The 72,089-nt window shown below is 41.0% G+C and overlaps 1 protein-coding gene across 2 annotated transcripts; it reads right to left on the reverse strand.

Annotated features, from left to right (window-relative positions):
* Positions 1-4,050: 4,050 nt before the first annotated feature.
* Positions 4,051-25,899, reverse strand: LOC147637040 (uncharacterized). 2 transcript variants are annotated; one of them, XM_086800658.1, is made up of 4 exons: positions 25,272-25,899; positions 24,709-24,792; positions 24,411-24,570; positions 4,051-4,434 (listed from the first exon to the last, which is right to left on the reverse strand). In XM_086800658.1, the coding sequence occupies exons 1-4, from the start codon at positions 25,425-25,427 to the stop codon at positions 4,430-4,432; spliced, it is 405 nt and encodes a 134-aa protein (XP_086656784.1). In that variant the 5' UTR covers positions 25,428-25,899; the 3' UTR covers positions 4,051-4,429. The 2 variants fall into 2 exon arrangements, with proteins under 2 accessions (XP_086656784.1, XP_086656783.1); XM_086800657.1 differs by having other exon boundaries at positions 25,164-25,733.
* Between the last annotated feature and the right edge of the window lie 46,190 nt (positions 25,900-72,089).

The following is a 72,089-nucleotide window of genomic DNA, read 5'->3' on the forward strand; positions in this document are numbered from 1 at the left end:
TCGGCCAAGTTGTAGATTTGGACACCATAGCTTCATATCTTGTATGTATGATCTTTTGGTGTATCTACCTTGACTTCTTGATATAAGATAACGGTAGTAGCTCTTGTTAACCCTAAGAATGGGTTAATAGTGGGATCATCAATCCTTTCTATGGCCTCACAAATTTGATCAAACTTTTCTAAATACTGAATGGAATCTCCAGTTCCATCAAACTTAACCATCATCCTTGAGATGTGGATGGCCTTTGTTTTGCCCAACTCTGAGCCTCTAGGTATTTCGTTTGTGACAACCCCCTTTCCATTTCAAACATCCTAAACATGTCTTTTGCATCTTCACATGGTAGTAGAACATAAGGGAGTGGTTACACAAAACCCAATAAATCACGGTTTGAGATTTGTTATCCCTTGGGCTGTGTGATTTCCAATGGTACTTGTCTTATAGCGGCCTCATTTTTATGCTGATGGCTTGTTGTAGTTGTGGCACTAGTTATACGGTGAATTTGGGGCTCGGAGGACCGTAGCAGAGCAGGTTGTTCACGTTTATTACATTTAGTTGCCTCATTTTGTCTCAAAGCTCCTCGATTGAGATAGATCCATTGTGAAGGAGTTTTGCCTTCTTAATAAGAGAGTGCTCTATTACGTATTGGTCGTTTGGTTGGTACTGAAGATTGAGTGGATTTAAGGAAGTGTGGTTTGATGCACGATAGTCGATTGTAGTATCGTTTTGAACATTTAGTCCAGATTGGGTTCACATTAAGGATTTCATCCTAGTTAAGAAATGGTATGTAGTGCTTCTTGAAGCAGATCTAAAACTGATTTCAGGCATGTCTGTTTTGCTTAAGCTATAAAAATATATATGTTTTTAATAATTTTTTGAGTTTAAAGATTTTTTAATTTGTTTTTTTAGACTCATGCCTTGAGACTCGTGTCTTTAGGCTCACGTGTCCAGGTTCACGTCTTTAGGCTCATTCATGGAGACTCATGTCTATAGGAGGCTTACGTCTTTTTGTATGAACTAGGCTCACGTACTTTATTTTTACGAAATAGATCGTATCTCGGGTACAAAATTTTATGTACTAGGCCTATGACATGGTTAGGATAATAATTATGTTTTAATGTTTCAATAATTATAAAGGATAAGGAATTTACCTTGGAAATTGTAGGTGGTACAAATTATATTATAATTAATCCTTAAAGGACATGAGGAGGTACGTCCTTATAGTCTTAAAGGTAGTAATAATTGGTGAGTACAATATTAGGTATACCTACCTCTAGCCCATATCTAGTTGACTTATGTCTCCAAACTCACAGCTCACGTCTCTAGGCGTACGGTTCACCTCTCCAGTCTCCAGGCTCACATGAGTATACCTTATAAGTCTTTAAGGTAGTAAGAAAATCCTTAAAGGACATGAGTACGTATGTCCTTATAAGTCTTTAAGGTAGTAATAATTGGTTAGTACAATACTAGGTATATCTACCTCTATACTCATATCTAGTTGACTCATGTCTCCAAACTCATAGCTCATGTCTCTAGGTGCACGGTTCACCTCTCCAATCTCTAGGCTCACATGTATTTTCACGTGTTTGACTCATATCTTATTTTATGAGACTGTGGATTTATGTCTCCTAACCCAAGAGCTCGTTTGACTTGATTTCTTAATGGGAGATGATTAAAGATCCTAATCTTAGTTAATGGTTGTTATGCAAGTAATTAAGTGCTTTTTATTATTTTATTGGTTTTGCATACTCTTAAGCTACCAATTCAAGCAATGCATGAAAAAAATATGAAATATATGAACAAAATTTACTATCCCACTCTAATTCACATGCAATGGTGCTTAATGCTCACTCCTAATTACAATTGCTGAGCTATTCCTTGGCTTAATGCAATGAAATACGCTCCAAAATCATGCAAATCGCCAAGAAACTAGGGTTTTACTCTTCTAAGATATGAAAATAGAATTCCCTAATGCAAATAAACTTTAAATCAAAACCAAAAGCAACAAAACTAACATATCTAAGGCCTCCTAATCAACACCGAGCAATATTAGGTGATCCCAATATAGCTTGGAATGGACAGATGAACGGAGCTAAGCCCTAGGCTAGTACCCGATCAACAACACCAAATGTGTTAAAGTTAATAGCTTACCTTAGCCTTACTGAACCTTAGAGCTGCAAACTGCCACTTCCATATGTGGGTATGCTAGCTAATCCATCACGTCCTCACTTCGTTGTCACACCGAAATGCTCCTTTGCCAAAGGGGTGAAGGGAGAGCTCTCCATGCCTACATGGAGGTACCTTCACCATGGTTCTCTTTCACAAAAAGTGGGGGAAGAAAAGGGAAGCTAATGCAAGAAGACAACCTATAACCAAACCTATCTAGCATGCACCTATCAAGCAAGCAAGATTCAATAGCAAGAAAAAAGAACGAAGAGGAGAGCTCACAAGTAAACTATTGCAAGGAAATGATTGTGTATTGCTTAGTGTCAAAAATGACTCATATATAAGTGACTAGTTTTGACATTAGACCGGTCAAGTTTAAAAATGACCGGACCTCTATTACTAGTCTTAAGCAAGTATATATACAAACTCCTTATACTTTCCCTATTTGACATTAAGCACAAGGTAAGGTGCTTTATATATCACCATCCCAAGTCGATATATGTATGCTTTTTCCATATAGGTATAAGTGTGGCGATGGTGATATGACACAAGAACAATATAGCATACAAAGGGTCCAATATTATCCAAAGAAGCTTGAAGTTGATTGAAGAATCCTTTGCATTTTGCATATGCATTTCACTCAAAGTAAGTGTGATAAGTGATGTTCAAAATGCCAAAACTACCAAAATCAACGTCAACATTTTTCTTCCCGAATATTACGTTAGACCATCTATGTATTCTCCTTTAATATTCCATTGAAAGAGTCTTTGGTCTTTCTACTTTATAATCAACTTAATATAATGCCTCTCGAGTCAGCTTGAGCCTCAGCTCCTCTGTTTTCTAGCTAACACTAAAAACAAGTGACATATGCATTCCATACTACATAGTTTAAACCCATCTCAGTAAGCATGACACCCATGAATCAGCTCTTAATCCTTGCGGTTGATATGTTGCCAATCTGTTGTCTCTTTTACCAAGGCTCTTATGCCTTATAATTTGAATAAAGAGCACCTATGTTGTGAGCTTTTTCCAATGCTGATCAGACTCAAGGCTACAGCTCCACCATACAGCACAAGCAAGAGATGTACACTGTGCTAAAAGATATGAGAGACTCATGCACTACAGTACTGAATTCTGATGATGGATTATTACCCCCCTTTTTCAACAAACAAACAGAAATTGTAAATTTTAATTGTATGAACATGTGGAACTTTCAAGACGTGTTCACATTATGGACAACATACTGTAGGGTTACTTTCACATTGAAAAATATCACCAGATACGTTACTTTCCTAAGACAAAATTGCACAATGGAACTATCGTGACGCATTTTGAAATTGTCATGTAACAAAAAGGTGGTGGAAATGGATCGTGTGAAGCTGTAATGTGTTGTTCCAGATGAATCTAAGATGACAAATCTGCATTTTTGGGAGGAGAGATTGTCATCGATAGTTAGGAATGCTCTCCAATATGGATCAAATGCAGTAATCAAGTCTTTCAGAATGTAAAAGTTGCAGATTACCCATAAAGACATGTATCACTTAAGTAAATGTGAGATGCTCTGCTCATCGCAATACAAATGGTAGCTCAATGCTAGAAAAGTATAGCCAATGCTATCTCTGAGGATGCTTTTATTATGAGCCTTAATGATTTATTTTGGACAAGTAATATAATGTCATACTTTGGAAAAAGAATTAACAGCAGTCCATTATCTCACCACCAAACATATTACCAATCATGTGGCTGGGTTGGCAATGAACTACAGAGAAGCCTTTACCTACACCACAGTAAGGGCTTGCAATATGGTTCTTGTCTTGCCACTCTTTCTGAACTACATAAAAAGACAGCTCAACATCAATTATAGCTGTGACACCATTGCACGTCATATGGACAATCTAACCAAGCACATTAATGAAATATCGTAAATGAAATACTGCCAGTTGTAATCAGGCGCAGTCGTGCAATCTTTTTTGCAATAGAGGTACAAGCCGGGCTTAGAAAGAGTATATTTCAGGGAGAGATAAGTTGGCATCCCCTTGGAACTGCATATAAAACTTTAAATTCATAACATGATGGGCTCCAAAAAGAGAAACACAAATACAACTGCAGATCAAGCTGTACATGAACTGGTACAAGTCCCTTCATCCTCAAACTAAAGCAATGTGAACTCCATAAACCCAGGACTCTCTCAATTATCATTTACGACAAAGCTGTCTGGAACATATTTCCTGTAGGCAATTTTCTTATCCAAGGTCCAGGGTGGCTCTTAGCCTGTAAGAAAAAAAAAACATGACAATATATGGCCATGATTACAAATTTCTCTTGTTAAAATTACCACATATATACACTAGACTACACATAGAAATCTACATGCCAACAAGTCATGAAGTTGTTTCCTTGAAGCTGCTGGTGTTATGTTCATTGCAGGAGATGGTGGGGATGCCTGCCTAACCATCCTGTGTGCCAAAACCTAGAGACTAGTAGCTCTAGCTCCATTTGACCATACCTTTCCTGAATCATCAACCAAGGCAGTTGAATGGCACATCCCCATTTGCCCTCCATATTCCAAATATTAACTACACGGAACTAAGGAACAGGGGGCATGTGCTGTCCTCTAAAGTGAGGTCGAGGCTAACCTTAGGGTTAGATTGGTTAATCTGTGGAAGGTTCTCAAAATTTGTCCAAGTCACCGGTTTCTACCAAAGGTCCCTAGAATTCCATACCACTACAACCGCCATTAATGGACCGTCTGCCTCAAGGATGGCTAATCGGGAATGGATTGTATCCACAGTCGGCACATACCATCTTGTCACATGACAATACCATAATCCACTATTTAGGCTCATCCCACTTCTTACACACTTATAATAGCTATAACTTATGGGATTATTGTTGCCAGATGCAAGGGTAGTGATGGGTGAACACCAATAAGACCAGCTGGGGCACTTTTTACCCTCCATAAGAGGGGTCTTTTCCCCCAAGCTCTTGTGCATGTGAACCTTCACTTATAATTGTAAACTGGCCTCCAACCTTCAGACAGAACCAAAGGGCGGTGCAAAAACAAACTTGCACATAAAACCCTTCAACACCTTTGAGGACCTGGAAAAGGAAAACAAACAGGGGGAGCTAGAGTGCTCTTGCAAACAGTACATGGACACCGATCGGCCCCAAAATGCAATGGCGCCCCTTGCGGTATTCCTTTAATTGATTATAAGAGAGCTTTGATTACAATAAGGCTAGAAATTCAGCCGTCACACTAGAACTCCTGAAGCTTGCAAAGACCCTGCATCATGACTTCATATCCACTTGGCATCCACAAATAAGTCCAACCATTGTTCACATCAAAAGACTCACGCATTGAGTCTGCATACAGAAGCTTTCTCCCATGATCAGGGCTGCCACAACCATCCATAGCCTCTCACCTTATGAACAGCATCACACCCTGACACATCCAATGCTTCTGCATCACAACAGACTCCCAAAAGATAACTCGCATCACAGCACAGCACAACATACCACACAGTCGACACACCTGTACCAACCCTCTCTACCTTCCAAGGGTACTATCCATCTCTGTCATGGATTCCCTGTCCCCTGTCCAATCAATAGCAAGGCTGTACCAAACATGTGTCCATTCCTGTACCTCCTGCCTGCATGTGACCTATCTCTTGGAGAACCATAAACATGTTTCCTCGAGAAACCTACAACCTGTTTCCACGTGTAACCCTTAGGCCTGTTTCTCTTTGAAACCTTTGTCCTGTTTCCATACAGAACCATTCACAACACCATTCAACAATAGTGCCAACAATGGCATACATCTAGTTACCTGTTCCCTCATGAAACATCTGGAAACATAGAGATGCCCATAATTGTAGGTCCCTTTGTTCCTTTCCAGCAGGAAGAAAACAATATGCTCCATGAGCATGCAGCCGCATCACTCCCATGCCAAGAAACACATTCAAATGACTTGTACTTGCAGCCGGAAACCCAAAACAGGCCATAAAAATCAGCCCCAAGTCTCATTCTAAGAGAGAGAAAAGCCCACGCGACTGTCTGTTTCCTGCTCAATCATGCATTTCTGCCCTCTTGCAATCAAGCCCACGCGACTGTGCCAAGGAGAGAGAGAGAACCCAAAAACGTGTTGTTCAGCCTCACGTACCTCCTACAACCAGCCCTCGTGCAGCCAATCGGGAGAGAGAGAGAGAGAAAGAAAGAAAGAAAGCTGTATTAACGTCTACTAGAGGCCGAACTCGACCTATGAGACAAATCAATGTGTACAACTGTCAATGTCTTCTGGATGTTCAGAGAGAGAGAGAGAGAGCAATCCTACAGCTGCCTTCCACCAGAGAGAGGGAATCTAAAAGCGTGCTGTTCAGCCCTGCAATTCCTGTAGGCCAGCTTGCCAGCCCTTCCAAAGAGAAAGCACTCCTGCAGTTTTGCTGTAGCCAACTATCACCATTTGGTCCATCTCCATTTCTGGAGCCACTTCTATGGGATTGTCACTCCATAGAGCGGCCAGATTTGTGCCATGTTCACATGGGGCTAGGCTAGTGTCCCATGTGAAAGGGCCACTTTTGTGGTGTCACATGGACGGGAGCCAGATCAGGGCCACCCGTGTGCGACCAGTGTTGCGTCACATGGACTGGAACCAGTTTCTTGTCACCCGTGTGTGATTTGCTTCGTGCTGTATGGACAGGAGCTTGTTGGTGCCACCCGTGTATGGCCAGGATGGTGTTTTACCTATGACTGTCACTCCATAGGAAGACCAAGACATATTTATTTATATTTGTCGTGCCAGTTTTGTGCCCGACGGGAACCTCTTGTACAAGTTTCATGAAAGGGAGATTTCGTCCACTATTTGTGCACATGCATTTATGCCTGCATGCATAAATTTGTTTTTGCATGACTTGTTTGCGTGTGTCTGCCTGTTATGCCGTGCCAGTACACTAGACGGGGATGCCCCCAGTGTACCATGGAATGCTGTTTGCTGACTTGGTGGTGTGGTGTGTGACCAGGTGGTAAGTATATTCATTTTCCCCTTTTTAAAAGGTGAAATCCATAAACTAGAGTAAACCTTAATTTTTTATAAGCTAATGTGTTCACACACATTTAAAGTTGGACTCGACATTTACTTTCTAGTGTGGGTGCCCATAAGTATAAATTATGTATTAAGGTATTATAACCTTTGATAAGCCTTTTTGCATGGAACATTATTAGAAAATCCCCACGTGGTGGGTTGGTAGCTCTCTTTCTCCATTGCCTCCTCACGGCTGCTCACGCCTGAATATTGCTGGCTGTACCTGCTTACTCCCCATCGCCTGCTGGAAGTGCTGATGTGGTAACCGCCTGCTGTACACGCTTGTTCCAGCCTTGCTGTACCCGCCTTGCAGCCCAGCTGCACCCGCCTGTACCAGCCTGTTGTACCGGCCACACAGCCCTACTGACCCTGGTGTACCTGCTGTCCACGGCTGTACTGTCCCTTCTGTACCTGCTGTCCACGACTGTACCAGCCTTGGTGTAACTGCAGTCCATTGCTGTACCAGCCCTTGTGTACTTGCTGTCCACGCCTGTTTGTTGCTGAACCTGCAGTACCTGGTGTACCTACTGTACCTACTGGCTGCCCCTGGTGTACCTACTGTACCTGTTGGCTGCCCTTGCTGTACCTGCTGCAAGTACAGGTACCTGCATAGTACCTGGCTGGTTGTACTTGCACACTTGTGAAGTACCTAAAGTGCTTGATTGTACCTGCTACAAATAGTACCGGTTGTATCTAACCGTACCAGGTGCTCTCTTATTCTTTTTCTCATTTGAATAAATCTGAAATTTGCTAATTTAAATTCAGAAAATGCTTTAAGTTGTGTAGTGCAGGAGCATGGCATGTATATGCTGACCATGTTCAGGAAATTCTTCCTGGTGTGGTTAGTATATTTCCCTGTGTGGTGTTGTTAACCGCGCTCTCACAGCTTCTAGGAGCCAGTGAAGGTTAGACTCACCAGGGAATTTGGGAGCAAAGCTCATTGGGGAGAACCAAGCCACGTTCCCTCCGCGGTGTACTCCTTGGCCTGCGTCAGTACGGGCATGCCTGTTGGTGCACGGTCCCGGAAGACCAGTGAAAGGCAGGTGTCCACCCGGGAATGAGCCTGTGATTTGGGGCTACTCTACCCAACACCTCTTCATCAACTTGAATCAGTTCTTTTTGGTTGTTTTCACTCCCTTGTGGAGAAATCTGGCTTGTCAGGCCCGTGACACTTCTACAAATATAAATACTCCAAGAAATACAAAAAGTATTGAGGGGGGGGGCCGGGCCTTTCCGGCCCCAGTGCTGGTGTCATTTGTATTTTCAGTATTTCTAGTATTTGTGTTGCTGATGTTGTTTCCATTGTTTAATAACAGTTAAATTAAGCGTTCTAAATATGTGTATATTGTCTTCCGATCTGTAGGCTTCCTGTAGGGAGCGGTCACACCAACCTCTCTCCAGAAAGTGTGCGCAGCATGAGTTCAGCCCTGTGCGCAGTCCAACCTGCAGGTGTGCCAAGCGAAAGAGAGAGAGAGAGAGAGAGAGAGAGAGAGAGAGAACATGTGCTGTCGCTTCAATCCGCCAGCCTTCCTTCTAAAAAAGCACACACGTGCCCTGCCCACCAGGAAAAACCGCACCAAAAAGCATATCCTTCAGATCCAACAGGCGCCTCCCAAAAAGCATGAGATAGAAAGAGGCGCATCCTCAAAAGTGGAGTAGCCTCCCAAATTAGCTTTTGGGCCACCAAAGGTTATAAACCCTTTTAAATTAAAAACTCTTTGTCCCCTTCACACTTGGGGTTGTGCACACATGGGTTTCCTTTTCAACTCCAAACTGATGCCATTCACACTGTCCACCATGTCCCCGTGCACACTTGCATACTATCCAGAGAAAACCACAGGGTCGTGACATACCCCCCTCTTGAAAAATAGCAAGCGTCCTCGATTGCACTCAATGGCACAGTAAGGCATCTTATGAGCAAAGACTCCCCATATGACAAAAGCAATGGCCCTCGAGTGCATCTGGGTGATGAAACAATCATCCTGCACAATAAGGCCACACCGTCACGTGAAAGTGACAAACAACTCTTGCTTGTTCCTTCAGAACCTGGAGCAAAAGTCTAAAACCAAGTGGAAACACGTAACCTGTGTTAGCCAAAAACAAAACCATGCATCATTCTACATATGGCACACATATGCATGACACACACATGCATTCGCAAACAATATGCTCCTCAAAATGCTCTACCTACTCTAAAGTAACAGTCTAAGGGCTGCTCGCAAGCCTTACGCCCATGGGCATCCCGCAGGACCCACGACTGGTGGTACAACATGAGCATATGAAAGCACTCAATGCATCCAAACAATACATCCACTAAGTACTTCCCACATATGTCTCATGGCCATCCCGCAAGAGTCGCACCTAGTAGTGCATCCATGCACATAATAAAGTACTTGATGTATCATACCAATATACATGCAACCATGCGAGCTTGCATCACTCCCATGCCAAGAAACACATTCAAGTGACCTGTACTTGCAACCGGAAACCCAAAACAAGCCATAAAAATCAGCCCCAAGTCTCCTTCCAAGAGAGAGAGAGAGAGAGAGAGAGAAAAGCCCATGCGACTGTCTGTTTCCTGCTCAATCATGCGTTTCTGCCCTCTTGCAATCAAGCCCACGCGACTGTGCCAAGGAGAGAGAGAGAGAGAACCCAAAAACGTGTTGTTCAGCCTCATGTACCTCTTGCAACCAGCCCTCGTGCAGCCAATCGGGGGAGAGAGAGAGAGAGAGAGAGAGAGAGAGAGAGAGAGAGCAGTCCTGCAGCCGCCTTCCACCAGAGAGAGGGAATCCAAAAGTGTGCTGTTCAGCCCTGCAATTCCTGTAGGCCAACCTGCCAGCCCTTCCAAAGAGAAAGCACTCCTACAGTTTTGCTGTAGCAGCCTTGTGCACAGTCCAGCCTGCCCGTGTGCCAAGCGAAAGAGGGAGAGAGAGAGAGAGAGAGAACATGTGCTGTCGCTTCAGTCCACCAGCCCTCCTTCAGAAAAAGCACACGCGTGCCCTGCCCACCAAGAAAAACCACACCAAAAAGCATATCCTTCAGATCCAGCAGGCGCCTCCCAAATAGCATGAGATAGAAAGAGGCGCATCTGTCAGAATATGCAGCGGAAATGACAACCAAACTTGGGTAGACAAGAGCAAGTAGACTGCAGAAAATAATCAGCACAAGAAACACAGAGAGATAGGTGTGTAAACTCTTCTCTATACACAAGATCCCGAAAAACTGAATGAGAAAGTGGTGGGGGCTGAGGGGCAATATATACATCTCTATGTGAGCAGTCGGCCAGCTCCAGAAGGTGCCCACGACTGTGAAAAATGCCCACGACTGCTGAAAATAGCAGTCGGCCAGCTACAGATGCCCACGCCTAGTCAGAACAGGTCGGCCAGCAGCCCAGATGCACACGACTGAAGAATGTCCAGTCGGCCAGCATTGGGATGCTCCTGGCATCACCTGGCAGCCCTCCAGCCACTAGGAAAAAATGGGAAAAACAGGGAAAAAATATGGGGAGTGTGGAAAAATGATATATGGGCGGGCACACCCACAACAGAGGCCCTGGTGTATACAAATAGACAGGAGATGACTTCTAACAACATCCTCCAAAAGTGGAGTAGCCTCCCAAATTAGCTTTTGGGCCACCAAAGGTTATAAAACCTTTTAAATTAAAATCTCTTTGTCCCCTTCACACTTGGGGTTGTCCACACATGGGTTTCCTTTTCAACTCCAAACTGATGCCATTCACACTGTCCACCATGTCCCCGTGCACACCTGCATACTATCCATTGCCTTGGGCCTCGTACCTGTGCACTTTCCTGTACCTTGGACCTGTACACCTTCATTTGGGATTGAATCAGTGTTTAGCCTTGCTGAGACAAAGTTGCCTGATTTTCCACACCACCACAAGCTCAAGACACATGCGATGGTTTCATCCATGCGCAATGCCATAAGGGTGGGTGGGACATGGGCAGCAACAATATCTCAAAACCAGCCTGAAGCTCTAATACCAATTTACATGCGGAAGCTCTCGGAACCTTCTTTCAACCCTAAACACCATATGGGAACATGCTGATGCAAAAACGCAAACAAAAGAGAGAGGAGAGAGACATAGATGAGCATTCAATATATCATATAGTACAAAACGGTACAACTATTCTTGCAGCCCTTGGCTGCCTTCTTGAAAAGGTAGAAAACCCTAAATCTAAGCCTAAGTCTAGACCCAGCCCATTGCTGGACTGAATGACTAAAATGATGAGCATCCAATGCCTATTTATAGGCTGGATATGACATAATAACTGGCCGACTGCTGGTTGGCCAGCTTCTTGGACAAATATTATGAACTTTGCCGTAGCCGACTGGACATACTCTTGCAAATGCTGGACGACAGCCCTCTATGTCCACCATTAGTCAAATCCCTGCCAAAACTAGCAACACTTGCTCCAAAATCTGGTTCTGATCTTTTTTCTTTATCTTGTTGCCTCCTCAGGATTAGCCTTGAGGTATGCCTGTGAATGCCTTGCACATGAGATCCCTCTTGGAGTCTCTCTCTCTCTCTCTCTCTCTCTCTCTCTCTCTCTCTCTCCTCTGCTGGCCGACAAGGGGCCAACCGTTCCGGCTCAGTGCAGTGTTATTGTATTGTTTATGGTTCTTCCGCTGTGTTTTTCATGCTCTCTTTGGTATTTGAAGTGTTGGTCTATTTATTGTTCCCGGTCCCGCTTCCTACTTGTGACAAGCTCATGTGGAACAAAAGATAGAATCCTCAACCACAAGAAGTTGCCAAGGTGAAACCCTCAATCTCCGATCTTTTCTCTATGTCAACACCCTTGGGAAACTAGATCAAATCACCTTTTTTCCAACAAGGGAATCCAAGCTACACCTAGATACACATCTTTAATCTTCTAAGTTCCAAGGAATTTAGGCTGATATCCATACCCATAGTGATATGATTAGTACATCATAGGGAACTTTGACCATAGGGATTTCTCTCTCCCAATCAGATAGTTCCTTGGAAACAAGTGCATATAGCATATCTACCAAGGTATGATTCATCCTCCTGTGTGCCCAACAAACTGAGAATAATCAACGAGAAATTCAATTAATCATTGATTGCTTGAAGTGTCCAATGACTTCATATCATTGGCGCCCACGTCAACCATAAATGGTAAGCCAGAATCAACATATAGCTATGATATCTAAGTCCTTTAAAAGAATTCATAATACACCTAGCCACTGCTCCAACTGGCCCAACTCTACCCCCCACACATAACCCTCCTGTCAATCTATCTGCACCATCCTCTGGGGGAGCCCCTGCTTCATCCACCGTTCAATCCCAAAGCCTAGTGCTTCTGCCCCAACACCTCATTTATTGCATCCACAAGTCCCCATCCTCAAATCATTCCACGAGGGGCCACATCTTAATGAGATACCAACACCAACTACTCAGGAAGAAGCCAATGAAGATGATGGGAAGGACCCAGTGTCACCAATTGGCCGACCATTTGGTCCATCTCCAGTTTTTGCGTCTCGTTCACTTGAGGCCAGGCCGGTGTCTCGTGTGAAGAGGCCAGTATTTTGCTGACATGGACGGGAGCCAGATTGGTGCCACCCGTGTGTTAGCAAGATGGTGTCGTATGGACGGGAGCCAGACTGGTGCCACCCGTGTATGACCTGGACTGTGCTCGACCCATGGGATTGTCACGCCATGGAAGAGCCAGTATTCGTGCCGTGTTTTGCCTATGGGACTGTCACACCATAGGGTGACTCGTGCCTGGAACTGTGTCTTACCTATGGGACTGTCACTCCATAGGAAGACCAAGTTTTTATGTTTTACGTCGTGCCAGTTTTGTGCCGACAAATATTTTGTACTTGTTCCATGAACGGGAGATATGTCCATGTTACTATTTGCACATGCACACATGATTTGCATGTTTGAAACTGTTTTCACATGACATGTATTTTTGTGTTTACCTGTTTGACGTGTTACTTACTGAGCGGGGACGCCTGCCAGTGAGTCGTGAAGTCTGTTCTGTATTCTGACGAGTTTTAGTGCATGTGAACAGGTGGTAAGTATATGGTACATGTTGTTTTAATGTTTCACATTCTAACCCTTTGTTTTATAAGGTTTAATGTTCACACACTTAAAAGTGGGCACCCCCTTTGGGCACCCACTTAGGGGCCAAGGTGGGGAGCCCCACTTAAGTGAGTGTGTAGGGGGGTGGGTGCATGGTCACCTACCCACATCCCCTTAGAGCTGGCCGCCCACATGCAAGCGTGGGGAGCCAGCCAGCACTATTAGTTTAAACTCCCTCTCCAAACCTTACAAAAGGAAACCATCACCTCCATCGTATACAGGCTGGCGATCATCTTTTGTATTCAATTTTTTTACAAACGGCGCCATCTTCACGAAGACTGCAGGCGGTTGTTTTCATTCAGGCGGCTGTTTTCATTCAGGCGGCTGCTTCTTCTTCCTCCAACCGGCGGCTGTGTACTCTCTCACTCCCAGGACTGCTGCATATCTGTATGACCGGCGGCTGTGTACTCTCTGCACCGCAGGCTGTGTACTCTCTGCACTGCTGGCTGCGCATGCTTTTCTACTGGCTACTGTTTATGCTTTTCTACTGGCTATTGTCTATGCAACTGCTGGCTGCGCATGCACTTCTACAGGCGGCTGGCTGGCAGACAGCAGGCGGTTCTTAGCAGACGGCTGCACTCCTTCTCTCACAGCAGGCGACTGCATCCCCACCACCTATAGGCGACTGTGCACAGCATCACCACCTGCATACGGCTGTGCACTCCATCTCCAATAAGGCAGGAGGCTGTGTGCTCTAACTCCAGCATCCTGCTCATTCTCCCCACGTTGCAGCCAGGCCTCTCCTCCCTTGCAAGTGGGTACTCCTCCTCTCACAACAGGCGGCTGTGATCTTTGCGGTGGTACTTGTCCTAGTGGCAACACTAAGTTTATCTACAAGGTGGCTGTGCCATCTCAACAAGATTGCACATCTTCTCCACTGGCGACTACAAGAAGACTTCACATCTCCTGGGTGGCATCTTCTACACAAATACCACGGGTATTGGTTCTCTATCAGCCATCCACAAGTAAGTGAATTTCAGATTTAAGTAAAGTATTTTTGTGTTAAATCTGATAAGGGATTCCCGACTCCCTATGGTGCCAACACCCGTTCGGTGCCGGGTAGTCCAAGCTCTATTGGCGAACCTCGGTCCAAAGGTGCTGAGATCGGGAGAGCCAGGCGTTAGTACGAGAGCGCCTGTTTGTGCGTGGTCTCGTAACACCAATGAGGCGCTCTCCGCGGAGTCCAGTGAAAGCACAGGACCGTAGAGACTGGACCACGCTAGTGGTCATTCTGCTTCGAGTATCTACTTCGAACGTCGACTTCGAACATATTTGTTTGGTACTGTTTTCATATGTACATGGACATCATCTGGTTCTTGGAACCCATGGAGCATTGTATTTGTTAAATACTCCCAATAAATATATCATATATTGAGGGGGGGGTCGGCCCGTTCCGGCCCCTTAAGTTGTCCATTTCAAATTTGTGGTTTTAAAGTTGTGCTATTAAGCGTGTGGGTGTCCAACGGAGTCTTCCCACTTGAAGGGATCGGTTTCATTGGTATCAGAGCACGGTTGTTTCCCTCTTCTTAGTGGGGAAACGAACCTGTGTACTGGACATCCCGCTTTTAGCAAACTTAAAACACAATGGACAGCCAAGGCAACCCTTTGGAAGTGCCTAATTCGAGGGGTCCATCTAGTGCCTCTCGTGGGTCTGATGCCCTGTGAGGAAGACACAAGCCCCTTGAAAGGGTTAATGATAGTGAATCAAAGAGTCAACTGTCTCCAAGAAAGACAGTTATGCTTGAACAAGAGCCTGATGCTATGAGGGCTGAAATGGAACATATGAGAAAACTTTTGCAGGCTCAAGAGCAAGAGTTAAAGTTTTTGCATGAAGATCCCCATCTACAAAGTGCTATTGAAGCCAGGAAGGCTGATGCAATGGTAGATGTAACTTTTGAATCAATGGCTCAGGAAGTGGGCAAGAAACCAAGGGAGTTGGCACTTGCCTACCTCCTCCGCAAAGGTGATATCAAAGAGGGGGATGACGGAGAGCTGAAATTCAGAAATCCACCTCGTTTGAAGCATGGAGATCCCGCATCTCAAAGGCTGAAATCTTTTATGCAAAAGGAAGAGGTGACAGTCACCTCTCGACATGCATCTTCTCCACAAGGCACTAAGCCTGACAGATATATGTATGCCAGTGCTCATGGAGGGCATGAAAGTCACATGCATGCAAGACATGTATCTCATGGTGTGACAGGTCTGCTTCTAGAAAAATTTTGCCTTCTGAGTTGTCTCATGGAGAGACATTGCCATATGCAGGTAAGTCACATGCATCTGAGTTTCGAGTTCGTGGAGCACATGCCACCGTGCCCCATGAAATTTCTATGACGGCCCATGAAGCCCATGCAGATAGGGCTGCCCCGTTGGATAAGGGGAAAAGAAAAAGAGAAGACCATGAGCCTCATGCGAGGAAGCTCAAGGAATTCAAAGCAGGTGACAAATCTGTTAAATTTGATGTTTTCCATGGTGAACATGATGCTTCTAAGGTGTTAGCATTTGTGGCACAGTTCGACATTGCTTTTAGCGATGAGGACTTTACTGAAAAATCTAAAGTACGCCATGCTAGCATGTTTTTGAAAGGCATTGCTGCTCATTGGTGGATCACTGAAAAGATCACCAAGGATCCCATTTCCACTTGGAAGGAATTTAAAGACAGATTCTATGCTCAGTTTTTTGCCACCGAATGCGCAGCAAACTCTCACTCAAAAGTGGGACAGGTTGGAGCAAAGAGACAATGAAAGCGTGCAACAGTATGTTAACAAGTTCTGGAAAGTGTTGCTGGAAGTGACTCCCTTTATGCAAATCACTGAGGATGAAAGAAAGAGGAGGTTTCGTTCTGGACTGCAACCAGTATATCGTTCGGACATTGAATTGCACCCGAAGCATACTTTGCAACAGCTCACAGCTTCTGCTCTTGCTATGGAGCAATTGGTGCTCAAGATTAAACAGGATCAAGGAGGTTCAAAGGGGAAGGACAAGGCTGTCCCAAATCTGCAAAAGGGTGGACAGCCACCTAAAAAGAACTTCCGGGAGTCCTACAAGGGTGGTAAAGCTGAAAATAACACATCTAAAGATCAGGGCCCAAGGAAGAACAAATTCGGCTTAACCTCGGAGCAAAGAGAGCAATATGCCAAGGATGGAAAATGCTTTTCTTGTGGTAGCAAAGACCACATGTTCCGACAATGCCCAGATCGCAAACCAAAGCACGAGGACAAGCAGACCAAGGCTAATGTACATGCAGTTCCTGATGTGCAAGGAAATACAAGTCATGATGCAAAAGAGCGAATGGTTTGCAAGGCTTGGGGGCAAATCAAGGATCAGCTTGCACTATTCATGTTTGATGACTGTGCAACTGACAACTTCATCTCTATGCAAACGGCAGCTGCATTGGGTATTGAGGTTGAGAACATGGGACCTCAGATTGAAGCCGAAGCTGCATTTATTGGTAAAGAGGTGCAGGTTACCCCATTGATAGGGAAGTTGCGCATCCATATCCAGGACTACCTTGATAATGAACATTTCCTAGTTGCTCCACTGAATGGATGTGATGTATTGTTGGGCAAGCCATGGCACCATAGGCTTGAGCCCCGCAAAGACTACAAGTCTAATATGATTTCTTTTATGCATAAAGGCCGCATGCATTTTATTGATGCTGGCAAAGAAAGGGATTCCATCCCACTTGTATCACACATCCAAATTAATAAAGCAATGAAAAAGAGTCTTTCAGCGTACTTGGTTTTTGTTCGTGATAGCCTTGTGCCAAATCATCAAAATGTGGATGCTATGTCTAATGATAGGCTGAATTTTCTTTATGCATCAACGACTGTTTTGCTGATTCATTGCCAGGTGAATTACCTCCCCAAAGGCCCGAAGATCATCGCATAGATCTTGTGCCAGGTAGTTCTCCTCCTAACAAACCCGCATACCGAGTGAGTGCTGCACAACAACAAGAAATCATGAAGCAGGTAAACGAGCTTTTAGAGAAAGGTTTGGTTCAGCCCAGTTCCTCACCTTACTGCTCTCCTGTGCTTCTTGTTCAAAAGAAGGACGGATCATTCCGTATGTGTGTGGACTATAGAGCTTTGAACAAGCTTACCATCAAGAACAGATTCCCAATTCCGCGAATTGATGATATCTTGGATAAGCTTGATGGCTCAGCTTGCTTTAGCAGACTTGATTTGAAGAGTGGTTATCACCAGATATGCGTGGTGCCACAAGATGTCCATAAAACTGCTTTCAGGACAGCCTTCGGACTATATGAATTTTTGGTAATGCCTTTTGGTCTTACCAATGCTCCTGCTACTTTTAATCGTATGATGGATAGGATATTCCGACCCCATCGCAAATTCACAGGAGTATTCTTTGATGATATCTTGGTATTCTCCAAGAATGAGCAGGAACACAGAACTCATTTGGTCACAGTGTTCGTAGAGTTGCGGAAGCATAAACTTTTCATCAATGCCAAGAAAAGTGAGTTTTTCCTTTCAGAGATTCATTATTTGGGACACATTGTATCCAGAGATGGAGTGACAATGGATCCTGCAAAGATAGAGACCATTCGCAATTGGCCCGAATTGCAAAACGTACATCAAGTACATAGTTTTCTGGGATTATGTTCGTATTACAGGCGTTTCGTAAGGCATTTCGCCATGATTGCCACTCCTCAACATGATCTCACAAAGAAGAAAATCACTTTCAAATGGACTTCAAAGGAACAGGATGCTTTCTTGCAGCTCAAGAATGCTATTATATGTGGTCCAGTAATGATTGTTCCTGACTTGCACAAGTCATTCGTGGTTGAATGTGATGCTTGTGGTGATTGCATAGGAGCTGTCCTAAATCAAGAAGGGCATGCAGTTGCATACGAGAGCCGTCGTTTGCATGATGCCGAGCTTCATATGGATATCTATGAGAAAGAGCTCTTGGCTGTAATTCACGCCTTAAAGATATGGAAACATTATCTTCTTGGGGCTGAATTTGTAGTCAAGACAGATCATCAAAGCTTGAGATACTTTCTATCTCAAACAAAGCTTTCAGAGAAGCAGATGAGAATGGCAAACTTTCTTTCCATGTTTCATTTTCAGATTGTGCATCCTCCAGGAAAGAAAAATGTGGTGGCCGATGCATTATCCAGGAGGCCTTATGTAGCTGCAGTCTCAGTGGCCTCTCATGGCGACCTATCTGCTATGCGAGATTTGTATCATTTGGATGCTGATTTTTGCCATATATGGACTGATTTGATGGCTGGTCATTCACATGCCTCTTATGTTATCAACGAGAGTTATCTTATGAAGGATAATTGCCTATGTGTGGTGAAGGATTTGCGTCCAAAGGTTATGGACGAATGTCATGCTCCACCTTATGCTGGTCATACAGATATTATGCCTACTACTCGCATGATTCAGAGATATTTCTTTTGGCCAAGCATGCGTAAAGACATTGAGGCTTATGTGCGTGCATGTATCACTTGCCAAAAGGTGAAATTTGATAGGCAAAAACCTCCAGGTTTGCTTCAGCCATTGCCAATTCTCTCCCAACCTTGGGAAAGCATTACTATGGATTTTATTATGGATTTGCCTAGATCCCAGCATGGGAATGATGCTATTTGGACCATTGTGGACAGGTTTAGCAAGCAAGCTCATTTCTTGCCCGTCAAGAAAACCATTAAAGCTGATCATATGGTAAAGCTTTTTCTTGCTAATATTTTCAAGCATCATGGTATGCCTAAATCCATTGTTAGGGATAGAGATCCCAGGACTACAAGCCTCTTTTGGAGAGCTTTGTTTGATAATATGGGTACTAAACTTGAGTTTTCATCAGCTTATCATCCCCAAACGGATGGCCAAAGTGAAGCTGCAAATTCAGCCGTGTTGGATTTATTGAAGTGTTATGTGGCAGATCAAAAGAGTGCATGGGAGAAGTATCTTCCACTTGTTGAGTTTGCCTACAACAATACGATCATGCTTCCACGGGAAAGGCTCCATTTGAGATTATTTATGGCAGAGTGGTATTGCCACCCATCCTTCGTACCAAGGATGAGATTTTTGCAGCTAATGAATATGTTCGTGACTTGGATGTTGCCTTTGGTCAGGTGCGGACAGCTATTGCAAGATCTCAGGATAAGCATAAAATGGCTGCTGACAAGCACAGAAGGGACATGGAAGTCAAAGAAGGTGATTGGGTATTGCTGAAATTTGAGAAGGCTAGGCTTCGGAAGAGACCAAGACGAGAAGGTTCATATCCTAAGCTTTCTCCTCGCTATTATGGACCCTTCAAGGTGATTCACAAGATCAATGAAGTGTAATACAGGCTTGCTTTACCTAGTCACTGGAAGATTCACAATGCTTTTCATGTGAGTCTATTTCGGAAATATGTGGGGCCAGATCCTGATGAGCCTGTCACACAAAAGATCCGCCAGAGATTGAAGAGCTTGAGGAGATCCTCCAGCCAGAATAGATTGTTTTTCACAAGGAGAGAAAGCTACCTGCAGGAAAGCTTTCCAGGAGATACCTTGTGAAGTTTAAGAATTATTTGCCTATTGATGCCAAGTGGGTAAATGAGGTCTATTTTGTTGATTATCCACAGTTGTTGCAGGCATATCTTGAGGCTTTTCAGTTGAGGACTACTCTTTAGAAGCCCGAGGGGATGTCACCAATTGGCTGACCATTTGGTCCATCTCCAGTTTTTGCGTCTCGTTCACTTGAGGCCAGGCCGGTGTCTCGTGTGAAGAGGCCAGTATTTTGCTGACATGGACGGGAGCCAGATTGGTGCCACCCGTGTGTTAGCAGGATGGTGTCGTATGGACGGGAGCCAGACTGGTACCACCCGTGTATGACCTGGACTGTGCTTGACCCATGGGATTGTCACGCCATGGAAGAGCCAATATTCGTGCCGTGTTTTGCCTATGGGACTGTCACACCATAGAGAGACTCGTGCCTGGAACTGTGTCTTACCTATGGGACTGTCACTCCATAGGAAGACCAGGTTTTTATGTTTTACGTCGTGCCAGTTTTGTGCCGACAGATATTTTGTACTTGTTCCATGAACGGGAGATATGTCCATGTTACTATTTGCACATGCACACATGATTTGCATGTTTGAAACTGTTTTCGAAGACATGTATTTTTGTGTTTACCTGTTTGACGTGTTACTTACTGAGCGGGGACGCCTGCCAGTGAGTCGTGAAGTCTGTTCTGTATTCTGACGAGTTTTAGTGCATGTGAACAGGTGGTAAGTATATGGTACATGTTGTTTTAATGTTTCACATTCTAACCCTTTGTTTTATAAGGTTTAATGTTCACATACTTAAAAGTGGGCACCCCCTTTGGGCACCCACTTAGGGGCCAAGGTGGGGAGCCCCACTTAAGTGAGTGTGTAGGGGGGTGGGTGCATGGTCACCTACCCACATCCCCTTAGAGCTGGCCGCCCACATGCAAGCGTGGGGAGCCAGCCAGCACTATTAGTTTAAACTCCCTCTCCAAACCTTACAAAAGGAAACCATCACCTCCATTGTATACAGGCTGGCGATCATCTTTTGTATTCAATTTTTTTACAAACGGCGCCATCTTCACGAAGACTGCAGGCGGTTGTTTTCATTCAGGCGGCTGCTTCTTCTTCCTCCAACTGGCGGCTGTGTACTCTCTCACTCCCAGGACTGCTGCGTATCTGTATGACCTCCTCCAACCCGCGGCTGTATACTCTCTACACCGCAGGCTGTGTACTCTCTGCACTGCTGGCTGCGCATGCTTTTCTACTGGCTACTGTTTATGCTTTTCTACTGGCTACTGTCTTTGCAACTGCTGGCTACGCATGCACTTCTACAGGCGGCTGGCTGGCAGACAGCAGGCGGTTCTTAGCAGACGGCTGCACTCCTTCTCTCACAGCAGGCGACTGCATCCCCACCACCTATAGGCGACTGTGCACAGCATCACCACCTGCAGACGGCTGTGCACTCCATCTCCAATAAGGCAGGAGGCTGTGTGCTCTAACTCCAGCAAGCTGCTCATTCTCCCCACGTTGCAGCCAGGCCTCTCCTCCCTTGCAAGTGGGTACTCCTCTTACAACAGGCGGCTTCGATCTTTGCGGTGGTACTTGTCCTAGTGGCAACACTAAGTTTATCTACAAGGTGGCTGTGCCATCTCAACAAGATTGCACATCTTCTCCACTGGCGACTACAAGAAGACTTCACATCTCCTGGGTGGCATCTTCTACACAAATACCACGGGTATTGGTTCTCTATCAGCCATCCACAAGTAAGTGAATTTCAGATTTAAGTAAAGTATTTTTGTGTTAAATCTGATAAGGGATTCCCGACTCCCTATGGTGCCAACACCCGTTCGGTGCCGGGTAGTCCAAGCTCTATTGGCGAACCTCGGTCCAAAGGTGCTGAGATCGGGAGAGCCAGGCGTTAGTACGAGAGCGCCTGTTTGTGCGTGGTCTCATAACACCAATGAGGCGCTCTCCGCAGAGTCCAGTGAAAGCACAGGACCGTAGAGACTGGACCACGCTAGTGGTCATTCTGCTTCGAGTATCTACTTCGAACGTCGACTTCGAACATATTTGTTTGGTACTGTTTTCATATGTACATGGACATCATCTGGTTCTTGGAACCCATGGAGCATTGTATTTGTTAAATACTCCCAATAAATATATCATATATTGAGGGGGGGGTCGGCCCGTTCCGGCCCCAGTGCTGGTGTCCATCTTTCCATTTCATTTCATTTCAATTTCAAGTTGTATTAAGTTGTCCATTTCAAATTTGTGGTTTTAAAGTTGTGCTATTAAGCGTGTGGGTGTCCAACGGAGTCTTCCCACTTGACGGGATCGCTTTCACCCAGGGGTGTCCTTGCATGTCCACGAATAGTAGTAACTCCCATACCCACCAACCGTGCAGGATCTCACATTCCAAGACAAGTTAACATGGTTTCACCCGCCCGACCTACCATAAGGCACTTTGCCATCTTACTTGCTTAAACGAGCACTTATCTTTTGTAAGACAGCGCTGGAACATATAAAGCGGCCTTGCCTTGAGCTTGATATCAAATAGTGAAAGTCTACAAACTTTGTGTACATAATTGCTTAAGACTAGTAATAGAGGCCGGATCATTTTCAAAAGTATCTCCTTAAGTCTCACAATGTGACTCCATCTAATCTTGTACTCTTAACTCGGGTTGCTCGAAAATAAACTTCTTAAATTCTTATGGTTGTTTCTCATCCTAAACGACACTCATTCATCCGATATTAGTAGGACTCCATATGAGGCAGCTTTTGGTCGTTGTTTCTCGTCTCTTCTTACGAGGATGGTGTCGCCATCATTGGAGGCCAACAAAACTACAAAATCATTTTCAGACATTATTGAGTATGTGAAGGAACGCCTAGCCAAAGCACAAGAAGCCTACAACATGCAAACCAACAAGTCTAGACGAGTTGTCAACTACAAGGATGGAGATTAGGTATTTCTCCGCATCATGAAGCAACCGTTAAAGCAAGTGTAGAAGTGTTGTCCCATGCTCTCTTTCCAAAGCTTTGGCCCATTTCCCATTTTGAAGAAGCTCAGTGATGTCTCCATGAACTTGAAGTTACCACATAGTTGGACTATACATGATGTCTTCCATGTCTCATGGTTGAAGCCTTATGCTACCATCCTTGCAAGAAGTTCCACATGAGCAGCAAACTAAAGTAGTCGATGAAGTAAAAGTTATCGAGCCCGAGCAGATTCTCCTCCACAAGTGGAAGCATGGTTCCGATTGAAGCCTCAAAGTTCAAACGGTTCTACACCAAGTTCAAAGACCGTAGCACTCACGAAGCCATTTGGCTCAACAAGGAGTTCTTGCAAGAGTGCCCACATATATTGGTAGGCTACTTGGAGGTCATGCAACTGCCACCAAGCTACGGAGGAGGGAATGTCACATACACTGGCTCATATCACTACTATACTTGTACAAATTTAGTGCCTTCTTAGGATTATTTGTCATACCTCGTGACCCCGTTTGCATAAATCATCTCAGTGCTTGAGTCTTTGACTGATGCACACATATCAACAACCAAGCACTTCATTGTGCTTCAGTCCAAGGCATTCCGCAGTCTTCTTCGTCAGTGTTCAGCCTTCATTCTTGCCTTGGAGTTGCTCCATAAAAGCCTTCCTTGGAAGCCCCACCTGGCTACCGACTCATGAAACCCTCCCCTTGGGTTTGCTCGACAACAACCAGCTTTTGGCAGTCATATAATTGACCAGGATTTACACGAAATCTTCTGTTGCATGAGTCCTATGCTGTGATTCTCTCTATTTTTTAACACTCACAACAGCAGTAGGTCTAGAGCCAGAGCATGTGTGGATAACTGTTCAATTTCTATTGTCTATGCCATCAAATCTTCAAGTTGGTGGAGTCAACTATAGTTACTTTCATTGATATCCTTTGATAAGAGCATCTACAATTGATACAACATCTTGGATCTCATTGTCAAGTTCTTGAACTTCTGCCACTGGTTCCTTACTTTTCTGATATCCTTACTGGACATTCTTAAGTATTGACCATTTCCAGAACATAACCCAAGTAACTAAGCAAAACATGATGTTTTCTTTTCTTTCCCTAAAATCTGATATTCACTTATCTGACATATGGATCTTCCTATGGGAAAATTGACGTCCAGACTCAGCCAAAATAAGCGACAGATCATGATCATTTTTATGGCATTAGAGAGCAGTGAAAATTGGGAAGAGCACAGGGGTGCAGGTGACAATGGCAAGAGATGAGGCATAAACTAAAGGAGGGAATCAGGAGTTGATTGGCAGGAAATTTTGCCTCCAGTGGGCTTTCACCAATCAATTGAAGAGACCCATTCCAGGCATGCAAAAATTAATGGAATGCCTAAAATTATATCCATCCATAAAATCAAACCACTGGAAATAACATGATAGGAAGCCTAACTTCTAACCTATTCAGTTTGACCCACTGAATTCAAGAAATGGATTACAAAAAGGCTTAATTCTTAACCATAGAAGCTAATTTGTACATGTCTTAGTCTACTTAAAAGTGGATCAACCTGTGAGAAAACCGTGTTGGAAAGGAGAAGGCAGTCTCTGATGATCTGTTGCAGTTCTGCCAAACAGGTTTGGAGGAGCTACATGTTGCTCAGGAAGCAAAGGTGGGCTTTGTACTTGAGTAATTGTTATTTCCGTTTGAATCACATTCTCCATTTCAATCTGTGCATAAGCAAATTTAGTTAGATTCAATATAGAGCGAAAACTTTGATCAGGCTACATGAAGATCTGTGCATAAGCAAGATTCAATATAGAGCGAAAACTTTGAGCAGGCTACATGAAGGTTTTTATGAGACATACCTTCAAGTAGTTTGAAATATCTGCTGTAGAAGGTGAGACTCCATATTGATGGTGGTGCTTCTGAATCCAATCAAAAAGCTTCTCCTAAAGGAAGTCACAAATGGTCAGAATTATTATGTTAATTTATGGTAGAAAACTCGATGAAGACATGGCAAGTCGTACAGCAAAGCCCAAAGCCACAGAAGGATGCATCACTTCAAAGCAAGGCAAACACAAATAGAAACCATAAAATGATTCACAGCAAGGCATGTTAAGAGGCAGCAATCACAGCAAGCAAGGCATGGCAAACCCCATATTAAAGCAAAATGTGCAATAGTTTACATCAAGAATGTGATAGGCGCCCCCCTCCCCAAGACACAAACTAAAAGTGTGCCATTTGATTTATAGATCAAATCAAAAAGGAAAAAGCAGATTTGTGGACTACACCTCATGTTGGGCATGGCATTCAATAATACCTGACAAAGATCGCATGGCGATATACATCGATTCATGGCAAAATGCGTGCCATAGGCCAAAACCTCTGGGGGAAAAACGCAAAGCGAAGCAGGTTCTGGATCGCTTACCAGGGCGTGTCTCTGGCCGGTCTGAAACGCAATTTTGTGCTGGTTCTGCGCCTGCGTGTAGAGGTGGGAGATGGAGTTTGCAGCCGCACAGAAGGAGGTGTGGAGGTTCCTCTCCACATCCTCCAAACCCCCGGCCTCCGATCTCCTCTTCTTCATTGAGAACGCAAGTGATTTCCCCCTCTTCGTCGCAGTGGTTAATTCTTTAGATGCTCCTGCTGCAGGCTTTCATGATGGCAGCCTTTGCTTTCATATCTCCACCTAAGGTAGAACAAATGACTTTACACGCCCAATAATATGGCACCATTAGGGGCTCTCTTCACGCCCATTAGGTTAGGGCCTCATCAGAAGCATGTGTGTGTGTGTGTGTGTGTCTCTCTCTCTCTCTCTCTCTCTCTAAAGACGAATTTCTTACTCTCATGGTAAGACTCTTTGGCTAGTTGTTGTGTACAAGGAGATCTTGGAAATTACACAACTTGCCTGTTTTATTGCAATCTTGAGGGTCACCTACCATCGTTTGGGTTGGAAGAAAAGTTGGACGACATCAACATCCAGTCTTGAAGGTGGCACCAGATCTAATCAATCCAAATCAAATGATTCTTCTAGATCATGTTCTTGTATTTCCCTCGAGGAATGTAGACATGTCATGTGTTATTAATATTGGCATCATTGATCCTATCATGATTCCTATCTAAAACGTCCCAACTGTATAAAAGTCCAAATCAAATGATTCTTCTAGATCATGTTCTTGTATTTCCCTCGAGAAGAAGGAATGTAGACATGTCATGTGTTATTATCATTGGCATCATTAATCCTTTTATGACTTCTATCTAAAACGTCCCAACTGTATAAAAGTGTGGACATATCTAAAGAATCAACACGAGACTCTACAATCCAGGACAAAAATCCTAAATCTTGAGAATCAATTAGCCTCGAAGAAAATATCTTAGTGAGAATCAATACACCAATTCCTCACACGAATCAAGGACCTTCATGAAAAGATGGTAACAATGGGGGATCACACTCACCTCATAAGATATGGCACTTCTTCTCTATTATTGTGACCATCACGGAGACCACAAGTTGTGGATTCACTCCAAGTGTGATTATGCGATCATCTCTTGGATGCCAACGGCAATGTTAATAGAAGAGGCGCGTGATGAAAGAACATATACAAGCTCTTACTTTTGTTGCTCTCGAGTCAATGTGCACACAAGCAAGCTATGGCAACAAGAAAGACTTGGTCACGTGAATTTTATATTTTGTAAGACATAGTCATGACGCAAGAACATAAATGTATTTCCTAGGGCTTGTTGTTAGTCATAACCTCTATGGGGACGCCCATTATTTTATTTCAGGATATTTTATTTAGATGCGACTTTTACTTATATCATTTACTAGGATTAATGTGTTTAATCAGTTGTGTGTGCTGGTATGATATGGTTAGGATTAATGTGTTTAATCAGTTATGTGCGTAGACGAATATTATTTTAGATGTAGGCGATGAATGAGTGGTGTAATCGCTGGTGGAGCATGTGTTGGACCACTATGGTATATTTTGGAAGATATATGAACATCTTTTATAGTTTCATATTTAGGCATCAATATTTTTCTAAGGCTAAGGCCCTATACCTTTGTACATACCAAATAGTATTTATACTTTTCGTAGGCCTAAGACTTTATATTATTGCTTACTGTATTTTTGTAGAGCTTTTATGCTCATAAACTTAAATAGGACTTGTGCTTTGCTTTTTAAAGTTGTCTTTTTGAGAAGCAAGCGTTTTCTAATACATATAAATATGACCAAGGGCCACAGTCATCCTAGGGGAGATTTAACCCACTCTTGTGGTCGACGGTAACTTCTACTTTATTTTCCATCTCACTTTGTTTATTTTTAATTTTTTATTAAGTTTTATGCTTTTAATTTGTACAAGTATATGTTATGCTCTAATTTTGGTGATCGAGAATCAGAATTCCTTGTCCAAGTGTCGTAAAGGTCCTGATAGTGGTATTAGAGATTTGGGACCACTTAAGGAGAATAATTTTTGAAGAAATATTCAAAATCAAGGTTTATGCAATTTATTTGGTGTAAAGAAGGCCAAAGGTTTGATTTTTGTGAATTACTAAAGCTTCAACAAATCAATGGAGAATTATCACGAGAAAAAGAAAGGCCTATAAAAGCCTGAGCAAGGGTATAAGTACTTGGACAAAAAGAGGGGCTCACAAAAACCCAAACGACAAAGAAAGCAAAGGTATGAAAACCTTTGGGCAAAAGGGTTGAAAGGTTTACGGGAATGTTTGTGAACCATTGGATGGATATCTAGATCAAGGCTACAAATCCTTGTCACCTTTCTCCCAAAAATCACTTTCCATTTTCCAAATACCACCTTAAGGAGCAAAACCACTTTTTGGTTCTCCAAAATCTATCCTCATGGATGAAAAGAGCATGGGCTGAAGATCACTTCCCTAATTTCATATTTTTAGGAGCACCCCAAACCACAGAATCTATCATTAATGGTGTTGAGCAAGTCTCCAATTTCTATCTACAATTTTGAAGAAAAAAAGAAAATTCTCTACCTCTCCCTCTTTGCCAAATTCTTCTTCTTCTTCTTCTTCTTCTTCTTCTTCTCTCTCTCTCTCTCTCTCTCTCTCTCTCTCTCTCTCTCTCTCTCTCTCTCTCTCTCTCTCTCTCTCGTTAGTGCAAGAACCACCGGCTAAACAATTATTATCTCTCCTCTTTTTGTATCCCAATCGCCATTGCCCATTTCTTCTTCTTATTGTGTGCTATGCGTTGGCCGTTTTGCTACCTTTTGCTTTTTCAAAAGCTTACATTAAAGCTTTAAGCTCAAAGCTTGGATCATAAGCTTTACAAAGCATACTTTAAAGCTTATAAAGCTTACATTAAAGGAAAGTTTAAAGCCACTCAACCTAAGCTTACAAATTTTCCCAAAAGTTTAAAAGCTTTAGCATTTTCTTTTCAAAAGCTTTATATTATCAAAGTTTAAAAACCTATAAGGTTTCAAATACAATCAAGAGGAGACCTTTAAAAGGATTTTTCAAAAGTTGATTTTTGGGAACAAAGACAAAGACCTCAAAGGCGAATTTGGGCTACTTCAACAATTTATTCTTGAAGGCTTCAAATGCCACTTATCGGATTTGTGACACTTGAAGTGGGGATTCTTACTTCATAAAATTGGGATAGCATATGACTTCAACAAATTTGAAGCAAGGACTGTAAGTACTAATCTTCACATATTCTTTATTTGCTTTTCTCAATTACTATCAAATTTTTATAATTTTATTATTCTCTCTCTATTCCTCATCATGTCAAACCCACAACCTCCTTCTATTTTCGAGTAACTTCTATCTCTTCAAGCTCAACTAAATGAAGAACGAGCTAAGAGGATAGAATTGGAAGAACTACTCTCTAATAAGAAATAATCAAGAAGTGTTGAATATGACTTTGACATTAGACATACCATCAAAGAAACTTTCCGTGAACAAGAGAAATAAAAAGGAAAGAAAATTGTTCAGAAAGCTTTTACATATCAAAATTTTGATGGTAAAAAGGATGCAAAAACATTCTTGTCATGGATTAGTCAACCTGATGACTATTTTTCTGGGGTTGTAGTTGTTTTCTTTCTTGACATCTGGGTTTTTATTAAAGATGAAGATGAGCACAAGAAACATCTAGAGATAGTATTCAATCTTTTAAAATAAAATCAATTCTATGCCAACCAAGAAAAGAGTAAATTCTTTCAAAAAGAAATTAAATACCTTGGACATGCTGTGTTTGTAGAAGGAAATCATGTCAATCCTAAAAAGATAGACACCATTAGAACATGGCCTAAACCCAAGGACATTCATATGAGTTGAGATCTTTTCTTAGTTTATGTTCTTATTATAGTAGATTTGTGAAAATTTTTGCTTACAACGCATATCACTTGACTGAATTATTGAAAAATACTAAAGTTTTTCTTTGGAGACTGACATGCATAAAAACTCTTTTAATGCACTTAAGTAGGCACTTACCTATGCACCTGTATTAACACTACCTGATTTCCTTAGACCATTACTTGTAGTAACTGATGCTAATGGACATGGTATTGGTGTTGTGCTTATGCAAGATAATTATTTGATTACTTTTGAAAGTAGAAAATTGAAACCACCCGAGCTTAAGTATAGTAATTATGATAAGGATGCATTAAAAATTTAGAAACATTATCTTATGGGTTCTGAGTTTATCATTAAAATTGATCAACAAAGTATTAAACATTTGCTTTTACAGCCTTTAATATCGGATAGACATACTAAGTGGGCATCTTTTATTAAAAGTTTTTTGCCAGCTATTCAATATACACTTGGATGTGAAAATATTGTTGTTGACGCTTTGAGTAGGAGACCTACCATTAATAATATATTTGATATTAAAGGCATTTCTTTTGATAACATGAAGGGAACATATAAAATTCTAATTTTTTTGATGCATACAACAAGATGAAATATAATGATTGGTTACCTCATTTCGATTATTCTTATGACGATGGTTTTCTTTTCTTCCGAAAGAGATTATGCATTACTAAACCATTTAGACAACCTATTATTGAAGAATCTCATCAACCACCTTTTGTTAGTCATAAAGGAGCATCATCTACTTTGCAAATAGTTGCCACAAATTTCATTTGGCCTACTATACGTAAAGATGTTGCTAAGTTTGTCTCTGAATGTGTTGTTTGCCAAAAGATTAAGAGTCATAAAGAAAAGAAATTTGGTTTGCTTATGCCTTTGCCTATTCCTAATGAAACATGGGAATAAATAAGTATGAATATTATCACTAGTTTTCCTTTGACTTCTAATAAGAATGATATGATTTAGACTATTAGTAGATAGATTTAGCAAGTTACAGGCTTATTTTATTCCTTGCAAAAAGACATTGACTACTTATCAAGCTGCACATATGTTCATTAAACAAGTGTTTGTACATCATGGTTTACCAAGGATTATTGTTTCTCATAGAGATAGAAAGTTTTGTAGTGATTTTAGGACTACTTGTTTGATAATCTTGGAACAAAACTGAATTTCTCTATTACTTTTCATCTTAAATCTAATGGACAAACCAAAGTAACAAATAGCACAATACTCGATTTGCTTTCTTTCACAGTGTATAGAGGCTATAGATTTTTTTAATAAATACTTTGACCAAATTCATGAGCTATTAAAATTGAATATTCAAAAAGCTCAAGAGAAATACATGAAGTATGTGAATCATAAATGTAAACTAGTATGAGTTTTCGATCCCAACATTTTCCCTTCACTCAAGAGAACCTTATGCAAGCTTCCCACACTCACATAAAACTTACGCCTCAAGCAAGTCCACAAAGTGCACGCAAAAACTAACATGACAAGAGCTTATATTGAGAGCTAGGGTCATCACAAGTATTGTGGAACAAGAAATATCAAGAGAGAAGTCCACAAGGAGAGTAATGAGGGAAAGCAATACCATAAGGAGAGTAATGAGAAGTATCCACAAGAGGGAAACGGAGTAAGAGAGCTCTTAAAGTTAAAATGAGCATGTAAAAGTGATTTGAGTGTATAGATTTTGACTTATATTTAACTTAATCTAAAATGAGCATGTAAAAGTGTATTGAGTGTATAGATTTTGACTTATATTTAACTTAAGTTATGGGCATTCACACTTGTCCATTGGTCATACCACTCACTTATTCACTAGTCTAGCCCTAAACTCCTTACCTAAGCTCCTAATTCAACAAATAAGGCAGGTCCTTGGGCATACCTTAGTATCACGAGCATGCAATAATACATTTACATATTACAATGAAGCTATGAGTAAAAAACGGTTTTTTGTCATGCTCTTCATTGGGCATTGAAAACCTACCTTTGGTTCATGTAAACCTTTAGAATCCATCTCTAATTAGCATATTTAACCTTTGAAGTAGCTCTTTAAACCATGTGGACCTGTCTCTGGTGGCCATCCATGAGTTAGAGGTCACCCGTGAACTTAATCTCTTTGCTAAAGCTTTGACTTCCACACACATTGCTCTCATAGGAGTTGTCATTGTTTGTGTTAACATCACGCCTTCCTAAACATCCACAATCCCTTAGATGTGTGGGTCGTGATTGGATTGATAATGAGGTTGATGTCAGTGAAGCTCTATGTGAATGTGGCCTTATCCATTGTTGATTCCGGTCATTAGACATGTGCCCCTTGGAGAGATTCATTGTTGCTTCTGATCACTAGACATGTGCCCTTTGGAGAGATTCATCGCGGTAAAAAATAATCAAGATCTCTGAATAAAAACTATAACAAGGAAATTAAGATATATATGTTGTTTGCTAGGCCATTGTAGTGCTGAGATTTCCTTTTCTTCTCTAAGAGAAGGGAGTTTTTCTCGTTTTCTTCTCTAAGAGAAGGGAAATTTCTTCTCTAAAGAGTCATCAAATCAAACCATTGATTCCTTTGTCATGTTGGCCGTTGATTGCCTACATTGGTGTAAGGTCTTTTCTATGCATATCAATCACCTCTAATTGATATTGATTTCTAGAGTGTTAGTGATCATTCTTTTAAGTGACCTCTAGTCTATCCCTTGTTAAATTGTTTGCATGGAGAGAATAGTGAAATGTTGAGATGCCAGTGATTGGGAAACCACAAAATAAGAAATATGAAGTGCATCTCTCCTCATCAATTGCTTTTTGCTCAAGAGAATAAGAAACCATTATTGGTGGCATTGTTGCCTTTTGTTGCTTTCATTGGCTTGAATTCTATGAAAATGTGCCGAGTCGATAAGTGGACCTCCTGGTTGAAATGTGCCATGCCGATGAGTGGACCTCCTGGTTGAAATGATGAGGCACTTTAGCTTTCTATTGTGGTTGTGCTTTTGTGTATTTGTAGCCCATGGAACCTAAGAGTGGTTGAGTTGAGTGTCCCTCCTCATCTTACATATCAAATGCTGGAAAAATCGGTGCTTGGAAATTCTTGTATTTATTGATACACTCAAAATTCCCTTTCTTGCTAGTTGTTTACAATATTGTCCACTCATTTCAGTGATAACAAGCTTCAATTAAGAGATGTTGATTCTATCTACATTGGCCTTTTCTCTTCAAGGAGGAGTGGAAAATAGTGTGTGGTTGTATCTTCTTTTCTTTGTGCTTTGTTTTGCTTTCACTCCATACTTTTTTGCTCTTAGCATATGTTGAAGAGTTAAAGCTTGGTAGGAGAACTTCACTTGTACAATGTAAAAGTTACGGACATAAGTTTATGGGTGGAGAAACAAGGATTAAAGAACGTTTACGTTTCATAAGCAATGTAAATCATTGTAGTATGCCTCCTCTAGGCTTGCATGTCATGTTGCTTTGTCTCTTCTTTTTATGTTCCTTTTATGTGTTCTATGTCTGCCTTGCCTCTACTTTGTGTCCTCGCTTTCAGTCTCTTTTGTTCCTTCTTTTTGCCCAATTATTTTTTCTCTTTGCTTAGGCCTTGCCTTCCTGCTACCCTTACTTCCTCCATGCTTCTTGGTTGGGTTTTTTTATAACAAACTTTAATGTTTTGCTAGTTGTGGAGCTAGAGCTAGAGGGGCATAATAATTTTGCCTTCAAGAGCTATATATTTCTAGATATAAAGGCATAAAATTTTGGGATACGAGCAATGAAGGAAAGAGAAAGGTGACTAAGAAGTGGGGGCTTTTATTTTTAAATTAAAAAAATAGAGAAAAATGAAATCGAAGGGAGATGAGAGGAAGGGTGAGGTGAAGGAATTGCAGATAGCATGGACAAGTAAGAGCTTGCAACCCCTTAATCAATAAGACAGATTCCATACATCATGCGGTGATCTCTAAGGCCAGCAACGATTCTAGCATGATGTTTGGGACATCATAGCATAGCGGAGGCTACACTCCAACCCACACACTTTGTCAATCCGTGAATGCAACCCGGTTAGCGCATAGAGGCTATCCCAAATGGGAGAAGATTAGTTAAAAACACACTAATGACTTCTAATCCTACTCAATCCTTCTTCAACAATCAAACAATCAATCGTGTATTCTAACATAATCAACGCATTAAGATTAGGCTACACTTAAGCACAAAAATGCAACTTATGCAAAGAGCTATCACACAAGCCTCAACTACACATCATTTCATGCACAAGCTTCATCACATGCACTCTACAATTCACAAATCAGATTTTAGCATCAAAACATCATTACGAAATCTAGATTAGCAAGTGTGTAGACCGCAACCTCAAATCATTGAATACGTAGAGAATAGAGAGTACAAGATTGAAGCAAGAATGGAGATGGAGAGCCTTGGGAGAGCACATGAGAAGGAGCTATGGAGCAAGCTCTCTCTATGAGTCTCTCAACCAAATGACCAAAGAGTCCTCCTTAGCTCTCAAATGGGCCACTTTTTATACAAAAACTCTAAAACTCCCAAACAAAAGTTCCCATGTGGGATTATTGTCAAGCCCACTCCCACATTCATCTACAACTTGGAACTCTTTATAAGAGCCCTAAGTGTCTTTTTCGTTGCATCCTTGCATTGATCTTCATTCGTCATGCAACACTCCCCCCTTCTTATTTTGCGCACGTCCTCGAGCGCGGTAGGAGCACGAGCTGCAAAAAAAAACAATGGATACAAGTAAAGCCTTTTATTGAAAAAAAAGAAAAGAAAAGAAGAAAAGAAAAAACAGCAATGACAATTCCACATGTGAGCATACAAGTGAAAGGCTGATTAGAGTTTTAAAGAGTACTAAAATAGGTGAGTAAAGACTAGTCAAAGTGAGACTAAGTGGTAGATAGTGCTATGCAAAGGCAAGTGTGCTTGTACACCGCCGGTTATGACCGCAGTCTCAATGTCCTACAAGTATTTAAGTTATTCCTAAGTGGCAACCCTACTCCTAAATATGAGCAAAGGTGATTGGAACTCTTTTTTTTTTTTGATGTGTGTGTAGAAGGTGATAAAGATTAAGGTTCCATCCCAATGAGACCCAAGCAATGGCCAAGAGACCTCCGCCAAGAGAATCTAAAAGCCACTAAGTATCTCAAGGGCGACAGACCCTTTTTCTTTCTTTTATGACATAAGGAGTACCCCATGAAGATGAGGGCATCGGTCTCGAGGGCCCATAGTGTACCCCAGAGTCCTACCAACATCTATCAAGGCGAAAGTGTCCTTGAAGGTCTTTTTCTGAAGTTTTTAGACGTCAGTGTTCACCCCATGGAAACCAAGGCATCGGCCCCAAGGTGCTAAGACAACCCCAGGTCCTACCAAGCATTCCTCATGGCTGTAGACACGTCATGTCTCGATTCACTTTTATATATATATTTTTTGGGTATATTTTCATTAATTTTTTTATTAATCCTAGCACCTAGCTCATACCTAAGAGGTAGCTACCACTAGGGATAACTAATATACCTTGAAAGCATATGAACTTGGCATACTCCATTGGTATATATCCTACACTGTCTTTAAATAGAAATATCTTCTACTAAGTTCACTAAGAATCTAGAATTCACTCACCATATTTTAACAACTAATCAAAAACTTAAACCAGCCAACATTGTGTGAACATGCAAACCATATATCTAAAAGATAAAAGCACATAAAGAACAAAAGATTATGATTTGAATACACCTGTTGTAGTGCCCGTTGATGTTGTTCGTTTGCATTGATGCATTGCTGATTTTGTGCAGATTGCTCCTCCTTGGTCTTTGTAGGCGTAGCATGTCTCCCCCCTTCTTAATTTGTGGGCACGGTAGGTGGATTATTGGGGCATGTTAGATGCTCTTGTTTAGCTGAGATCTCTGCAAAATGGTTATTAACAAACAAGAAAAGAAAAGAAAAGAATAAAATTTGCTATTGGTGCCAATCACCGAATATAGCCGAGGGGAAAAACCCAGTGGGAGAAAAGTGCCCTGGCTTGTCGATCTTATTGTGGAGTCACTGAGCTTACCCTTACGCTGGTGGTGGATCCGTGTCCACTTCTGCTGGAAAGATGGTATCAATTTCCTCAGGATGCAGGGACAACCCCTCACAAAAACTGGCCTCTGGAGAAGGTGGTAGAGGAAGGAGTGCTTCCTCACTAAAATATGGCATTGGTTCTATGGGAAGGTTAAGCAGACAATTTCGATTTTGGAACTGCGCAATATAGGTACTCATATTGATCCAATATTGACATGTTGAGGCTTGGGGAAGGAGGGCTTGCAAGATTGGTGGTTGCAAGTTATTTAAGCTTGTATCCCTCCATTGTTGTGCTTGAACCTCCTCAGGTAATCTATGTTGATTTGGTCCTCTCTCTGGTATTCTCACATTAAGAAGATTATGGCGTTGGGGTGTAATTCTCACAATTTGTTTCATTAAGCCCGTGCCATATCGTCTAAAGTAAGAGCGGCATATCCAACAAATATGTGAAGCTTCTCCTAATACGAGTCGTGCACACTCTTGACAATGTGGAAATGGGTGATCCTGTTGATAGAATAACGTGACAAAGTGATGCCCACAGCAATTTTCACCTAAGGGAGCATAGAAGTACCTAGAATGTGTTTGAAACGGAGGAGCACTATAACCCCCGCGATGATCAGGTCGAGTACTATCAGGGTCAATGCATGGTGGACATGTATCTCGCCAAATATCCATCAGGAGTTATTTGGACGTAGAACAATGAAATTTAGAAACACTCATATCCATCATTACAATTCCAATCAAAAATAAGATTATCTAAAAAAGAACACATCTTCTAATGGCATAAGGAACCACATTATGCAAACACTGATCTACCAAAGAGCTTCAATTGTAGTGTTAATGCCTTATCTTTGGTTTTTGGTATATCCTTTTTAAGAGGTGGGAATTTTAGCAATTGTCTTGGAGTTTGAGCAAGATAAGAGGATTTAGGCATTGAAATGCTAGAATCTATGCTCAAATGAGACTCATTTGGACTTGTCTTAGGTACACAAGTTGATGGTGGAATTGTGTAACAAGGAGAAATTGGGACAACCGGTGTTTCAATACATGTTTTAGGAAGATCAACACAAGTAGATTTGTAGGTGCTATCACAGCCACCTATCCTATCTTGAAGAGTTTGTGTTGATTTCTTTTGCACCCACTGATATGGAAAATCAAGGGTGGCTTTTGGAATCTTTCTGAAACACTCTTTTACCCCTAGCAAACCATGGCATTTTGGAAGCCAAATTGCTGTTGCACCCTCATAATAGCCTTGTGCTTTAAGAACATGTTTTGGGACCCAATGAGTAACAATCTGAGGTTTAGGCTTGGAAAAGATGTGCTTCTTAGGAGGCTTAGCAACTGGACTAGATGGTACAAGTTTGTACGCATCTTTGGGTAGCCAAATTAATAATTCCTTCTTGCCTGGCCTTCTTTGAGCAGCAACTAGAGTAGTTGGAACATGCCAGCCATGGCCCTTACTTGAATACTCATCAATTATCCACATCATTTGTGTTGGAGCTTCAAGAGCAGATTTTGAAAGTGGGTTGTGTAGGGTAGAAACATTACCCTTTTGACACGATAAAGCTTATGGAGTAGCAGATCCCAAGATGCAATCCGAATCAATTTGCAACTTGTATTATCTATTCTTCCAATCTAATGAGCAATTGGTAGCATTTAACCACGATCGACCGAGAACAGCCTCTACTACTACTGCCTTGGACTTACGTGCCACATAAAAGGACACTGACATCTGCTGGTGATCCTGAATGGTCATCATAATGACACATTTTCCCTCTATAGGGTTATCTTCACCTGAGAAGCTTCGTAAGTCAACAGGAATTTGCACAAGTGTTTGTTGTCCCAAGGCTATCCATGTGTCAAACGAGAGGACATTATAATCTGCACCAGAGTCAATTAAGGCAGAGACAAAGTAGGTAGTCTCATGAAGATGAAGGCACACTTGAATATTGAAAGGATTAACATATGGTTCATCAGTAGCCAACTGTAAGGCCATCATAGAAGCTTTGCGATGCTCCTTGGCTTTTGCAACTCTAGCTTTAGCCTCCTCTTGAGCCTGACGTTTAAGTAGGTCAAGTGCTTCTTTCCGTGTTTGTGCAGCCTGCATCTGTTGAAGCATGGCTTCAGTTAATGGTTCATTGTATTTCTTGAGACGACTTCCATTAATGAAGTTAGGCATTTGCTCACCTTCTAGTGTCTCTAAATGCACTGCACCACTTGGAGTAAGCTCATTAATCACAAACGGTCCTAGGCCACGTTTCTTGAGCTTTCGTTTATGCTTCTTAAGTGTGTACAAGAGCACCAGGTCCCCTTTTTTGAATCGGCCAGTTGTTACATTTCTATCATACCATTGCTTCTGTCTCCTCTTCTCGGCATACATCCCCATTACCGCCAATAAGCGGGTCTCATCAAGCTTTTCCAATTCATTAATGCGTTGTGAAAGCTCATGACCAGTCCAATCCAATTGTTTAGCTACTCGTAGAGTAGGTACAAGAAATTCAATGGGAAGAATTGCGTCTAGCCCAAAAGCAAGCTCAAATGGGGTTGTGCCCTTAGATGTTTTATAGGCTGTCCTATATGCCCAAAGAACTGAGTGCAACTTTTGCTCCCAATCAGTCCTATGTCCCTCAACAATCTTTGTGAGTGCTGTGCAGAGAATCTTGTTAGTACTCTCAGCTTGTCCATTGGTCTGGGGATGATAGGGTGCATAACGCTTGTGAATTACCATAAATTCTTGAAGCAAAAATTCTATGACCTCATTTACAAAGTGTACACCTTGATCACTAACGATCTCAATAGGTAAGCCATAGCGTGTAAACACGTACTCATACAAGAACTTGGCTGTGGTTCTGGCATCATTTTTGACTGTAGCCTTTGCCTCTACCCATTTGGTCAAATAGTCGGTTGCGACTATAATATATTCTGCATGCGTGTGACGAGCTGGAGGTTTAATGGGACCGACAAAATCAATACCCCATTTTGCAAAAGCACGTGTGCTTAACATAGGCCGCAATGGCATATTGTCCTTTGTGATGGGAGGCTTGGTCCTTTGACAATCGTCACAACGTTTTACATATTCTTCGGCATCCATTTGTAAGGTTGGCCACCAAAGCCCAGACCACCTAATCAACTTAGCTGTGGTATTGCCCGAAAAGTGTCCACCCCCAACACCTGCATGTGCATGAGTCAAGATTTTCAAGTAGTCAGCTTCACATACACACATGCGTAAGTTGCCATCCTTGCCCCTCTTGTAGAGTTGGCCCTCTATCAGCATATAGTTTTTCGCTTCAACTTTAATAACACGCTTGCGATGTTTAGGAATTTTTTGATCCGTATGACCATGCTGAAGATAGTCCACAATATACTTACTCCAACTTGGTGTAGTTGAAATTTGGAATAATGTGACATTATGAATTGGCTGTTGAATTTGACATGAAGCACAGTTACGAACAAATTTTTCAGCATCCGCATGCATGGTAGGCCACCATTGCCCATCCTGAGATATACGTCGCACACAAGTAGTAGCTGATGCATGGATTCCATCGATACCTGCATGTGCCCATTCCAAGATTTCTTCATATTGGTCAGGGTTAGGTATAAGCCGCAACATTCCTTCATTACCCTAACGATATAATCTTCCTGAGATTAACTTGAACGGTCGCCATAGGTCCACATTAGGACCCGCTAGTTGTATCTGCCCACTTGTCAAAATTTCTAAAATGGATTCAGACCATCTAGGAGCTGTCTCTACAAGGAAAAGTGTTGAATCTAACATATCATCATCCACACCCACAGGAGCTTCGCCAGAGGTGATTCGAGACAAATGATCTGCCCTAAGATGAGTTGTTCCTTTTCGAACTGCCACTTCAAAATCAAACTCAAGAAGGATGATAAACCACCTCACAATCCTTCCAGTTGCACAAGGCTTATTTACCAAATATAGCAATGCTTGATGGTCCACAAAAAATATGAATTTGTTTGCCAAAAGGTAATGGCGAAACTTTTTCACTGCATATATCATGGACAATCCTTCTCTTTCTGTTGTGGTATAATTCTTCTCAGCATTGTTCAACTGTCGACTAGCATATGAGATTGGGAAATCCTTATTATGTTCTCCCGATTGAGCCAAAATACATCCAATTGCAAAGTTTGAAGCATCAATATGGACATGAAAAATTTAGTTCCAATCTGGTGCCCGTAAGATGGGTGCAGTCGCTAATGCTTGCTTCAACTTTTCAAAGGATTCCTCACACTCATCAGTCCAATTAAACTTTACAAGAAGAGCATATAATGGTCTGGCTAGGATAGCGTACATGTAGATGAATCTACGGTAATAGCCACAATGTCCCATGAATGTTTGTACCCCTTTAGGGTTGATAGGCCGAGGTAATGAGACAATGACATCAATTTTATCCATATCTGTTGAAATCCCATTGCGAGAAACAATATGGCCCAAAATTTTCCCTTGTCTTACCATGAATTTGCACTTGTCAGGATTCAAGCATATACGATAAAGTTGACACTTTTGAAACACAAGTCTGAGGTGCTCTATATGATCATCACGCTCTTGTGAGTGAACACATAAATCATCCATGAAGATCTCAAGAAATTGCCTAAGGTACTCCTTGAATACATGACTCATTAACCGGTGAAAGGTTGCTGGTGCATTTGTTAGACCAAATGGCATAACACGATAGGCAAAGATGCCATCTTCAGTAGCAAAGGCTGTCTCGTGTTGATCCTTTGGATCAATTGACACTTGATTGTAACCGGAGAATCCATCCAAGAAACTATATGCCTTTTTCCCTGCAACTCGTTCCAGAACATGATCCGTGATTGGAAGTGGGTAATGATCACGTATAGTTGCTGCGTTTACCTTCTTGAGGTTTACACATACTCAAAGTTTTCCATTTTTCTTGGGCACCACTACAATAGGGGAGACCCATTCAGTGTGTTCAATCTCATAGATAAATTCTGCCTCTAAGAGCTTGTCTATTTCTTCCTTTATCTTCCGTGTGAAATTTTCATTGTAAGTATAAGGACGTTGCTTGGAGGGCTTTGCATCCTCTCGCAATGGAATTGTATGCTGACATATGCTTGGATCAACTCCTTTGAGGTCTTTATAACTCCAAGCAAAAACATCGTGATACTCCTTTATTGTTTGAATTAGTAACTTCTCCTCATCTAAGGACAAGTCTGTGGCAATCCACACATACCGAGGCTCTTCTCCTGGCTTAGCAATATCAATCTTTTTTGCATCTTCTGGACCATCATATGAAACCCCTGGCATGCTTGGTTTTTGCCGCATGGGCTGTTGAAGAACAATCTTCCGATCTTGAAGAGTGTACTGTGTGAAATTGGGAGGAACATTGAGACCTTGTTCTTGTCCACTTGAGTCTTCACTCATTAAAGACCATGCGGTTTTGACCTCTCCTCGGTTTTGACCTCTCCTTTGCCATCTTGCATCGGATTTTTTTGTTCAACCGTTGTCTTTGCACTTCCGACACTCTCTTTTGAATCGGTTTTAGACTTGAGTTTTGGTATTTGTTTCTTCGTTTTTTTACGATTTTTGCTAACAGTTTTTAGCTTTTCTCATGCTTGGAATCCATCTGATCGTTTTACTTGGTCTTTGATACTATCTTGTGCTTGGACATAGTATAGATATCCATTCTTTCTTGAGAAGTGAGGTGGTGGTCGAGAGTGTTCACTCTTAGACTCCTCCTTTTCTTTTTGTAGTCTCTCACGTTGTTCCCGCTCATCTTGTCTACTGATTCTCTTATGGCCCCCCTTACAGCATTTACGTTTGGGTCGGCTTTGAGGGATCTCTACTTGAACCTCCCTTCCTCTCAAGAGTAGGCGTGCCTTTCCTAACTCTTCCTCAGGGATTGTCACATCATTATTAAAATCAGAGTCCCATCCATCTTCCTTATCAGCATCATTAGCAGATTCGAGTGTTAAATCCTCTACTGAGACTTCCTCGACATGCAGTGCTATTGTGGATGCATTCCTATAGTACAAATCATCTAGAAGGTCACGTGGTTGTACCATTCGTATAGGTATAATGTCATATCCATCTGAGTCACAGAATTGAATTGGCTTAGATAAAGCACAGGTCAATAATGTTGCAAGGACATGACTCCATTCTAGTGGATCAATTAAATGCTCAGGGAAGGGTTGTGGAGTGTATGCCTCATCTGATACACTTCGATTACCCTTAAGTCTCTCAGTGTTGAAATCCCTACATGAGGCTCCACACATCCATAGATCTTCTCGCCCGTCTGACAATGTAACTCTTGGGCCCTCAGATGAAGCAGAATCAAACTCATCTATTGGAGACCTTGTTACATCATGATATGAGTGATTCCTTAGGTTGACTCTTGTGATGACAGAATCATGTCGGAGGTACAAATAATTGTATCCCCAATCTTGAATCATTTGAAATTGTCGCATGAATGGTCTACCCAATATCACTTCATAGTTTGGATGTTTTTCAAAATCCACTATTGCAAAGGTGTGCTCATATTCAATCCCACATGTGGTGGACCAATATGTTCTCAAGCAGCCCAAGAGGATGTTCTAAGCTTCCATCTGCTAGCTGCAAGCGCATCCTGGTACTCCTAATAGCTGGTTTGCCCCACTTTTCCCAAATGGACCTTGTCACAATGCCCACTCCTGCACCACTATCAAGTATTGCAGTTGAAGCTACTTTTCGCACTTCTAATGGGAGGGTAGCATTTCCCTGATCGTTCTCACAAAATTTTCCTACTTTGTTGATAGGAACTAGCATAACATGCTTTGTCTCGGGGTGTATAGTACACTCATGGTGACCCTTTTGTAGCAATACCTGCTCTGACAAACATGTGGCAATATCATTCCACAACTCAGGTCAAATTCTTATCAAATCAAGCAAAGGTAAGGTACAAGCCACTGGTGCTGACAAAATAGCTTGCACGATACTCATATCCTTCTCCTTTGTCAACCTTTTATGCATGGAGGGTATCCTCAAGGTTTGAGAACAGTTCTCATATTCTCCCAGATATGATGGTAAGGTTTTCATTGTATGCTTACTTCTAGGAGAAACAATTGTTTGAACTTCCTCCTGGATGCTTGGGCGTCTAAAGTTGTTTTCCGTGCCCCTGGTAAAATCCACCTCAGAGAATGGAGGCGAACTAATAGAGGACATGTTCTCATTAACTTTCTCATGAACTGTGGCCCACATCTCATTTGCCATGTCCTCATTAGCATCAATAACTTCATCATTGCATGGGAAGACAAGGCTAGGTGGTGGTAGAATACCTCCTTTCAATTGGGTGTCAATTGGTGCAGACCTTTCGCTATGAGCTTGTGAAATGAGCTCACTTTTTATTTCCCGACTTGATGATACTTCCGGTATGGTTTCTAATGTTGGCTTAAGAGAGGTTGGGCCCCGAGGAATAGGTGGTGGTAGTCCCTCAAGTATTGACTGAGCTTCCCTAATGAGTTGCTGATGTACAGCTAGATTGATCTTCTCCTCACGAGGGTTTGGGTATTCTTGAAGCTTCTTGGGTAGCTCAGATAAAGCTGCAATGTGACTTCTATGAGCATCAATGATGGCATCTAGAGTCTCATTCACTTTATCCACAAAAACAGAACCCCCAGAACTATCCTCGGTCGTACTAGTCTTGTTTAGCACTAGGCCCAGGTTGAGGTTGATGCTCCTCATGCACTTCTCGGGATGTAAAAGTTTGATCCCTCATGTTTTGTTTAGAGGCTCCTTGAGAACTAGTGGATGTACTTTTAGTTCGCTTGTTTTGGTTCTTTTTCCTCCTAGTGGTTTTTTTTCTATTGGATTGTAGGGTCTTGTCCACTAGATTTGTCTTTGCATCCCTAGTTCGAGGTGTCTCATCAGTTTGTATTTCGGCATTTCGTGTCTGTGATCTAGTCATGACACTAAGTGGCACAACATCCTCATTCTCAGATGAAGGTGGTGATGGAACTGCCCCTACAAGGTTGAGTGAGACCTTTGGTTGAGAGGTGCCTTCCTCATGTGGTTTCAGCAGACAATCCTTTGGGAAGTGTTCTACACAACACCCTAGACAATATCTTTCAATTGGTGGAAACTGTTGTACTGTTGTATTGGATTGAGATGCTTGCCTTGAGCGATGTGGACAATCACAAGCCCAATGGGGTTCTTCGCACTCATAACAGGGGCCCATTAGTTTGGCTTCTACTTTCCTTTGCTGCCATTGACCTGAGGGGCCTGGAGTCCTAGGTTGGTAGCCGCCTAGAAACATTAAAGAGTTTTGTTCCCCTGGTTGAGTCTCCAGTGCTGGGCTTGGGTATGCGGGACTTTCAAAGAGATTTTCCTTGGATGAATATGATGCATATTCCTCCTCCACATAGCGTGGGTTTACCAAGTCTCTACACATATTTGAATTGTCGTAGTCAACAACCCTCACAGGAGCAGTCCCAGGAGCAGGAGGTTGAGCACCAAGAACAGGTCGTGCTTGCTCTTGTGTCATCGGTGGCTTACGTTCAAAATTAGTATACTGTTGATACATTTGTGGAGTCACTCCACCCCTTGGCTGCTCACTGGGCTACTAGCAGTGGTCCACTTTGATGTTGAAGGTCCCTCTCTAGTGAACTCTCGTAGGGGAGGAGCAACACTTTCTCCAAGAAAGGCTGTCTCTCCTGGTTTGGCTGTATTTGTTGAGAACACTTCCATGAATAATGGTTGTCCTTTCCACATGAGCTCCCGAATCTCCTTCCAATCTAAGGTTCGGTATTCATTGGCCCATTTATCAATTATTCGGTTCATGTGTCCTGCAAGCTTCTCAACTACCACCACCAGTGCTAGAGGAAGATCAAGCTCTGGCAATCTAGTTGTGGCATAATATCCCTCTAAAGAGTCCTTATAGACCTCTTGAAGTGGGTCATCCTATAAGACCTTTGTCACTGGAATTTGTCGTACAAACTCCCATTGGTTCTCAGCCCCTTGATCCATTTTGCTCTTGCCTTTCCTATCCCTTTCCAAATTTAGATCTACAAGAAGTAAATCAGTCCAGACATGCCCGGCTCAATGAGCCAATCATCTCTAGACTCCCTTGCTTTGGAAAGCTTTGATAAGTCTAAGAACTCAGTTTTAGAGAGCTCCCCTAATTTGTCTACATTTTCTGGATGGTAGGTGACTTCGTAGTGAACACCATCTCCACCCATGTACATGTTACCCTGGTCATTGACTAGAGGTGCTCTATCAAGTTCTGAGAAAATGTCTGCGATCTTAACAAGATACCGTTGTTGTGGATCCCTAAAGATCTCAGCTCCTTGAGCGTTCGTGTAGACATATTGGAGTCTCACATTGAGTGTTAACCCCATGGTGTCGGCTTCAAAAGGATTAAAAGATCTTGTGGGTGTTCTATTTGGAGCTAAGGGATGACTATTTGACGGCCCTAGATTGTCCATGGACAATGAACTAGTTGTTCTGGGAGGAAAGGGTATCGGATTGGGATTCGGAAAGGGTTTCAGTAATATCTGCCAAATTTCCTACTGATTGGGTCCCACTTTCTTGCGTAGGTACTCTAGAAGGTGCCCTAGGTCCTATGGTGGCAGAATCTATAAGACGTCCCGACCGCAAGTGCATAAGGTCAAATTTTTTTGGTTTTTTATGTGTTTTTTTTCTTTTTGTTTTTTTTTGTTTTTTTGGTTTTTTTTGGTTTTTTTTGTTTTTATATATATATATATATATGTATATATATATATATATATATATATTTATTACCCTACCTAACCACTAAATGCAACTAAAATGAATATGTGTATAAATACCTACCTAACCACTAAATGCAACTAAAATGAATATGTGTATAAATACCTATCTTTTTTTTTGAATTTTTTAAAAATTTTTTTAAATGATTTTATGTTTTTACTTTTTTTTTCTTTTCCTAATTACAAAAATATGAATTACGCTAAACAAATACTAATTATGCACAAAATTACAAAAATTTAAAACAATGCAAGTTACCCTAATTATGCAAAAAATTAAAAAAATAAAAAATTACAAAATATACAAAGAATATGGACTCTTAAAAAAAACACATAATTTATAGATTTTTTTTAAATTTCTATTTCTTTTCTTTTGTTTTCTTCCTTTTTCTTCCTCTTTTTTTTTTTAAAAAAAACTAATAAATTTCGTACCAATTACAAAAAATATGAATTACGCTAAAAAAATACTAATTATGCACACAATTTACAGAAATTCTAAAAAAAATGCAAGCTACTTTAATTATGCAAAATTTTACAGAAAATTAAGAAATGAAAAATGGACTCGAAATACGAAAATAATAATTGTTTTCTTGTTTTTTTAAAATATTTTTTTAATTTTTTTTTCTCTCTTTTTTTTTCTTTTCTTTCTATTCTCTCTTTTTTCGTTTTTCTCTCTTTTTTCGCTTTTCTCTCTTTTAAAAAAAAATTAATTATATTTTTTATTATTTTGTTATTTTTTTAAATTATTACTATATTTTTTTAAAAAAAATACAAAAACATGAAAAATTAATTAAAAAATAAAAAATAAAAAAAATTTAAAATGAACCAACCTTATCGTTCGCTCTGCGCCGCCGGATTCTTCGCTGCACCCACGTGGTTGGCTTGATGATCTTCACAGCTGGCCTGGCTACTAGTGCCTTCATTCTGCACACCTGCCAGCCTGGGTTCCGCACGTCAGCCACTCCTTCGCGTCGCTTCTCTTCGCTCTCCCTCAGTGGCCTGGCTGCCAGTGCCTTCACTCTGCACACCTGCCGGCCTGGGTTCCGCACGTCAGCCACTCCTTCGCGTCGCTTCTCTTCGCTCTCCCTCAGTCGCCACACCGGGCCCTCGCTTCTCTTCGCTCTCCCTCAGTCGCCACACCGGGCCCTCCTCTTTCTTCTTCGCCGGCCTCAGCTACCGGTCGCCTCCTTCGCCAACTGCACGCTTGTTACAGCCCACCTACAGCCCTCTCAACTCCACGTCTTCCGCCTCCACGCGGCCTCTCAAGCCAGCCACGCAGGCTTGCTCTACAGCTGCCTTCGCTGATGCTACACGGCCACCTCTTCCTTCACCGTCGACGGGCTCACACGCCTTCTCTTCCACCCTTCTTCAGCCGCCTTAGCTGCAGCTCCACATCGGCCAACAGCTAAAGCTTGCCGCCTCTTATGCTGCTGCGCTGCTTCTCTTGCAGCTACCCACACGGACAACGCTCTGCAGGCTGCGCCCAATGCAGACGCCTCCCACAACGCAGACACCCCCACAACGCTCTGCCAGCTGCGCCTCCTCCACTGTATATTTATATATATATATATAATTTTTTTTAAAAGCCGCCTCCACGTTCTACCTCCCACAAGCCTTTGCCCGGGGTGCTTGGTTGCCTACAAACACCGCCTTCACACGGCTGCTGCGCTCCCTGCCACGCTTCAACGAATAAATAAATAAATAAATAAATAAATATATATATATTTCTTTTTCTTTGCTGCGCCTCCACGACTCACCTCCCACAGCCACTTCAAAAAATAAAAACAGAAAACACTTAAAACTAATTAATGGCGGGATTACTCTACCGCAATGGGGTTTTAATTTTAATTTTTTGCTTCTAATCAAAAAACAGAAAATACACAAGGCGCCCTTGAGATCACACACTCAATGCCCTTGCAAACTCTACTCTAATCTACCCTAATCCACGATTTTGCAATCAATGGAGCACTTAGTAAGAAGTAATGGTTAACACCTTTCACTAACTTAGGTGTGCGTCCCCGGAGCAGCGCCATTGTTTGGGACATCATAGCATAGCGGAGGCTACACTCCAACCCACACACTTTGTCAATCTGTGAATGCAACCCGGTTAGCGCATAGAGGCTATCCCAAATGGGAGAAGATTAGTTAACCACACACTAATGACTTCTAATCCTACTCAATCCTTCTTCAACAATCAAACAATCAATCGTGTATTCTAACATAATCAACACATCAAGATTAGGCTACACTTAAGCACAAAAATGCAACTTATGCAAAGAATCTAACATGCAAAGAGCTATCACACAAGCCTCAACTACACATCATTTCATGCACAAGCTTCATCACATGCACTCTACAATTCACAAATCAGATTTTAGCATCAAAACATGATTACAAAATCTAGATTAGCAAGTGTGTAGACTGCAACCTCAAATCATTGAATACGTAGAGAATAGAGAGTACAAGATTGAAGCAAGAATGGAGATGGAGAGCATTGGGAGAGCACATGAGAAGGAGCTATGGAGCAAGCTCTCTCTATGAGTCTCTCAACCAAATGACCAAAGAGTCCTCCTTAGCTCTCAAATGGGCCACTTTTTATACAAAAACTCTAAAACTCCCAAAAGTTCCCATGTGGGATTATTGTCAAGCCCACTCCCACATTCATCTACAACTTGGAACTCTTTACAAGAGCCCTAAGTGTCTTTTTCGTTGCATCCTTGGATTGATCTTCATTCGTCAATGCAACACATGAACCCCCCTTTTCTTTTTCCATAGCTTTCTAAGACAAGTGTGCATTTTATTACAGCCTGTGACATGGCCAAATGCAAGCCTACGTAGCTGCATTTTATGAAGGTCTATGTGGCAGCACAAAATGCAAGCTTGCCCTTATTTTTTACAAGCTTGTCTCCATGTATCACATGCCTTGTCTTCGACATAGCTTTTTCATATGGCATACGCATACAAGTACGGAATTATGATTGAAGTATGATAAAAACCTCTAGCTTGGAACATACTTGACACTACTTTTTTTTTGGGTATTGCGACAGTTATTTTAGAGACAAAATTGACGGACTGCATGTTTGGAATTATAAAGATCATAGATCAATTTTCAATCATTCAAACATCATAAATCAAAGTCTCATGATTCAACATGCAACTTGCTACTAAAGATGAAGCCAACAACGAAAACGCTAACATGCTAAAGATGAAGAAAGCTAGAAGAACATGAATGAAGTAGTAGCAAAGCTACTCAACAAGATCCTCGTGAGTTATATCATCATCGTCCCCCTCGACAAAGAGCTCAAAGCATCATCATCGTCATCATCAAAGTCAAAGACCTTAGTAGCATACGAGTATGAGGTCTCACCAATGATTAGCTTCCTGAGCCTCTTGCTCCTCAATAACCGCCTGCAACTCTTATGGAGTAATCAAGATCCTCGTGAGTTATATCATCATCGTCCCCCTCGACAAAGAGCTCAAAGCATCATCATCGTCATCATCAAAGTCAAAGACCTTAGTAGCATACGAGTATGAGGTCTCACCAATGATTAGCTTCCTGAGCCTCTTGCTCCTCAATAACCGCCTGCAACTCTTATGGAGTAATCAATTGATCAGCATCCTTCTCTTTGTTGAGCATGTCCAATGTAACCTCTATCTTCTCATAACCCGCTCTTTGATTTTACATATGACACGAAGGTTTGTTTTAAAAAAAAAGCTTTTTTGAATGTGAAGGTTTGAGCACATGGTGAAGCACAAGTCCCTTGAGAGAGCACTCGGTTTGCTAATTGCTCTACAAGTTAGGTATGCATGCCTCAAATGTCTTCCACCATTTCACACCCTCTTGCATTCTTTTTGCTTCTTTTGTAATTGTACGAGAAAATAAACCTCCTTCTGACTTGTACTTATCATACTCATCAAGAATCTTACCTTACAAATCCACATCACCTTTTGTGTAAGCCTCAGGCATAGTCATGCAATTCTCATGCACCTCTGGATCACTATCTTGGTCTTTTCCTTTCCAAACATGATGCAAAACATAGCCCACAACATGCAAGGATGCATGAAACACATACCAACACTCAATAAAGATCTTTGACCTGAAACTTGGTGGAATCAACCCCTATCTTCTCCACCATGCGATCCATGAGCTCATAAACAAGGCCCATGGAGGCTCTTTCCCTATCAGCCAAGCGTAGAATTTTCAAAATAGGCACACGTATGTTCACATTCAATCGAGATTCTTGCCAAAATGTTGCTCCATACACAATGGATGATACTTCCTTTACTTTTTAAGTGCGTGAAACCTCGAGTCTTCTAAACTTATCACAAAGCATTAACTTTTGCAATCCCTTCCAACATAATCAACATGTATGCAAATTATGTAGGCACATGCCTAACCAACTCCTTTTTACTATGCCTAACCAATTCCTTTTTACTATGCTCTCAAAACAAAGCAAGGACTGTTTGCTTCCGTGTTACAAAGGAGACAATCTTTGCTACGTTCTCCAAAATGGGAGCAACCCATGGAAGCTTGCCAATATCCTCAAATAGGAGATCTAGGTAATGACACGTACACCTGGTAAAAAATATGTTGGGCCACTCTTGCTCAACCCATTCTCTAGTACGAATACAATAAGAAGCAATATCCATGCATACTTGGACCACATTTGTAGGCCCAACATCTAATATAGCTTGCTTAAGCTGCTCAAAAATACACTCCTCGGAATTTTATTCTCTAGAAGTATCCACAGATTTCAAGAATATAGTGCCATAAAGTTGATAATAGCTATGTGTCTAGTATTAAACCAGCATCACACACAATTGTACATCCATATTTCTTTCATTTATCTCGTATGTCAAGCATATCATTGTCAATGCATTTGATCTCATCAATAAACTCCTTTGTGCATAGTTGATTGTATGAAGGTGGCATGAAGCTAGGGCCCGCTTGACCATATTCAAGAAAAACGAGCTTCTCACTTTCTAATGAGGAATATCCTCTGCATAAAAGAAGTGACCTATGGGAATTCTTGTCTCTCGTTGTGCTTGCAAAACTGCCATGCATGAGTCAAACCCCCCTTTGCATTTGATACCTTACTCTTTTTTGAAGAAGGCTCGCCACTAAAATTTACATGTACACTTGTCTATGAACTTATCTCTATTTACCCTAAGTGTATTCTCCAATCCTCGTTCAAAACGTCAACCAAAGCATCTAAATATGCACCTCGACTATGCACCTTAGCCCTTGTATGCAATCTCTTGTAAATGTCTTCAACTACACCAGAAGCACCCGAGCATGGTGCAACACCATGGCCCTTAAGACCCAATATGTGTGCCTGGCATGTAAGGACCTCCATCCCATATAGGTGGACAATACTTGCATTTACATGTGTACATTCCTCTCCCAAGGTATTTTAATGCGTGTACATGATCCCATTCTAGTCCATTCAAACACACCATCTGCAAACAAAAAAAGTTGGCAAATTCACTTCACTTAGGTCCGAGAAAGACCTTGCGGATAGCCCATGAGGCACACATTACAAGAGCAGCAAAGTCATCGTGTGATAGGGCAACAATCTAGAATAATGTCCAATACATGAATCAATGAATTTGAAAGCATCAAAAAGCTAACCTGGAACGTAATCAGCTCAAGATCATGAACATGAGGATAGCAATTAACTATTGAGAATGGATTAAGAAAACCATTGTCTCCTTACCTTCAAAATTTGAGCTGTCATGCTTTTGAAAATAAAGAAGAACGCTTAAAAACCTAATTACAGATAGAATTGTAAAAAAAACCCTGCATAATACATAGACCTGGTAGAAATTCTAAACCAAAACCTAAACACAAAACCTTGTAATTAACCCAAAATGTGGGAATAAACACTACCAAAATAGAAAAATAAAAAATCATGGCCTGAATTTTTAAATAGACTCAAGACACTGAGTGTAAGAAGTTGCGAACAGAGGAATCAGGATGACAAAGAATCTACATACCTGAAGTCTGAGATTTGAGAGGGGTAGAGAAGCAGCTTGAGTCTTGAGGGGGGGAGGGCCCGGAGGGGGGGTAGTTGCAAAGTCATGTACCATAGAAGGAGGGACTGTCTTGAGAGACTAAGAAGGTCATAGAGCTGTGTATAACCAAGAGTCTTGTGGAGAAGGCCCACCATCCGATAAAAGGAGGGAGGCCGTGTACAGCTAGCAATCTGGGTCTTAAGGAAGATAGGAGGCCTGTGTATAAAGAAGTGTTTGTTGTCTTGTACAAAGGAGAGGTTGCACACTCAGATGCTAGTGACCAGTCACCAAAGCTTGTGTGGCAGAGACTCTATAGTTATAAAAAAAGTATAGTGCCAGTCGTTCGTTCGATAATTGATAATTGATAAAGAAAAAAATAGATAATCGATAAAGATTAAGTCGTTAAAAAAACCCTTAATTTTGTTGGGCGCATTTGTTTGAACACATCATACATGTTATCTAGTTTGCCTATCCACACGTTTGCATATTCAATCATATGTGTCTTGAATAAATTATGGTCTTCGACCAGGTGACTCACACACCTACTTTATGGGCTTCTATTGTTGATGCTAACAAGGGGCAGCAAGATGGGTGAAAAATAGCACCAATTATTGTTGGAAAACAGACTTCAATTTATTGCTTCTAGAATCAACATCAAACGAGGTTGGGAAATGGGCAGTTGGCAAGGATGGGTGATGGCCATGATGGAATGCATGGCAGGTAGATTAAATGGATAAAAGATGCTTGCCACTTGGGCTAGAAAAGATTGCGCAAAACCTGTTGTTTCTGAGTTTGGCATTTCATGCCCCATGGGGATAAGCTATGCACTTGCTTTGTTTGTCCCCCCCCCAACGATGAATACAATGCCTCCAAATACGTGCTTATGTACTTTGCAGTTTTGTTAGCAAGGTGGACCACATGGAATCTCCCTTAAGCTTGTGTGATCCCCATGATTGAATCATGTCCAATAGTCTCACCTTAATCCCTTCCACTCAGTATTTGTCGATGACTTTCCCAATGTTTTATTGGCAAGTGTTGAGATGTCAAGCTCAACATGAGTTGACACTCACGAGGCGCCTGCATGACCGTTCGACATTTACATCACTGGCGGGTTTGGTAGTAGCTGGCACCGACATATCCTCGCCAAAGATTCTACAGCTGGACTACACCGATGACTAGTCCACATCTACCCACTCCTCTTAGCGTGTTCACATTATGGACCGCTTGTATGTACTCTATTATGTATGTTAGTCACTTTATCTTCTTTGTAGACCTCTTTTATTGTGTGAAGAAGAATAAGAATTTTCAACCTCTCACATTGTGTGTTCTCTTCTAGGGTTTGTGAGAGTGTGTGTGTGCTTGTAAGAGCTCAAGCTCTCTTCTAGGGTTTGTGAGAGTATGTGTGTGCTTGTAAGAGCTCAAGCTCTCTTCTCCCCTGCATCTTTTTAGCAAGCATGAGTTCCATAATGTGGCTGCATTTTTGTAGAGAGCATGAAGCCCATGTATCTTGAGCATTAGCGATGTTCATGTAGGCTGCTTGCTAGGCTAAGTAGGTGCGAGGCCATGTCTCACGTTTGGGTGCAAAGGAAGGCCACATTGCAAATGCAAAGGCCACGCAAATAATGGGTTTTACAGGCTCCAACATTGTGCTCACGAGTTCTAGTTGGTCTTGTCTACAAGTTTGTATTGGTTTGAGTTCCATGTGGCTCTTGTATATTGTGAAGAGTCCACTTGTACTGCAAGCGCCAAGGCCATGTAGCTTTGAGAAGCGTAGAGCTAGCTAGAAGTAAAGTTGTAAAGACCCTTTGGGTAAATGTTGTGAAGGCCATGTGTAGTGTAAGGGCTGAAGGATAGTGAGTTGTAAAAACCAACTAGAAATGAGTGGGAAAGTCCAGCTTGCAAGGCTTGAGCTCCATGTCGTTCAAAATATGTGAAGCCATGTGCTTAGCTTGACTTTGGGTTGTATAAATGTGTAAAATCTAACTAGCATGGGTTGTGTGAACTCCAAGTGAGTTGCTATAAGTGAGCTTATTAATCCCATTTTGGATTTACAAATATACTCCTCCATTTGAGGATATTAATGCAAAGGCACTATAAAAGTAATACATTATGAGATATTGGCCACCCAAGGCCTTAGTTAGTAAGTTTTGGGTACCCAAGTGTGAATAAGGGCCAATTGTATATAAGGCATTTTCTCATAATGAATGGAGACAATCCCCCTTTGTGCTATGAGAGTTCTTGCTTTTGTCTTGAGAGAGAGAGAGAGAGTGAGAGAGAGCGATTGCCTTGTGTGGTGGTGTGAGCGACTCTACGGCAGTGACAGCGTGGAGGTGAAGCTTGGAGGATTGGAGCTTCTCAAGTCAGCTTGGAGACCTCAAGGGACACGAGCTCGAAGCATTGGTAAGTGCCCTACAACAGTTGTGTTTTATTGCTTCTTCCAAAGGGTGAATGATTGAGTTACTTCTTGGAGGTGTGGTAGCCCATAACATTTTTGGCGGTCGATGTCGGGGAGACACCTTTGTTTCTTCCATCCGCTTTGAGTTTCAGCTCCCATTACATAAGTTTCATCATTGCCTTTGCATTCTGGTAGTGCATTGTGTATGGAATGAATGGATAAGGTTTGAGTGGAAGTGAAAATTTGTGAGAAGTTGGTTATTTTTGTTGTGTGGGTGTGTATTGGAGTGACCGTAGAGGAAAGCTCCACTGTTTTTTCCTTTCAACTTTGATGTTTGTATCACCAAAATCGTGAACATGAATGAGCAAGGTGATACTCTATTTTTGTTTCTTTAAAAAAATCCACAAAAATAAAAAAAATAAGGAGCCATTGGTTGTGTTTTGAACTTGTATTACATTCTTTATGCCTAGCACAATCATTTTGGAAGCATCAGGATAGGTAATTTGCATCTAAACTCCTCTCTGTCGACATGAGAATTTCACACATGAAACTGCAAGAAAACAGTTTACGACATGAACTACTTCCTGCTATCTCAGGGCGTGAAACACTCCCGAAATCAAAGCCGCAATTCATGGGATTACCTCTCTAAAAATAGGTCATCTTATCTTGACATCTCTAACACCATGGGTCCGACAAAATTGTAATCCGTGAACTAGGAGAAATTGCTTCACGACATGAAACATTATATATTGCACGACATGAACGATTTACATTTCACGGTGTGAACGATTTTTTTGACATTTCACAGCATGAACCAATTACATATATCATGGCGTGAACTACATAGGAACTCACGACGCGAACGGTTTCTGGAGTTTCACGATTTAACCAGGTCTAGTTCACGAACCTGGTATTATCACATTAAGGTTAGGAAAGTGCTTGAACCAGTAAAATTATAACCAGGTAACACTGATTTCTGAGTCCAAAGTAAATATTGGAGCACATGAAATTATAGAAATTAGTTCACGACATGAATGGTTTACCATTTCACGACGTGAACTGTTATCTGCAGTCTCATGGCCTTAGAAAACAAATCGACAGTACCTTACCAAAATTCAATTAGGGTAGCAAATTAGCTTATTAAATCACATTCACATGCACTTGAGGTCTGGAAAGCTCATCGGAATCACCCAAGATCTTCTTATCAAAAAAGTGTTGGTCCAGGCCACTTAGTGAGCACTCAATTAAGTGTCTTAAGGAATCTAATAACCGTCGAGACAAGTAGTGAAGAATCCATGGAAGAAGGGATATGATTCTCTAGGTTTGGGGAAGAGGAGAAGCCACCCTCCCCTACAAGATCTAGTGGTATCATTGATATAGCCCGTGGATTTTTTGGTCTCCAAACCAGCAACAATGAGGAAGCGCAATCTATGGGCACTGGGAGCGTGCTGGACGGTCCAAGTCAAGAATTACCAAACCCAACCTTCAACTTCTAGGCTGTCTAACATTGGCACCCCCATAATGAGAAGAGACTTGTAAAGCACAGCCAGGATAGGTCAAGTCTTCTTCCCAACCTCAGAGGAAGTAGAATTAGATTTGAAAAGGACTGAAGTAGAACGGTAGCTGTGAGAATTGAGCTTAAGGAAACAAGATCTCGATACTCGAAGGGCTAGGGCCAAACAAAAGGAGATAGGAAATGTGAACCTATTTCAATCACGTGGCAAAGAGCTAGAAATGGTTATGGGCAGGAGTGGGAGAAATTCCACACATAGAGCCCATTAATGAAGAGCCAAGAGCGGAGGAAGGGTTCATAACCTAGGATGAAGGGGATAACCTACCGAGGGAAACTGGTGAAGTAGAGGACTGCCTGTACACCAAGAAGCACATCGAGCAAATGATCAATAATCCCACGTTCTTACAAGACATGGAGCTCTTGATTCTACAAAGGTGTATGGAGGCTGTTATGAGCCAGTCCAGAATGAAGTGGCCGAACTGACTTATAGACCAGAAATGCCTAGAAGAGCTAATGTTGGTAGAGGAGGAGGTCTAGGTAGGGGGGGAGTAGCTCCTCAAAGACCAAGGGCGGATCCAATTGTAGCTCTTAATGTAGCCACAAGGACAGATTTGTTGAATATGGCTATGGAAATGGGCCGAGGAATGGTTAAGGAACTAGGAGCTGCTTTAGAATCCAGACCATCCCAAATGAAGCCACGCATCATTTCAAAGCTCATATAAAAATTCTTAGGGGATTGGGACCTAATCCAGCATGTGGAGATCTTTGAGTCCACATGCGGGACCCGCGGGCTAGTAAGTGATGTAACCATGATTTATGCCTTCTCACTGACCCTAGAAGGAAAAAGCTCATCAATGGTTCTGGACCCTCAAGTCAGAAGATAAGATTTTATCAAGCCAAAGGAAAGCTTACAACTCCATGTAAGCTAAAGTTTTCTCACTTTTTAATTTTAAAACTATGGTTTTCTTGATTTTATTGTTTTATAGTTGATTAAAGTAAATTCTAATGCTATGCCTTGATGAAAAGGCCACCCCCTTCTCTTCTTTACATTCCAGCCTTTCTTTATCCTAGAATGATTAACAAAAAGATTAATTAAACTTTTCTTTTTGTTTGTTCTCTTGAAAATTAAAAATTGTGTAGATTAGAGTACTATACATCTAATTGGGTTTAATTTAAGTAGAAAATAGAGTGATAAAAATGAGAAATGATCAGCCATACAAAGGAGGTTATGGTAAAATTTTCTAGAATTCTATGGAAAAGAAAGTTTATTTTTATGTTATTCCAAAAGAGTAATTCCCACCGTTTGTGCATTCTAAAAGAAATATGTTAAATTACTCCATGTACATATTCACCTACTATGAATATGCATGGATATCACTGATATTAATTATTGAATTTAATTTCTATGCATAGAAAGATGCATAATGGAATTTTTTTATTATAAAAGTGTTATTTTCATTGAATTTAATTTCTATGCATAGAAAGATGCATAATGGAAATTTTTTTACTTATAAAGGTGTTATTTTCATTGAATTTAATTTCTATGCATAGAAAGATGCATAATGGAAAATTTTTATTATAAAAGAGTTATTTTCATTGAATTTAATTTCTATGCATAGAAAGATGCATAATGGAATTTTTATTATTATAAAAGAGTTATTTTCATTGAATTTAATTTCTATGCATAGAAAGATGCATAATGGAAAATTTTTATTATAAATGAGTTATTTTCATTGAATTTAATTTCTATGCATAGAAAATAAAAGAGTTATTTTCATTGAATTTAATTTCTATGCATAGAAAGACGCATAATGGAAAATTTTTTATTGTAAAAGTGTTATTTTCATTGAATTTAATTTCTATGCACATAGAAAGATGCATAATGAAAAATTTTTATTATAAAAGAGTTATTTTTATTGAATTTAATTTCTATGCATAGAAAGATGCATAATGGAATTTTTTTATTATAAAAGTGTTATTTTCATTAAAATTGATTTTATGCATAGAAAGATGCATAAAGGATTTATTTTTATTTCAAAAGTGTTATTCTCATTAAATTTGATTTTTATGCATAGAAAGATGCATAAAGGATTTATTTTTATTTCAAAAGTGTTATTCTCATTAAATTTGATTTTTATGCATAGAAAGATGCATAAAGGAATTATTTTTATTTCAAAAGTGTTATTCTCATTAAAATTGATTTTATGCATAAAGGATTTATTTTTATTTCAAAAGTGTTATTCTCATTAAAATTGATTTTATGCATAGAAAGATGCATAAAGGATTTATTTTTATTTCAAAAGTGTTATTCTCATTAAAGTTGATTTTTATGTATAAATAGATGCATAAAGAATTTTTATATCAAAATTAGAATTCTCTTAAATTCTATGTTTAAATTCTATGAATAGATGTGATGTGAATCAGATAGATGTGAATGAATGGATGGTGGATGTGATGTGAATAGAGGTGATGAGATGTGATGTGAATCAGATAGATGTGAATGAATGGATGGATGGATGTGATGTGAATAGAGGTGATGAGATGTGATGTGAATCAAATAGATGTGAATGAATGGATGGATGGATGTGATGTGAATAGAGGTGATGCGATGTGATGTGAATCAGATAGATGTGAATGAATGGATGGATGGATGTGATGTGAATAGAGGTGATAAGATGTAATGTGAATCAGATAGATGTGAATGAATGGATGGATGTATGTGATGTGAATAGAGGTGATGAGATGTGATGTAAATCAGATAGATGTGAATGAATGGATGGATGGATGTGATGTGAATAGAGGTGATGTGAATCAGATAGATGTGAATGAATGGATGGATGGATGTGATGTGAATAGAGGTGATGTGAATCAGATAGATGTGAATGGATGGATGGATGGATGTGATGTGAATAGAGGTGATGTGAATCAGATAGATGTGAATGGATGGATGGATGTGATGTGAATAGAGGTGATGTGAATCAGATAGATGTGAATGAATGGATGGATGGATGTGATGTGAATAGAGGTGATGTGAATCAGATGGATGTGAATGGATGGATGGATGGATGTGATGTGAATAGAGGTGATGTGAATCAGATAGATGTGAATGGATGGATGGATGGATGTGATGTGAATAGAGGTGATGAGATGTGATGTGGATCAGATAGATGTGAATGAATGGATGGATGGATGTGATGTGAATAGAGGTGATGAGATGTGATGTGAATCAGATAGATGTGAATGAATGGATGGATGGATGTGATGTGAATAAAGGTGATGCGATGTGATGTAAATGAGATAGATGTGAATGAATGGATGAGATGTGATGTCATGTGAATCAGGATGTAAATGAATGATATGGGGATGTGAGTGGATGTATGTGAAAGAATGGATGTGAATGTGAATGTGAATGAGTATGTGAAAGAATGGATGTTGCTGTATGTGAAAGAATGTATATAGATGTGTATGTGAAAGAATGTGATGTGATGTAAAGAGATGTGATGTGACATGAATATATGTGGATGTGAAGTGATAGATATGAATGTATGGATAGATGTGATGTGATGTAAAGAGATGTGATGTGACATGAATATATGTGGATGTGAAGTGATAGATATGAATGTATGGATAGATGTGAGAAGTCGTACATGTGAACAATCGGGTGAATGTGGATGAATGAGATGAGATGTGTATGAATGTGATATAATGTGGATAGAATGTATGTGATGGGGTGGTTATGAGAATGTATGTGGAGGATATGAACGAATGAATGTGATGGATATGAATGAATGTGATGTGATGTAAATGGAGATAGATGTGATGTGTGATGTGAACGATTATGATGTGATGAGATGTGGATATGGGTAGATGCGAGTGAATGAGATCTGATGGGGATAAATGAGAAAAGATGTGATGAGAAAGGGAATACATATGAAATAAATGAGAATTGATGTGGAACAATATGGAAAGACGAGAGTTCGTTATAGAAACTATATTTATGATATGTTTTTAAATAACTGTTTTATGTCAAGAATGCTGGGGAAGCATTTTGACCGTCTTGTGAATGAGGTCGTGGAGACCTAATCTGATAAAGTTGCAACAGTTGACGGAGAGTCAATGGAGGACATCTCGCGTAGCAAGGTCGACCGAGGTCTTGACCAGCCTCGGTTCGATTTAAATGGTGAGCTTTCGGGTACGGTGGATGAGGGACCAAGGAAGCAGCCTATGAGTGAAGCGCTAGGTGACCTGCTACAAAGGATCCTAGAGGGTGCTGACCATACGGTGCTTAGAAGATCGAAGATACCCACACGTGCGTCGTGGAAGATATTGGAACAAGGAGTAAGAGCTGTTTTTTGAATTCGGGCATGGATCTGGTTGATTGACCTTGCTGGTCCTCAACGGATGAGTCCATGGATCTTTTTATATGGATCCGTTGGTTGATCTTGCTGATCTTCAACGGAGATTCTATTTTGATACGTGAATATATTGTCGAGTACTATGAGCTAGGAGCCATTGAAAAGGCCCCTGAGTGGATAGGTGGTGAGCGTTCTGGTTGTTGCCAATGATGCCATAGGTACGCGGATGAAGGAATGATTGGAAATTAGGATTCAACCGGAGATTTTGGAGGATCAGTGACACTATGATTGTTTTAAAGATAGCTGAATGTGTGAAAAAGGCAATTTCATATTGGATGTGTAAGTGGTGTGACTAGTTTTAAGTTTGCATGAATATCCGGCTAGGGGGGCTGAGAACTCTTTTCCCTCGTACCCGGGACAAAACCTAACCAAATTCCTAATTGGATTCCATCACTATGGTGGTTGGGTGGTTGGCTAACACATGGGACTAGGCTGCACTAATGGATCCCTAAATTGAGACTCAATTCTGTTATAGTACTATAGATGAAGTAAATCCCGGATAAAAATTGTTCTATGGAAAAGAATCAACAGCTGTGCCTCTCAATGAGAAAAAAAGCATTGGTCTCTATGATCCAAGTGCAATCTTTTCCTTGATCTGACTATGGGACTTATGGGTTCGGTCAGATCAGTTCAGTTAGTTAAGGCTTTTGACTATGTTAGAGTAAAATTATCTTGGAGGAATCGCCCGTGCTTTCCGAGCAAGGGAAGTTTTTCCGAGTTCGGTTTTGGAAGAACCAATGGATTAGTCTCTTGTCCGGATATCCATGTGGGGAGGCCCCGAGTGAGGGACCCTACCTGGTGCTCGCAAGAAGTGCTACTTCCGCTACTAGCACCCCCCAAAATTCATTGCATGGTGGGGACAGGGATCTTTCAAAGAGGGGTTGGGAAAGTTGTATGTGGTGGTGGATCGTATGATGACAAAGGATGATCATTTCATCCTTACCAAGATCAAGTATACAACATCTTTGGCTTCCATCGGAAGTTGCTATAGAACCTGATGTCACGACTGGAGCAATATTTAATCCTACCACATTGAGAAGCCATTAGGAGCCACTTACAATAGTTACTATGGTAGGGGCATCCTTTCATGTAGGTCACATGGATACCTCTGCTACTTTCAATGCTTAGAAAAGCCTTTCTAATAGTGAGACATCCCCTCTTTCATTGAGAATATTGATTCTATGCTGAAGGATAGGCTAGAACACTTGAAGAGGGTGCACATGGAGTGTAAGTGTACCAAAGATGCATATGATGTAGCCAAATGTAGTTTGTATAGCAATGAAGGTTATCTAAGGGCAATCCAAAAGATGAAGACAAAGATTACAACCCTAGAGGAAATCTTGAAAATAATTGCAAATGAAGTAGCCAAGCAAAAGGTCTTGTTTCAGAGATTTAGCAGAGCAAGGAACACGTAAGTAGCTTGATGGAGGATGTGGGAGATGAGGACATGGAAATGACTCACACTGATGCCTTGGTAAACTCCTTACACAAGATATAACTTTCTTGTACATTTTTGAATTGGTTTAAATTACACGTGTACTTAGGTCACCTAATTTAATTGTTAATTCTTAGAACTTGTACCATCCTAGTAACTAGCTAGTAGCTAGTAGCTCTAGTAGCTAGTAGCTAGTAGCTAGTAGCTACTAGCTAGTTTCTACTCGGTAGTGACTTTTACCATCCTTTTAGCATGTTATAGTCCCCAATGTTGTGATATCAATCTCAACTAGTTCTATGGCGGACATTGATGACCCGCTTAGGTGATAGCTTCAAAACTTATGTCACTGGCATGGTTGGTTGATTATGGTTGATATACCGCCAGTGGATGACAAGTTGTATGACAACCACTTTGGAGTACTAGAGTTACGGCATAGTTATAGAGCCAGCTCATATAGTCGGGTTCACACTATAGACCGACCACTTTGTATGTTGTAGGAGAGTACTTTCCCTTTATGTATGTACTCTTATCTTTTAGTTATATGGTTGTAGAGAAGAGAAGAATATAGATGAAAATTTAGCCATCCATTTCTCTCTTGTGTCTTGCACTCTCTTGTGCGTGTGTTTGCTTGCAACAAGGAACTCAAGCTCTCTCTCTCCCCCACATTCTCTTTATGGTATCAGAGCTCCGGTTTGTGTGAGAGCCAAGCAAGAGGCAATAACAAGCAAGCAAGGAAGTGGTACATGGGTAAGAGAATCATCATCTCTTTCCCTTCTTGGTTTAGGTACAACATCCCTCGGTAGCTCCCAGAGCTACACATCTCCGAGATTGAGGAGCTTTCTTCATAGGCTTAGAGGTGCTTGTGTGGTACGTAATACTTTGTACTGAATTTTGCAGCTAGAATCGCATTTTGAGCACATCTCAATCTCCATTCAGTTATTGCAAGTTATTTTTGACAGTTTTGGGAAGTTCTGGTTGAGAATTGTCTTTGGTCGAAATCTAGTTATTGTAGTGTAGTAGCGTATTTTGGTAGTGCAGATAGTGTTTGCACATGTATTGTTGACATTGGGTGTATGTGCATGTACTTTGGTTAGATCTAGTGACCTACAGGTTGTGCTGAAGTACCGGTCATCACAGAAGCATGTTATAGGTTGTATACATAAATTATTTGTTGTAATCTTTTAATTGTTGTAGGAGAGCATGTCGAACGTAATCAAATAGATTGTTAGTGAGAAGCTGGACAAGAAAAAAATCCATGCTTGGAACTCATGTTGTCACAATAAATGAGAACTGCCCTATCCATGGGCTCACCCATATCACCAAGTAGGTTCTGAAACCAAGCTACCTCACAAGCTTCCATAGCAGCACCCCTTTACTCTACCTTTGTACTCATCAATAAGGAAACTGGTGGTGGCTACTTCTTACTGCTCCAACTCACAACAGCACTCCCAAATGAGAATATAAAACCACTGTTAGATCTCTTGTCTGCAACACTACCAGCCCAATCAGCATCTGTGTACCCATGTAGCTGTATCTCTATACCAGTCTCATAGAAAAGTCCATAATCAACTGTGGATTTTATGTACCTGAGAATCCATCTAAAGTGTGGCTTTCTAGGGGCCTGCATAAGCTGACTCACAAGTCCAATAGCATAACTCAAGTCTGGCCTAGTAATGGTCATGTAGATCAAGCTACCCACTTTGCACCTATATGTAGTGGGGTCCTCCAAAATATCACATGTATTTGTGGAAAGCTTTGTGTTCTTCTCTCTAACGGCACTGAAATAGGCTTACATCATGTCATACCATACTTGGACAACATGTCTAAGCCATATTGCCTCTGTAGTAACAAAATGCCATGAGATGATCTTACTACCTCTATGCCCAAAAAATATTGCAGCTCATCCAAATCCTTCATCTCAAACTCTTGCTTCAAAAGCCTCCTAACATCATGTATGTCAACATCACTATCACCAATGATAATCAAGTCATCCACATAGATGACTAATAGCATGATCCCTCTATCTATCTTTTTCACTTAAAGTGAAAAATCCACATTGAATATCTAAAATCCAATGGTAACAAGACACACAAAATCTAGGTGTGCATCACTCTCATAACCTCGTGGCTGTATCATGTAAACTTCTTCTTGCAAATCACCATGCAAGAAGGCATTCTTGCAGTCTTACATCCATCTAATGTAAAGACCAACCCTTTGTTGTAGCCATAGCAATGACAGCTCTCACGATTGTCATTCTTGCAACCGGGTTGAATATCTCTTCATAGTCAATGCCATGAGTCTACGCATAGCCTTTGGCCACCACCAATCTTGCCTTATACTACCTACTCACTGAACCATCAGCAATATGCTTGACTTTATACACCCACTTACATTCAATTGCCTTAATTTCCTTAGGCAAAGTCACTAACTCCCATGTTGCATTTGAATCCAATGCTGCCATCTCCTCATTCATGGCATCTTCCCATTTCTTATTTCCAAGTGCTTGGTCAAAACAAGTGGGCTGCAATTCTTGTATTGATTTAACCATGTAAGCATAATGATGGGTTGTATATCCATCATATCTTAACCTGTCGACATGGTACCTAACCCTCATAGACCTCCGTACACCTAGATCACTGCGAGGTGTCCTCAAAACAACCCTCATTCTCCTTACACTAGGAGTAACCACCACAGATGGAATTCCAAGCTCCTCATCAAGGCTCTACTCAAAGCCACTAGAGTCACCATCCACATATGAGTAACTTGCTGCTCACAGATCAGGCACAAAAGGTTGATCTACCTTTTCCTTCCCTCTACATGATACATGTGTACCTACATCTGTCCTCAACCTACCTTAGCATGGGCTAACATTAAATCCATTGCTAGAGGACTCTCTAAGTCCACTAAGCACATGTGATTGCTACTCTACCTTTTCCTTCCCTCTGCATGATACATGTGTACCTGCATCTGTCCTCAACCTACCTTAGCATGGGCTAACATTAAATCCACTGCTAGAGGACTCTCCAAGTCCACTAAGCACATGTGATTGCTACTCTACATGTGGTGCAGCATCAGCCCTTCTTACATCTGTATCTTCTATTACCTTCACTACTGGTGTATACCAGCTATTCATCTCGTCAAAGATAACATCTTTGCTTACTTGCATCTCACGAGTGGTAGGGTTATAACATCTATAACCTTTATACTCCATAGCATAACCAATAAAAATTCATTTCTCTTCCTTTAGATCCAACTTTGTTCTCATTTCATCAGGACCATGCACATATGAAATACACCCAAACACTTTCAAGAGAGACACATCCAGTCTTATGGCCTGTAAACTTCTATTTAGGCGTCATACCATGAACAACTGCAATGGGTGTCCTATTCATAATGTACACAACAGTCGCTACTGCTTTTGCCCAAAAATAATGTGGCATATTCTTTTCAACCACCATCAAGGAACGTGCCACTTCTGCAATTTCTACAACACCATTCTGTTGTGGAATGTACTTGCATGTAATTTGTCTCTTGATTCCCTTCTTCCTCTCAGTAAATCACTGAACTCATTGGAGAAATATTCTCCCCCACCATCTGACCTCAAATATTTTATTTGCATGTCTTTTTCCTTCTCAATCAAGGCTTTAAATCTCTGAAACTAAGCAAACACCTCACTTTTCTCCTTCATGAAGTAAACCCACACTTTCCTAGTGTGGTCATCAATGAATGTAACATAATACCTGCAACCTACAATTGTTGCAATCTTGGTCTATCCACATAAATTGAATGTATGACATCTAATGGCCTTGCATTAACAATCTTTTCATGTGGGAAAGTATGTTTGGCCTACTTACCAAGCTGGCATGCTTCACATACTTTGTGCATACCATCAACCTTAAACTTTGGCAAACCTGCAACAATATGTTGGGCTTGCATAGACTTCAATTGATGTACATTCATGTGACTAATCTACTTCTGCCATATGTCAATATCTATAGTGACACTTGTTTCATGCGCGAACATGGTTATCTTTATACTTTAAGCATGTTCACATCCAAAGTAAATATCTTTCCATTTCTGTTACCCTTTACAACTAAGCGACACTGATTTTTGAAGTCTTCCACAAAACATCCTTGAGGATTAAACCTCACTTGCAAACCCTGCTTAAACATCTGTCATTAGGAAAAAAGAGAGCTCATTTTAGGGCCTTTTACAGTTTGGAAAAATAAGCTCTCAACCAATCAACAGAGGGCCAACGTAACATTGGAAATTCACAAAAATAAGAGAAAATAGATAAAAGAAACAATACTTTATGTAGGTACAAGCGTGCTACATTAATGTGGAGATTGGTTTTTTATTCTCACAAGATCTTTGGACATGAAGATAGAATCTAGTCTGACATTTTCTCTGACAAGGGCCTTCCCGCTTCCACCTTCCTTTGAACTTTGAAATGTTGTGCTGCCTTTCCTTCGAAAGGTCTACCATTATACACCACTGCCTCATTGTGCAGCAGCCTCTTCTTTTCCAAAACTGCTCCCTTGATCCTGTTTGGCTTAGAGTAAGATGTTTCTTGTCAACTGTCTGTCTGCCCACTTTCTCTTTCTTGAAACTTCACTTTGTTATCTTGTTTACATTACTTTGCTATTGTTACAGATTCACAAGGTCTCCATGGTGAATAAAAACTATGGCCGTTCTTGTGGAAGATGCTCTGTGGATGATAATGCTATGAAGGCGAATTATACCACACATCCTTACCCCGTCGACCTGCTTCTTCTATTTCTTCGGTAGAGAATTCAAGTACAGTCAAAACGGAAGGAACTTGGGAAAGGTTTAGTGTTTCGAAAGGATCATGGGTGCTCATGCAACCTAGCAAAAGAAAGAGACCCCAGACAAAAAACATTTTCTTGGTGTCATGGAAGGGAAGAGTATGAGATTTTAAAATCACCAGAGGGAAGATATCGGTGAAAGAAGTTTTGATTAAGCATGTGTACATGCATAAAGAACTTGTCTTGCGAGACTATCTAAATGATCTTCCTTAACACAAGCCTAATTGTATATTTTTCTATTGTGGTTTTGTTCTTTATTATGAGGTGTATGGATTTTTAAGATGAAGCTTTCTTTCTTTGCTTATTGACATTCTTGTGTTATTTTATTTCAGATTTATACCCTTCATCGTATGAGACATGGCAAAACATCGATTGTATTCTGGGATTTATAGATGTTTTGCATGGATCGATAGGAGAACAACAATACCAAGGTCGATGTGCAACAGAGCTAGCTCAATCGGGTATATTTTTTACTGATCATTTTTATCAGTTGTTGCTGGACAATGCTAACACACATGGTGTGTTAAGAAAACAAGACCATCTGACTTATCCTAGTCTCATTAAGCACTGCTATTAGTTTACTTTACCCTATTGATTCATATTGCTTTTTGGTAGGTGCTCAAAAGAAGAGAGAGTTCAATAAAATGCAAAGACATTGAAAATTTAAAAATTGAGATAACACAGACTCCATAAACAAAGGTATTATATTCAATAAAGTAAAATTTTGTACAGAAGTGTTTAATTGTATATGTAGAACATATTCTTGACAACCATTTTCTATTTATCTACAGCCTGATCTATTTATCTACAGCCTGATCCAGAGGCTGCTCTACATGGTCCAAGCTCTTCGTGTATCATCTTTTTTTGGAGAATCTGTTTTCTGCTGCTCCATCCTGTCCTTATTCTTTTATTTGCTGCTTCAGTGACTCCTCATAAGCAGCTTTCTCTCTAGTGTTCTTTGAGTGGGTTACTTCAACAACCTTAATCTCATCTACCTTCAACTTTCTTGTAGGTGGAATTAATAATATGTCTCTCATCTTGATGTCCTGCCATTCCACAGGATGGACCAGCTTGTCATACCTCCATCTCACTCTGGACAAAGTGTTGAAGTCTTTTGCCATCAAAGTTACCTTGTGAGCATGGGCTGCTACCAGCATTGTATCTTCAAAATATTTCTCCAAGTAATTCTTTGCCATTTCCTGTAAGGAACGAATGGCAGTCCTGTTCCACTTGAAACCAAGGTGCCAACTATCACATATGTCTTTCACCAGTCTCTGAAAAGGTGCCTTGGGGATTGCAAAGCCTATAGCTTTCTGTTGCTTCCTGATCTCCTTTAGCACACCTGCACCATGTTTCAATCTCTTGGCCTTTTGCTGGAGCAGGCTCATTGGCTTCCCCCTCCTGCCATGTGCAACTCTTCCCTTTGGAGGCACACTAAATTCCTTGATACCTGCCCCAGCTGCTGCTGCTACAAGCCCTGGCCCCTTGCCAGCACTCCTTGCAGTTGACTTGGTTCTTGCCATCACTCTGACAAGCTGCATACAAAGCAATGGAAAGAGATTACAGCCATGGAGAACATGGAAAGAGATTACAGCCATGGAATGATACAAAAAGGCAATGACAGGGGTGGATGAAGTAACATTTATAAATTTGCAACAAAACGCGATTTCAACAGTTTGAAATTCCTAACAGCTCACTCTCGCGTTTTCCTGCAAATACTTGAAGTAACATGCTGGTACATTCCTACAGTGATTTCTCTGTCTTTACAACTAAATACAATACATTAGAAAAAAAGGGAGCTCATTTTGGGGCATTTTAGAAGAGAGAGAAAATAGGCTCTCAACCAATCAGGAGTGGGCCAACGTTATATTGAAAATTCAACAAAAGAAGATGAAAATAAGAAAAATAAATAGTACAGTATATTCGTAGAAGCGTGTCACATTAATAAGGTGATCCAATTTGAATCTTTTTTTGTGCAGAATTTGGTGATTCTGACATCACAGACACGTCCGAAACGGCCCAAAACCCCAAAAATGACACTGGAAATGCTGGAATCGGACATCCGGAGGCCCAGAAACGGCCAAAAAAGACCCCAAAAGTGAGATTTGCAACAAAACGCGATTTCGGCTGTTTGAAATTCCTAAACCCTTCTCCTCGCATTTTCTTGCAAATTCATGAGACAGCCTACTGAAACATGCGTTCAGTCATTTCAACCAGCCCAATTCAAAAGTCTTCCTGCTTGTGGTATTTATCCTAATATCTAAGCTACATCACATCCCAAAAGTATGTGTGTTATACTATTAAACAAGAAGATAAGGATATAGAGAGTCTTACTGACCTGGAAGCTATCTGTGGGTGTGCTGTGAGTACCCTGTGCTGGGGATGAACCTGTGCTGCTGGTCAGGATGCTGATGGTGTAGAGTAGGGAGGTAGGGAGGTAAGAGAGCTGAGAGGGGAGGGCCAAGACAGGAGAGATTAAACAGGAGGGAAAAGATTAGTGCAAAATACAAACAAGGTAGCTACTAAATACCACACGTGTGGAATGGAGTCGTTTTTTCACACGTGTGGATGGGACCCAGATCTCTTGGAGTTTGAAAGCCATCATGTGAGCAAACAATTTTGGATGAGGTGAATGTTTACTTCACCACGGTTTCGCTACCATCATCTGGTGGGTTGAAAATACCAAAGAGTAAGTTGCTCTTATTTCTATTTTCTTAGTTTGTCTAAATACTCTATTAGATCATGTGTGCATAATGTAGTAGGTAGGTAAAATGTATCTCTTCTCAAATTTAGTCCACAAGCATAATATTTGCATTTTGGTAAGGACACATCACCTAGGTAGACCCATCTATCTTATACCTACCACCTAGTTAATGAGTGAATAGCTAGCTAATAGCAAGCTAGTACCTTAGTACTGGTTGGATGGTACATCTAGCTCCTACCTGGCAGGGGGGCTAGCTAATAGTTACTACCATCTAGATACTAGCTACCAAGTAGCTATAGTAGGTAGCTTCTAACTAGGTTGTTGGAAGCTAGCTATCACTTAGCTAGCCAACTTCTTAGCTCTTAACTAAGTAGATGGTTAGCTAGGTAAAGAGAATGCAGGGGAGAAGGAGAGCTTGAGTTCCTTGCAAAAGCAAACACACACACACAAGAGAGTGCAAGACACAAGAGAGAGAGACGGATGGCTGAATTTTCTTCTATCTTCTTCTCTTCTCTAGAACCATATAACTAAAAGATAAGAGTACATACATAAAGGGAAAGTACTCCCCCTACAATAACATACAATGGTCAGTCCATAGTGTGAACCTAACTATATGAGCTGGCGCTATAACTATGCCATAACTCTAGTACTACAAAATGGCTATGAGATAACTTGTCATCCATTGGCGGCATATCAACCATAATCTCACCAACCATGATAGTGGTATAAGTACAGAAGCTATCACCCAGGCGGGTCATTAATGTCCAACAATGCAGCACACTAGTTGAGCTTGATCTCAACACTTTCCCTTGAGCTCAACTCTACACACTCTGCACTACAAGTAAGCTCCTAAATCTATGGATATTCTCTATGCCCAATGCCTTCATGTGAAGATGTTAGCAACCTGATCCTCTTTGTTGACATATACTAGATTAACATCACTTGCTAGAACCTTATCCCTCACACAAAGTGATAAGGCACCTCAATGTGCTTCGTTCTAGCATGGTATGCTAGGTTAGTGGCCAACTGTATGCTATTCATGTTGTCACAATAAATGACAACTGCCCTATCCACAGGCTCACCCATATCGCCAAGTAGCTTGTGAGACCAAGATACCTCACAAGATGCCCCATAACATCACCCCTGTACTCTACATTTGTACTTGACAAGGCAACCGTTGGCTGCTTCGTACTACTCCAACTCATAGCAGCACTCCCAAATGAAAACATAAAACCATTAGTAGATCTCCTGTGTCTGCAGCTGCAGCACTACCAGCCCAATCAACATCTATGTATCCATGTAGCTGTATCTATGTACTAGCCTCATAGAAAAGTCCATAATCAAATATAGACTTTATGTACTTGAGAATCCATCTAGCCGTATCCAAGTAGGGGCTTGCATAAACTGACCCACAAGTCCAACATCATAGCTCAAGTCTGGCCTAGTAATGGTTATGCAGATCAAGCTACCCAACTATGAGCTTGTACGTAGTGGGGTCCTCTAAAAGCTCACCTATATTTATCTATGGAAAGCTTTGTGTTATGCTCCAATGGCACTGAAATAGGCTTACAGCCTGCCATACCATACTTGGACAACATGTTTAAACCATGCTGCCTCTACAACAATAACAAAATGCCATGAGGTGATCTCACCACCTCTATGCCCAAGAAAAACCACAGCTCACCCAAATCTTTCATCTCAAATTTCTACTTCAAAATCCTCCTGACATCATGTATGTCAGCATCACTATCACCAATGATAATCAAGTAATCTATGTAGATGACTAATAGCATGATTCCTCTATCTGTTTTTTTCACATAAAGTGAATAATTTGCATTGGATATCTGAAATCTAATCATAACAAGATACTCCCCAATCTTGTTTGACCATGATCTGGGTGCTTGCTTCAAGATATACAAGGCTTTGCGTAACCTCCACACAAAATTTGGGTGTGCATCACTCTCATAACCTAGTGGATGCATCATGCATACTTCTTCTTGCAAATCACCATGCAAGAAAGCATTCTTTACATCATGAATACTTCTTCTTGCAAATCACCATGCATACTTCTTCTTGCAAATCACCATGCAAGAAAGCATTCTTTACATCCATATGATGTAAAGACCAACCCTTTGCTGCAGCCATAGCAATGACAGCTCTCACGGTTGCCATACCACATTGAATGTATCCTCATAATCAATGTGCCAAAAGTCTGCGATAGCCCTTGGTAACCTGAACCATCATCATTATGCTTAACCTTATACACCCACTTACATCCAATTGCCTTCTTTTTCTTAGGCAAAGGAACTAACTTCCATGTTACATTTGCATCCAATGTCATCCCCTCAGTCATGGCATTTTCCCATTTCTTATTTCCAAGTCGCTACTCAAAACAAGTGGGCTCCAACTCTTGTATTGCTTTAACAATGTAATCATAATGATGGACTGCATTCTCAACTTGTCAACAGGGTATCTATCCCTCATAGACTTGCGTACACCTAGATCACTGTGAGGTGTCCTCAAAACAGCCATGGTTCTCCTTACACTAGGAGTAACCATAGATGGAATGCTAAGCTCTTGATCAAGGCTCTATTCAGAGCTGTTCTAGAATCACCATCCACATATGAGTGACCTCCTGAGAACAGATCAGGCATAAAAGGTTGATCTACCTTTTTCTTCCCTTTGCATGATACGTGTGTACTTACATTTCTCCTCAACTTTCTTGACCATGCACTAACATTGGATCCACTACTAGAGGACTCTCCAGGTCCACTAAGCACCTGTATAAAGTATGTGGTGTAGCATTAGCACTTCTTACATCTGCATCTTTTGTTGCCTTCACACTACTAGTGCATACTAGCTACTCATCTCATCAAAGACAACATCTCTGCTTACTTGCATCTCACAAGTGGTTGGGTGATAACATTTATAATCTTTTTTCTCCATAGCATAACCAATAATAAACATGGATTTCTTTGCCTTTGGATCCAACTTTGTTCTTACTTCATTATTAGGAACATGCATATATGCAATACACCCAAACACTTTCAACTAAGACACATCCAGTCTTATGCTTGTAAACTTTTGTTCAGGCATCATACCATGAATAACTGCAGTGGGTGTCCTATTCTTCATAATGTACACACCAATTGCTACTACTGATTTTACCCAAAAATAATGTGGCATATTCTTTTTAGCCATATCAAGGCACTTGCCTATTTTTTCTTTCTGCAACACCATTCTGTTGTTGTGGAGTGTACCTGCATGTAAATTGTCTCTTCATTCCTACTGCTACTGTTGAAATCATTGAACTCATTAGAGAAATACTCTCCCCCACCATCTAATCTCATGCATTTTATTTGCATGACTTTTTCCTTCTCGACCAAGGCTTTAAATCTCTGAAAGTGAGCAAACGCCTCACTTTTCTCCTTTATGAAGTAAACCCACACTTTCCTAGTGTGGTTATCAACAAATGAATGTAACATAATACCTACAACTTGCAATTGTTCGGTCTTAGTTGGTCCACATACATTTAAATGCACACATCTAATGGCCTTGCACTGATATGCTTTTCATGTGGGAAAGGATGTTTGGCTTGCTTCACATACTTTATACATACCATCAACCTTAAACATTGGCGAATCTATAACAATATTTTGGGCCTGTATAGACTTCAATCACTATATAAGCACATGACCAATGCGCTTGTGTCATTTTTCAATATCTGCAATGACCCCTGTTCCATGTGCAAACATGGCTACCTTTATCTTATGTATATTCATATCTAAAGTAAACGTCTTGCCAT

The sequence above is a fragment of the Cibotium barometz genome, chromosome 7, assembly GCF_041138505.1.
Source record: "Cibotium barometz isolate CiBa-2024 chromosome 7, ASM4113850v1, whole genome shotgun sequence".
Lineage (NCBI taxonomy): Eukaryota > Viridiplantae > Streptophyta > Polypodiopsida > Cyatheales > Cibotiaceae > Cibotium > Cibotium barometz.

Coding starts and splice junctions, on each gene's coding strand:
- LOC147637040 (XM_086800657.1), bottom strand. CDS start 25,427: ATGAAGAAGAGGAGATCGGAGGCCGGGGGTTTGGAGGATGTGGAGAGG. Junction 24,793..25,163: donor CGCCATGCGATCTTTGTCAG/GTATTATTGAAT, acceptor GACTTCCTTTAG/GAGAAGCTTTTTGATTGGAT. Junction 24,571..24,708: donor ATATTTCAAACTACTTGAAG/GTATGTCTCATA, acceptor GCTTATGCACAG/ATTGAAATGGAGAATGTGAT.